General features: G+C 43.6%; 4 protein-coding genes and 1 long non-coding RNA gene across 7 annotated transcripts; 1 reads left to right on the top strand and 4 right to left on the bottom strand.

Moving 5' to 3' along the window:
• Positions 1 to 31,350: 31,350 nt before the first annotated feature.
• Positions 31,351 to 32,033, bottom strand: LOC123136721 (uncharacterized). Its single transcript, XR_006467246.1, has 2 exons — positions 31,814 to 32,033; positions 31,351 to 31,704 (listed from the first exon to the last, which is right to left on the bottom strand). It is a non-coding gene; the product is annotated as an uncharacterized lncRNA (long non-coding RNA).
• Positions 32,034 to 35,508: 3,475 nt separating this feature from the next.
• LOC123136717 (ultraviolet-B receptor UVR8) lies at positions 35,509 to 38,499 on the bottom strand. The gene is made up of 4 exons (XM_044556190.1): positions 38,152 to 38,499; positions 37,308 to 37,524; positions 36,915 to 37,227; positions 35,509 to 36,378 (listed from the first exon to the last, which is right to left on the bottom strand). Exons 1-4 carry the CDS (start codon positions 38,469 to 38,471, stop codon positions 35,894 to 35,896), a joined length of 1,335 nt encoding a protein of 444 aa, XP_044412125.1. The 5' UTR covers positions 38,472 to 38,499; the 3' UTR covers positions 35,509 to 35,893.
• Positions 38,500 to 39,093: 594 nt separating this feature from the next.
• Positions 39,094 to 40,548, bottom strand: LOC123136719 (chlorophyll a-b binding protein 8, chloroplastic). The gene is made up of 3 exons (XM_044556191.1): positions 40,264 to 40,548; positions 40,001 to 40,062; positions 39,094 to 39,900 (listed from the first exon to the last, which is right to left on the bottom strand). The coding sequence occupies exons 1-3, from the start codon at positions 40,390 to 40,392 to the stop codon at positions 39,282 to 39,284; spliced, it is 810 nt and encodes a 269-aa protein (XP_044412126.1). The 5' UTR covers positions 40,393 to 40,548; the 3' UTR covers positions 39,094 to 39,281.
• A 34-nt stretch (positions 40,549 to 40,582) lies between these two features.
• LOC123136720 (dehydrodolichyl diphosphate synthase complex subunit NUS1) lies at positions 40,583 to 48,519 on the bottom strand. Of its 3 annotated transcripts, none has more exons than XR_006467245.1 (8): positions 48,161 to 48,519; positions 47,288 to 47,617; positions 43,232 to 43,299; positions 42,919 to 43,099; positions 42,704 to 42,800; positions 42,443 to 42,525; positions 41,043 to 41,197; positions 40,583 to 40,820 (listed from the first exon to the last, which is right to left on the bottom strand). XR_006467245.1 is itself a non-coding variant. In XM_044556192.1 (8 exons), exons 3-8 carry the CDS (start codon positions 47,592 to 47,594, stop codon positions 41,190 to 41,192), a joined length of 744 nt encoding a protein of 247 aa, XP_044412127.1. In that variant the 5' UTR covers positions 47,595 to 47,617; positions 48,161 to 48,248; positions 48,328 to 48,519; the 3' UTR covers positions 40,933 to 41,189. The 3 variants fall into 3 exon arrangements, 2 of the variants coding, with proteins under 2 accessions (XP_044412127.1, XP_044412128.1); XM_044556192.1 differs by lacking the exon at positions 40,583 to 40,820 and having other exon boundaries at positions 40,933 to 41,197; positions 48,161 to 48,248; positions 48,328 to 48,519; XM_044556193.1 differs by lacking the exon at positions 40,583 to 40,820 and having other exon boundaries at positions 40,933 to 41,197; positions 48,300 to 48,519.
• A 7,837-nt stretch (positions 48,520 to 56,356) lies between these two features.
• On the top strand, positions 56,357 to 58,977 carry LOC123134009 (uncharacterized). The gene is made up of 5 exons (XM_044553375.1): positions 56,357 to 56,664; positions 56,816 to 57,074; positions 57,214 to 57,479; positions 58,250 to 58,335; positions 58,566 to 58,977. Exons 1-3 carry the CDS (start codon positions 56,405 to 56,407, stop codon positions 57,355 to 57,357), a joined length of 663 nt encoding a protein of 220 aa, XP_044409310.1. The 5' UTR covers positions 56,357 to 56,404; the 3' UTR covers positions 57,358 to 57,479; positions 58,250 to 58,335; positions 58,566 to 58,977.
• Positions 58,978 to 70,899: the final 11,922 nt, after the last annotated feature.

Genomic DNA, 70,899 nt, shown 5'->3' with positions numbered 1-70,899 from the left:
ATCTAGGGCTGGCCGCACCCCTTGGGGGTGGGAAACCCTAAAGGGGGCGCAGCCCCCCTTCCCCCTATATATAGTTGAGGTTTGGGGCTGCCATACACATGAGTTCTCTCCCTCTTGGTGCAGCCCTACCTCTCTCCCTACTCCTCCTCTCCCGTGGTGCTTGGCGAAGCCCTGCTGGATTGCCACGCTCCTCCATCATCACCACGCCGTTGTGCTGCTGTTGGATGGAGTCTTCCTCAACCTCTCCCTCTCTCCTTGCTGGATCAAGGCGTGGGAGACGTCACCGGGCTGTACGTGTGTTGAACGCGGAGGTGCCGTGCGTTCGGCACTTGATCATCGGTGATATGAATCACGACGAGTACGACTCCATCAACCCCGTTCACTTGAATGCTTCCGCTTAGCGATCTACAAGGGTATGTAGATGCACTCTCCTTCTACTCGTTGCTGGTCTCTCCATGGATAGATCTTGGTGACACGTAGGAAAATTTTGAATTTCTGCTACGTTCCCCAACAGTCGGATGGATCAACTGTATGCCACGTATACACATTGTCAAAAAGTAATGCGGTAGACCTTCTTTAACATATGTTGAATAAAAACAAGGACCTCGAGGTTAAATTAGCTGCAAGGATGGGGCATTTCGGTCATTTGACCGAAAAGACCCATCCTATCAGTTAATTTAACATCAACACAACTTCCCATCCAGTCACCCATCTGATGGCCGCTCCAGCCTAAGCACACTTAACTTCAGAGTTCTGTTACATGAGCTACTGGTGGAACAGCTAGTCCTTGCTGATATAGGATGCCTTTTCGCATCCTTATGGCGTATCCGGATGACCACCCGTCCCCCAATGGCCAATAGATATTGTGTAGACAGAGCATATCACATATGTATTATTAGAAGCAATCGCCTGTGCTATTATCGGTCTTCACACACGTTTCTGGTTATAGACATGTTTGTCGTGTATCACACACATCTTGTTATATTGAACCGTTTCTGTTCTCTTGTCTCAACGCAAACAATTCATCCGAGTGAACTACATGCCATATATCGCACACACCTTGATCTGGCTGACTGTTTCTTTCGTGTTGCCTAATCAGAAACAGTTCATCCGAGTGAAGCGGATGCTGCATATCGCACACACCTTCATCTGGCAGCCTGTTTCTTTTGTTCCTCCTCATCACAAACAGTCAATTTAACTGAACCGTATGCCCTGCATCGCACACGCAACCAAAATCTGAACCGTGTTTGATGCATCCGTCATCGCAAATGTTTTGCACCTTTTTGACGGTTTTTTACACCACCATTTGTGATTATTGCATCGCACACAGTTTCGTTGAAGGGTCTCTGATCGTAGTGTCGCGTTAGCAGAATCCTGCAGTAGTGCTAGTTTATGCATTATTCCATAAGGGGCTGATTTGGATCCATATGTTTCATGCTATGGTTAGATTTATCTTAATTCTTCTTTCATAGTTGTGGATGCTTGCAAGAGTGGGTAATAATAAGTGGGTTGCTTGTTCAAGTAAGAATAGCACCCAAGCACTGTTCCACCCACATATCAAATTATCAAAATAACGAACGTGAATCAACTAAACATGATGAGCGTGACTAGATGACAATTCCCATGTGTCCACAAGAGCACTTTGCTTTATATAAGAGAACTTTCCGGCTTGTCCTTTGCTATAAAAAGGACTGGGCCACCTTGCTGCAACTTTGTTACTATTTCTACTTGTTACTTGCTACGAAATATCTTGCTACAAAACTATCTACCACTGCTACTTTCAGTACATGCAGAGAATACCTTGCTGAAAACTAATACGTCTCCAACGTATCTATAATTTTTTATTGTTCCATGTTGCTATATTATCATTCTTGGATGTTTTACAATCATTTATAGTCATTTTATATCATCTTTTGGTACTACCTATTGACTTAGTGCCAAGTGCCAGTTGTTGTTTTCCGCATGTTTTTTACATCGCAGGAAATCAATACCAAACAGAGTCCAAACGCAGCGAAACTTTTTGTGGATTTTTTTGGACTAGAAGACATCCAGTGGGCTGGAGAAGCACCTGGGGGATGCTCCGAGGGGAGCACAACCCACCAGGGCGCGCCTAGGGGCCCAGGCGCGCCCAGGTGGGTTGTACCCACCTCGGGTGCCCCCCGAACCTTAACTTTGCTCTATAAATACCCCAATATTCCAGAAACCCTAGGGGAGTCGATGAAAATCAATTCCAGCGGCCGCAAGTTCCAGAACCACCAGATCCAATCTAGACACCATCTCGGAGGGGTGCATCATGTCCATTCGTGCCTCTCCGATGATGCGTGAGTAGTTCTTTGTAGACCTACGGGTCCATGGTTAGTAGCTAGATGGCTTCCTCTCTCTCGTTTGATTCTCAATACAATGGTCTCTTGGAAATCCATATGATGTAACTCTTTTTGCGGTGTGTTTGTTGGGATCCGATGAACTTTGAGTTTATGATCAGATCTATCTTTTTAACCATGAAAGTTATTTGTGTCTTCTTTGATCTCTTATATGCATGATTACTTATAGCCTCGTATTTATTCTCTGATATTTGGGTTTTGTTTGGCCAACTTGATCTATTTATCTTGCAATGGGAAGAGGTGCTTTGTGATGGATTCGATCTTACGGTGCTTGATCCCAGTGATAGAAAGGCAAACGGTACGTACGTATCGTTGCTATTAAGGATAACAAGATGGGGTCTATTTCTACATAAATAGATCTTGTCTACAGCATGTCATCGTTCTTATTGCATTACTCCATTTTTCCATGAACTTAATACACTAGATGCATGTTGGATAGCGGTTCATGTGTGGAGTAATAGTAGTATATGCAGGCAGGAGTTGGTCTACTAATCTTGGACGTGATGCCTATATAATGATCGTTGCCTGGATATCGTCATGATTATCTAAAGTTCTATCAATTTCCCAACAGTAATTTGTTCACCCACGGTTTGCTATTTTTCTCGAGAGAAGCCACTAGTGAAACCTACAGCCCCCGGGTCTCTTCTTTATTATATTTGCCTTTGCGGTCTATTTTCCTTTGCTTTTATTTTCACGTCTGTTAAACCAAAAATACAAAAATACCTTGTTGCACTTTATTTTATTTGGCGTTCGATCTATCAATATTTACAACTCTCTCACGTCCGTTTGCCAATTTCTGGCGCCGTTACCCGAAAGGGATTGACAACCCCTTTTACACGTCGGGTTGCGAGTATTTGTTATTTGTGTGCAGGTGCCGTTCACGTAGTGTTGCGTGGTTCTCCTACTGGTTTGATAACCTTGGTCTCATCACTGAGGGAAATACCTACCGTCGTTGTGTTGCATCATCCCTTCCTCTTTGGGGAAATACCGACGTGGTTCAAGCAGGCATCAAAAGGAATTTTTGGCGACGTTGCCGGGGAGAAATCAACAACATCTACCAGGTTCCTAATCACAAATCTCGTCTCCTCGCAATTACATTATTTGCCATTAGCCTCTCGTTTTCCTCACCCCCACTTCCCAAAAATTTGTCATTTTATTTGCCCTCTTTTTCGTTCGCCGTTTTCTCGTCAGATATACTTTTGAGTGCAATCTTGTTGCGTAGTCACAATGACTCAAGAGAACACCAAGTTGTGTGATTTCCCAAATACCAACAACAATGATTTTATTGGCACCCCGATTGCTCCTCCCGCCACTAGTGCAGAGTCTTGTGATATTAATACTGCTTTGCTGAATCTTGTTATGAAAGATCAATTTTCTGGTACTCCTAATGAGGATGTCGCGTCCCATCTTAACACATTCATGGAATTATGTGATATGCAAAAGAAAAAAGATGTGGACAACGATGTTGTGAAGTTGAAATTATTTCCGTTTTCTTTCCGAGATCATGCAAAATTTTGGTTTTCTTTGTTGCCTCGCCATAGTATCGATTCTTGGAATAAGTGCAAAGATGCTTTTATCACTAAGTATTTTCTGCCCGCAAAAATTATTTCCCTTAGAACCCAGGTCATCAATTTCAAGCAACCTGAGCATGAGCATGTTGCACAATCTTGGGAAAGGATGAAAATGATGCTAAGGAATTGCCCGACTCATGGGTTAATTCTTTGGATGATCATACAAAAAATTTATGCGGGGTTGAATTTTGTTTCTCGTAATATTTTACATTCTGCCATGGGTGGTACTTTTATGGAAATTACTTTGGGAGAAGCCACCAAATTGCTTGATAATATCATGGCAAATTATTCACAATGGCATACCGAAAGAGCTCCTACTACTAAAAAAGTTAATTTGGTTGAAGAAATTTCTTCTTTGAATGAAAAAGTTGATGCTCTTATGAAATTGGTTGCTAGTAAAAGTGCTCCTATTGATTTTAATGATGTGCCTTTGTCTACTTTGATAGAGAAAAATAGTGATGCCATAGATGTGAATTTTATTTCGCGAAATAATTTCAATAACAATGCTTATAAAGGAAATTTTAATCCTAGGCCTTTCCCTAGTAATTCCTCCAACAATTATGGTAATTCCTATGGAAATCCTTCTTCTAATAATAACAGGAACACCTCTTATCTTGAGAATAATATTAAAAAAATTATCAACACTCAAAAAAAATTCAACACTACAATGGAAGAAAAGTTGAATAAGATTGATGATTTGTCTAAAAGTATTGATAGAATTACTCATGATGTGGAAAATCTCAAGATGAAAATATTTGTGCCTAAGGTAGAGGAATCAATTAAAGCTCTTTATGTTTCTATGGATGAAAGTAAGAAAAGAACCGCTATGCTTAGAGCTAGAAGAGAATTTTTAGAAAAGGCGTTTTCTAGTGATTGCTTTCATAAATATAATGAAGATCTTAAAATGATTGGTGTTTCTTCTATTGATTCCTTGTTTAGTAAAATTAAAATTGATGAAAAAGGGACTGGAGAAGAGTCAACTTTAGCTAGAAGGCGTCCTGATAATTCGGAGGGTGAAAATCTTGTTGAGAAAATTGATAAAAGTGGGTTTGAAGAGGTCAAAACTTTAACTAGTGATGTGTCCACTCTTTTGGATTACAAAGACTTTAATAATGATAGTTGCTCTCTGATTGATTGTATTTGTTCGTTGCAATCCATGATAAATTCACCCCATTCTTATGAACAAAATAAAGCTTTTACTAAACATATTGTTGATGCTTTGATGAGAGCTTTGGGAGAAAAAAATTGAATTAGAAGTTTCAATTCCTAGAAAATTACATGATGAATGGGAACCAACTATCAAAGTCAAGATTAAAAATTATGAGTGTTTTGCTTTATGTGACTTGGGTGCTAGTGTTTCTACAATTCTGAAATCTTTATGTGATGTGCTTGGTCTTACCGATATTGAAGAATGTTCTTTAAATTTGCACTTGGCGGATTCTACTATTAAAAAGCCTATGGGAAGAATTAATGATGTTCTTATTCTTGCAAATAGGAATTACGTGCCCATAGATTTTATTGTTCTTGATATTTATTGCAATCCGTCTTGTCCAATTATTCTTGGTAGGCCGTTTTTACGCACTATCGGTGTCGTGGTTGATATGAAAGAGGGCAATATTATATTTCAATTTCCACTAAGGAAGGGTATGGAACACTTCCCTAGAACAAGAATTAATCCACTCTATGAATCAATCATGAGGGCATCTTATGGATCTAGAAACAAAGATGACAAAACTTAGATCCTTGCTTTATGCCTAGCTAGGGGCGTAAAACAATAGCGCTCATTGGGAGGTAACCCAACTTCTATCTTTTTGCTTTTTGGTTTTCTTGCTGTTTTCAATAAAATACCCAATTATGCCTCTGATTATATGTGTTTTGTGGTTTAAATTAGTGTGTGTGCCAAGTAAAGCCTTTAGGATCTTCTTGGGTGATAGTTGTTTGATCTTGCTGAAAAACAGAAACTTTTACACTCACGAAAATAATTTTCATAAATCACAGAAATGTCATTTTGCTCTGATTCGTTTTTCAGAAGATTAATATACAAATTTCTCAGGTCGTCCTAATTTTTCAGAAATTTTGGAGTTTCATAAGTATTCCAAATATCCATATTGCTACAGACTGTTCTGTTTTTGACAGATTCTGTTTTCTTTGCGTTGTGTGCTTGTTTTGATGATTCTATGGTTTTCTCTGATGACTTTTTGTCATAGAAAAGTTGGAATACGGTAGATATAATGCAAAAATAAAATATGAATTGGTTTGCTACGGTACTTATAGTAGTGATTTGTTTTCTTATACTAACGGATCTCACGAAGGTTTTGTTGAGTTTTGTATAATTGAAGTTTTCAAGTTTTGGGTGATGTTACGATGGATGAAGGAATAAGGAGTAAGAAAGAGCCTAAGTTTGGGGATACCCATGGCATCCCAAGCTATTATCCAAAGAGAAGCAAGCAACTAAGCTTGGGGATGCCCCGAGTGGTATCCCCTCTTTCTTCTAACGACCATCGGTATTTTACTCGAAGCTATATTTTTATTCGTCACATACTATGAGTTTTGCTTGGAGCGTCTTATATGATTTGAGTCTTTGCTTGTTTTGCTTTGTTTTTTAAGTCTTGAATCTCGCTGGAAACACCTATTTGAGAGAGCCAAAATTATGACATGACTTGTTAGAATTGCTCTCTGTGCCTCACTTAAATCTTTATGAGCTATGGAATTGCTCTAGTGCTTCACTTGTATATTTTTTAGTATGGTGTGCTTTAGTATTTTTGAAGAAATGCTCTCATGCTTCACTTAGATTTATTTGAGAGTTAGTAAAATTGTTTAAAGAAATTATCTCTTGCTTCGCTTAAATTAATTTGAGAGAAAGAAATATTATGCTCATGATCTTCACTTATATTTGTTTGAGCTTATCAAAAGCAACACATGAAAATTAGTTCCGAAGTGATAGATATCCAAGAAGGATATAATAAAAACTTTCATGAAGATCATTGGACAAAATAAACTTGATTCCTTGTAATAGTTTTCAGATATGATGATGTGATATGCTAGTCATGTTGATGAGTAATTATGCTTTAGTAAGAATATTGGTGTTCAGGTTTGTGATTCCCTATGCAAGCACGAAAGTCAATAGTCATGCAATAAAATTACATCCTACTTGTGGTGCATTATTCGGTGTTAATTATGCTTAATGCACGCTTATGAGATTATTCGTTTGTTGGTTGGTCACTTCCCAATCTTTTGCTAGCCTTCATTTTGCACTAAGTATGATCACTACTTGTGCATCCAAAATCCTTTAAACCAGTTTTGCCATATGAGTCCACTATATTACCTATATGCAGTGTTCTTTTGCCGTTCTAAGCAAATTTGTATGTGCCATCTCTATTTTTCAAAATAAATTTCTCTTTTGTGTGCTCGTACCGCTCGCGAGGCGGTGAGGGGTGGCCAATATTTTCCATGCTAGATGTGTTATTATCATGATGAGTGTTTATTCACTTGTCATTGCACGAGAGTAAGGCAAAGGTTTTAGGGATGCCCAGTCCCGAAATTAAAAATGAATTTACTTTATGTTGTCAAATAATAAATTCCTTGGAAAGTGTTGGTATGGAGGGCAACCGTGGATACGGCTAGCCATGGAAAGTGAAAATATGGTTGAAAAAGGAATAAACTTTATTTTCTATTTGGGAACAGCCTATGATATATCTAGCATGGAAAGTGTTGGGAGCTCTAAGTCGTTTTCGTTGGTGGGAAAAGTATGTCTCTCAAAATGTTTTTATCTCTAAGTTTTTCGCTTTGAGCTCTGGCACCTCTACAAATCCCTACTTCCCTCGGCGAAGGGCCTTTATTTTTACTTTATGCAATTTTTATTTTTAATTTGAGTCTCCATCTTTTATTATAAAGCACCAACTAGGGGGCACTATGATCGTACTTTAGCATTGGGTGTAGCTAATATGCGAATGTGTTTCATGAATGGATCAATGATTGAGCATGATAGGCTAGGGATAACTTATTTTAGCGTTGATATTTTGAAAGACATGGTTGCTTGTTGATATGCTTGAGTATTTAAGTCTCATGTCCAAACTAGACTATTGCTTTGAACCATATAAAAGTCCAAATGTCCATGCTACAAAGAAAAGAATATGAGATGACATGTTAGGCAGCATTCCACATCAAAAAATCTGTTTTTGTCATTTACCTACTTGAGGACGAGCAGGAATTAAGCTTGGGGATGCTGATGCGTCTCGAGCGTATCTATAATTTTTGTTTGTTCCATGTTGTCATATTATCATTCTTGGATGTTTTACCATCATTTTGTAGTCATTTTATAAAAAATTTTGGTACTAACCTATTGACATAGTGCCAAGTGCCAGTTGTTGTTTTCTACATGTTTTTTACATCATAGGAAATCAATACCAAATGGAGTCCAAACGCAGCGAAACTTTTGTGGATTTTTTTGGACCAGAAGACATCCAGTGGGCCGGAGAAGCACCTGGGGGTGCTCCAAGGGGAGCACAACCCACTAGGGCGTGCCTGGGGGCCCAGGCACGCCCAGGTGGGTTGTGCCCACCTCGGATGCCCCCTGAACCGCCTCTTTGCTCTATAAATACCGCAATATTCCAAAAACCCTAGGGGAGTTGACGAAAACCAATTCCAGCTGCCGCAAGTTCCAGAACCACCAGATCCAATCTAGACACCATCTCGGAGGAGTGCATCATGTCCATTAGTGCCTCTCCGATGATGCGTGAGTAGTTCTTTGTAGACCTACGGGTCCGTAGTTAGTAGCTAGATGGCTTCCTCTCTCTCGTTTGATCTCAATACAATGGTCTCTTGGAGATCCATATGATGTAACTCTTTTTGTGGTGTGTTTGTTGGGATCCGATGAACTCTTTTTGCGGTGTGTTTGTTGGGATCCGATGAACTTTGAGTTTATGATCAAATCTATCTTTTTATCCATGAAAGTTATTTGAGTCTTCTTTGATCTCTTATATGCATGATCACTTATAGCCTCGTATTTCTTCTCTGATATTTGGATTTTGTTTGGCCAACTTGATCTATTTATCTCGCAATGGGAAGAGGTGCTTTGTGATGGGTTCGATCTTACGGTGCTTGATCCCAGTGATAGAAAGGGAAACGACACGTATGTATCGTTGCTATTAAAGATAACAAGATGGGGTATATTTCTACATAAATAGATCTTGTCTACATCATGTCATTGTTCTTATTGCATTACTCCATTTTTCCATGACTTAATACACTAGATGCATGCTGGATAGCGGTCGATGTGTGCAGTAATAGTAGTAGATGCAGGCAGGAGTCGGTCTACTAATCTTGGACATGATGCCTATATAATGATCATTGCCTGGATGTCGTCATGATTATTTGAAGTTCTATCAATTGCCCAACAGTAATTTGTTCACCCACCGTTTGCTATTTTTCTCGAGAGAAGCCACTAGTGAAACCTACGACCCCCGGGTCTCTTCTTTATTATATTTGCCTTTGCGATCTATTTTATTTTGCCTTTATTTTCAGATCTATTAAACCAAAAATTAAAAAAATACCTTGCTGCACTTTATTTTGTTTGGCGTTCGATCTATCAATATTTACAACTCTTTCACGTCCGTTTGCCAATTTCTGGAGCCGTTACCCGAAAGGGATTGACAACCCCTTTTACACGTCGGGTTGTGAGTATTTGTTATTTGTGTGCAGGTGCCGTTCACGTAGTGTTGCGTGGTTCTCCTACTGGTTCGATAACATTGGTCTCATCACTGAGGAAAATACCTACCATCGCTGTGTTGCATCATCCCTTCCTCGTTGCGGAAATACCGACGTAGTTCAAGCAGGCATCAAAAACCACTTATCATTTCCTTCTGCTCCTTGTTGGGTTCAACACTCTTACTTATCGAAAGTACTACAATTGATTCCTATACTTTTGGGTCATCATTGACCATCACCACCACCATTTGAAAAAGAAAGAAAAAGAAGTCAGTTTTCCGGAGGCTCAAAGGTTTCTTTTGGTTTAATTTGAGTCATAGGAAAACCACACTATTAAGACGGATTGAGGTGATTGCATAAGTTTGGGGATCATGCATACCCTATATTCATTTCATCCTAAGTCAATCTTATCTGAAATTGGGTCAAACTCCCTTACATATCTTGTTGTGTCAACCACCTTGGGCCTCCATGGATCAAGCCTCAGGCCTCCAGTGTCCTGTGGTTTTTCCTCTAGTTACCTCAGGCCTCTGGGGTCTTTGAACCCTAGACCACCTAGGTACCTCTAGCATGGTTCTCGGGACACCCCGAGCCTCCGAGGTGGAGGTGGTTTCCTCTCTGGATCCCTGGATCCTTTAGGGTCTTTGACTCCTGGAACTCCGTGGTGTTGTTTGTGTCGTCTCTGTTGGGACCCGGTCTCAATGCCCTTTAGCCCGGGTCTCTGAGATATGCGGGGTTGCAACGATCAGGTTTGTGAGGGGAGTATAAATGCTTTCCTTTCTTCCACCTCTACAACTAATCCTCCATTTTGAGCTTCTCCATCATTGTCCAACCCTAAATGCTTACTCTTCACCCCTTTGCTCAAACTCCAACAAAGTTTTAGGATTAAAAGAGAATTACCCGCTCTACACTTTCACCAAACCATTTTTGTGATCCCCATAATTTTTTATACAAACGTGTTACTTTTGAAGATTTGGGACTCCTAGGCGGTAGGAGTCAAGCCTGAAATCTTCCTTGCGTGTGGTCTGCTCCAGGAAGTTTGTAAAGGTCCGGTGGTCACCTTCGAGACCAACCATGAGTAATTTGAGGCTCATCTGTTCGGGTGACTTCAAGGGAAACAAGGTGAAATTCAGGATGCATTCGCATCTTCAACTTGTGTGGTTTGTCCATTCCCGCACCTTTACTTGTGTTTGCTTGCTAGCTAGCTTGTTACTCTTGCTTACCTAGTATACTAGCTTGTTTGCCATATAGGTTGTTCACACCGTAGATTGCATATCTAGAGAATTTATTTTATCTGCACATTCCCTAAAATTGTAAGTAAAGCTAAAAATTTGTAGTATCCAATTCAACGCCCCCTTCCCCCCTTCCCCCTTTGCTAGTCGACCTCTTTGATCCTTTCAGAGACTTTTGGCTCAAGTATATTGACGACCTGAGAGAGTGATCTCCCTCAAGTCAAGATTGAACATAAAAGGCCAACGAGCATCAAAGTTTGCATTATTCTTCTCATCTTGTCTACAGATAATATTAAATCCCCCCCACCCACACACACACACACACGCACACACACACAACTAACATGGGTAAATTCTCGTCTCCACATATATGAACCAGTTCAGCAAGGAAATCAACCAGGGCCCAATCAAAACGATCAAGTTTCGACCGCACATGAAACTTGATAGCATAGTCACCCACTTGCATTTTTAAGCATCAAGCGAAGACTTATTCACACAAATAAAAGGATACCACCCGATCTCCCCTGAGGAGGTAGATAGTACCATGCATACACCATACCACCAGAAAATATTATCTAAAAACTACGATGTAAAGTTGGGGCGACCGTTCTCCATGAGAGCTATGAAATCCAAGTTATGCTCCCTCGTAATCTCCGGCAGAAATATATGTGTTAGGGATGAGCTAGGGACGGGATCGATCTAGTATTTCTCTCAATGGCAATATGGTCAGGATACAATGTTGAGTACAAGAATGGATCAAACAAGGAAGAACTAGGGTTCGTGCCACCACCGGTTTCGTGATCCACTGGATGAGGGGGAGAGCAGGGAGCGGTGCCTTAAGTAGTCGGGGCCACTGGGCCGGGCTGGTTGTGCCATTCTGGTCCAAAGTAGCGCGGGTTGCCGCATCGAGCGCAGCTGGGCTGGGCCCGGGTCTTGTTAGCCGGTGGGGACGAGTCGTCAGGTGCACTAACATCCCTCTTCCTTGAGATGAGGCTTGTCCCCAAGCCTCCGCATGAGGAAACCGAGCTTGGAGGGCTTGCCTGTTCTCCCAGGTGGTGTCGATCGCCGCGCCTGCTGACCATTGAACTTGGACTTGCTCTATCATGGTCCCGTTCTTCTTGCGCCATCTTGACTGGAGGATCTTGATCGGGATCGTTGTGACGCATGTGTCTACTGGTAGAGTTGGAGATGTCAACGTGCCAGGAAGTAGCGCCTGACGCAATTGCGACACATGGAAGACAGGATGCATCGTAGCTTGGGGAGGGAGTTGCAGCTTGTAGGCGACGTCGTTGATCTTGGCGATGATCTTGAACAGACCATAGTACTTGTAGCTGAGCTTGTGATTCGCACGAGGGGCCACCGAGGATTGGATGTAAGGCTGCAGCTTGAGGTACACTTGATCGTTGACCTGAAACTGCCGGAAGGAGCGCTTCTTGTTCGCTTGGTCTTGCATGATCTGGCGCGCGCGATGGAGTTGCTGTTGGATGAGGTCCTTGAAGGAAATATGCCCTAGAGGCAATAATAAAGTTATTATTTATTTCCTTATTTCATGATAATTGTTTATTATTCATGCTAGAATTGTATTAATCGGAAACATGATACATGTGTGAATACATAGACAAACAGAGTGTCACTAGTATGCCTCTACTTGACTAGCTCGTTAATCAAAGATGGTTATGTTCCTAGACATAGACATGAGTTGTCATTTGATTAACGGGATCACATCATTAGGAGAATGATGTGATTGACATGACCCATTCAGTTAGCTTAGCACCCGATCGTTTAGTATGTTGCTATTGCTTTCTTCATGACTTATACATGTTCCTATGACTATGAGATTATGCAACTCCCGTTTACCGGAGGAACACTTTGTGTGCTACCAAACGTCACAACGTAACTGGGTGATTATAAAGGTGCTCTACAGGTGTCTCCAAAGGTACTTGTTGGGTTGGCGTATTTCGAGATTAGGATTTGTCACTCCGAATGTCGGAGAGGTATCTCTGGGCCCTCTCGGTAATGCACATCATTTAAGCCTTGCAAGCATTGCAACTAATGAGTTAGTTGCGAGATGTATTACGGAACGAGTAAAGAGACTTGCCGGTAACGAGATTGAACTAGGTATTGGATACCGACGATCGAATCTCGGGCAAGTAACATACCGATGACAAAGGGAACAACGTATGTTGTTATGCGGTCTGACCGATAAAGATCTTCGTAGAATATGTAGGAACCAATATGGGCATCCAGGTCCCGCTATTGGTTATTGACCGGAGATGTGTCTCGGTCATGTCTACATTGTTCTCGAACCGTAGGGTCCGCACGCTTAAGGTTTCGATGACAGTTATATTATGAGTTTATGAGTTTTGATGTACCGAAGGAGTTCGGAGTCCCGTATGAGATTGGGGACATGACGAGGAGTCTCGAAATGGTCGAGACGTAAAGATCGATATATTGGACGACTATATTCGGAGTTCGGAAAGGTTCCGAGTGATTCGGGTATTTATCGGAGTACCGGAGAGTTACGGGAATTCGCCGGGGAGAAGTATTGGGCCTTATTGGGCCATACGGGAAAGAGAGAGGGGCTGCCTAGGGCAGGCCGCGCGCCCCCCCATGGCCTAGTCCGAATTGGACTAGGGGGAGGGGCCGCACCCCCTCCTTCCTTCCCTTCTCTCTTCCCCTTCCTTGTCTCCTACTCCTACTACTTGGAAGGTCTCCTAGTTGGACTAGGAAAGGGGGAATCCTACTCCCGGTGGGAGTAGGACTCCCCTAGGGCGCGCCATAGAGAGGGCCGGCCCTCCCCTCCTCCACTCCTTTATATACGGGGGCAGGGGCACCCCATAGACACACAAGTTGATCATCGTGATCGTTCCTTAGCCGTGTGCGGTGCCCCTCTCCACGATATTACACCTCGGTCATATTGTAGCGGTGCTTAGGCGAAGCCCTGCGACAGTTGAACATCAAGATCGTCACCACGCCGTCGTGCTGACGGAACTCCTCCCTGAAGCTCTGCTGGATCGGAGCAAGGGGTGCGTCATCGAGCTGTACGTGTGTCAAGAACTCGGAGGTGCCGGAGTAACGGTGCTTGGATCGGTCGAACCGGGAAGACGTACGACTACTTCCTCTATGTTGTGTCAACACTTCCGCTTCGGTCTACGAGGGTACGTAGACAACACTCTCCCCTCTCGTTGCTATGCATCATCATGATCTTGTGTGTGCGTAGGAATTTTTTTGAAATTACTACGTTCCCCAACAGTGGCAACAGAGCCTAGGTTTTATGCGTTGATGTTATATGCACGAGTAGAACACAAGTGAGTTGCGGGCGATACAAGTCATACTGCTTACCAGCATGTCATACTTTGATTCGGCGGTATTGTTGGATGAAGCGGCCCGGACCGACATTACGCGTACGCTTATGCGAGACTGGTTTTACCGCCGTGCTTTGCACACAGGTGACTAGCGGGTGTCAGTTTCTCCAACTTTAGTTGAACCAAGTGTGGCTACACCCGGTCCTTGCGAAGGTTAAAACAGCACCAACTTGACGAACTATCGTTGTGGTTTTTGATGCGTAGGTAAGAACGGTTCTTGCTAAGCCCGTAGCAGCCACGTAAAATTTGCAACAACAAAGTAGAGGACGTCTAACTTGTTTTTGCAGGGCATGTTGTGATGTGATATGGTCAAGACGTGATGAAATATAAGTTGTTGTATAAGATGATCATGTTTTGTTGAAGTTATCGGAAACTGGCAGAAGCCCTATGGTTGTCTCTTTGTTGCATAAAGATGCAAGTGCCAAATATTTGCTTTATATTATCGCTATGCGATAGCAATAGTTGCAAGAGCAATAGTTGGCGAGACAACCATGTGATGACACATTGATATAGATCAAGATGATGAAGATCATGGTGTCGTGCCGGTGACAATAGAGATCATGACAGTACTTTGGAGATGGAGATCAAAGGCGCAAGATGATCATGGCCATATCATGTCATATATTTTGATTGCATATGATGTTTATCTATTATACATCTTATTCTTGCTTTGATTGACGGTAGCATTTGAAGATGATCTCTCACTAAATTATCAAGAAGTGTTCTCCCTGAGTATGCACCGTTGCCAAAGTTCGTCGTGCCCAGACACCACGTGATGATCGGGTGTGATAAGCTCTACGTCCATCTACAACGGGTGCAAGCCAGTTTTTGCACACGTAGAATACTCGGGTTAAACTTGACGAGCCTAGCATATGCAGATATGGCATCGGAACACGGAGACCGAAAGGTCGAGCGTGAATCATATAGTAGATATGATCAACATAAGATGTTCACCATTGAAAACTACTCCATCTCACGTGATGATCGGTTATGGTTTAGTTGATATGGGTCACGTGATCACTTAGATGACTAGAGAGATGTCTGTCTAAGTGGGAGTTCTTAAGTAATATGATTAATTGAACTTAAATTTATCATGAACTTAGTCCTGGTAGTATTTTGCAAATTATGTTGTAAGATCAATAGCTTGCGTTGTTGCTTTCATATGTTTATTTTGATATGTTCCTAGAGAAAATTGTGTTGAAAAATGTTAGTAGCAATGATGCGGATTGGATCCGCGATCTGAGGTTTATCCTCAATGCTGCACAGAAGAATTATGTCCTTAATGCACCGCTAGGTGACAGACCTATTGCAGGAGCAGATGCAGACGTTATGAACGTTTGGCTAGCTCAATATGATGACTACTTGATAGTTTTGTGCACCATGCTTTATGGCTTAGAATCGGGACTTCAAAGATGTTTTGAGCATCATGGACCATATGAGATGTTCCAGGAATTGAAGTTAATATTTCAAGCAAATACCCGAGTTGAGAGATATGAAGTCTCCAACAAGTTCTATAGCTAAAAGATGGAGGAGAATCGCTCAACTAGTGAGCATGTGCTCAGATTGTCTGGATACTACAATCGCTTGAATCAAGTGGGAGTTAATCTTCTAGATAAGATAGTGATTGACAGAATTCTCTAGTCACCATCACCAAGTTAGTAGAACTTCGTGATGAACTATAGTATGCAAGGGATGACGAAAATGATTCCCGAGCTCTTCGTGATGTTGAAATCGACGAAGGTAGAAATCAAGAAAGAGCATCAAGTGTTGATGGTTGACAAGATCACTAGTTTCAATAAAAGGGCAAAGGGAAAGAAAGGGGAACTTCAAGTAGATTGACAAGCAAGTTGTCACTCCCACGAAGAAGCCCAAAACTGAACCAAAGCATGAAACTGAGTGCTTACACTGCAAAGGAAATGGTCACTAGAAGCGGAAATGCCCTAAATATTTGGTGGATAAGAAGGATGGCAAAGTGAAAAAGGGTATATTTGATATACAGGTGTTTGATGTGTGCTTTACTAGTGTTTATAGCAACCCCTCGGTATTTGGTACTGGTTCAGTTGCTAAGAGTAGTAACTCGAAACGGGAGTTGCAGAATAAACAGAAACTAGTTAAGGGTGAAGTGACGATGTGTGTTGAAAGTAGTTCCAAGATTGATATGATCATCATCGCACACTCCCTATACTTTCGGGATTAGTGTTAAACCTAAATAAATGTTATTTGGCGTTTGCGTTGAGCATGAATATGATTTGATCATGTTTATTGCAATACGGTTATTCATTTAAAATCAGAGAATAATTGTTGTTCTATTTAAATGAATAAAACCTTCAATGGTCATACACCCAACGAAAATAGTTTGTTGGCTCTCGATCGTAAGTGATGCACATATTCATAATATTGATGCCAAAAGATGCAAAGTTAATAATGATAGTGCAACTTATTTGTGGCACTGTCGTTTAGGTCATATCGGTGTAAAGCGCATGAAGAAGCTCCATACTGATGGACTTTTGGAACCACTTGATTATGAATCACTTGGTACTTGCGAACCGTGCCTCATGGGCAAGATGACTAAAACGCCGTTCTCCGGTACTATGGAGAGAGCAACAGATTTGTTGGAAATCATACATACAGATGTATGTGGTCCAATGAATGTTGAGGCTCGTGGCGGATATTGTTATTTTCTGACCTTCACAAGATGATTTGAGCAGATATGGGTATATCTACTTGATGAAACATAAGTCTGAAATAGTTGAAAGGTTCAAAGAATTTCAGAGTGAAGTGGAAAAATCATCGTAACAAGAAAAATAAAGTTTCTACGATCTGATCGCGGAGACAAATATTTGAGTTACGAGTTTGGTCTTCAGTTAAAACAATGTGGAATCGTTTCACAAATTCATGCCACCTGGAACACCACATCATAATGGTGTGTCTGATGTCATAACCGTACTTTATTGGATATAGTACAATCTATGATGTTTTTTACCGATTTACCAATATCGTTTTGGGATCATGCATTAGAGACAACTGCATTCACGTTAAATAGGGCACCATCTAAATCCGTTGAGACGACAATATATGAACTGAGGTTTAGCAAGAAACCAAAGTTGTCGTTTCTTAAAGTTTGGGGCTGCGATGCTTATGTGAAAAAGTTTCATCCTGATAAGCTCAAACCCAAATCGGAGAAGTGCATCTTCATAGAATACCCAAAGGAAATTGTTGGGTACACCTTCTATCACAGATCCGAAGGCAAAACATTTGTTGCTAATAATGGATCCTTTCTAGAGAAGGAGTTTCTCTCAAAAGAAGTGAGTGGGAGGAAAGTAGAACTTGATGAGGTAACTGTACCTGTTCCCTTATTGGAAAGTAGTTCATCACAGAAATCTGTTCTTGTGACTACTATACCAATTAGTGAGGAAGCTAATGATGATGATCATGTAACTTCAGATCAAGTTACTACCGAACCTCGTAGGTAAAACGGAGTGAGATCCGCACCAGAGTGGTACGGTAATCATGTTCTGGAGGTCATTTTACTTGACCATGACAAACCTACGAACTATGAGTAAGCGATGATGAGCCCAGATTCCGCGAAATGGCTTGAGGCCATGAAATCTGAGATGAGATCCATGTATGAGAACAAAGTGTGGACTTTGGTGGAGTTGCCCGATGATCGGCAAGCCATAGAAAATAAATGGATCTTCAAGAGGAAGACGGACGCTGATAGTAGTGTTACTATCTACAAAGCTAGACTTGTCGAAAAAGGTTTTTGACAAAGTTCAAGATGTTGAATACAATGAGATTTTCTCACTCGTATCGATGCTTAAAAGTCTGTCCGAATCATGTTAGCAATTGCCACATTTTTTGAAATCTGGCAAAAGGATGTCAAAATTGCATTTCTTAATGGGTTTGTTAAAGAAGAGTTGTATATGCTGCAACCAGAAGGTTTTGTCAATCCTAAAGGTGCTAACAAAATGTGCAAGCTCCAGCGATCCATCTATGGACTGGTGCAAGCATCTCGGAGTTGGAATATACGCTTTGATAAGTTGATCAAAGCATATAGTTTATACAGACTTGCAGTGAAGCCTGTATTTACTAGAAAGTGAGTGGGAGCACTACAGCATTTCTGATAAGTATATGTGAATGACATATTGTAGATCAGAAATAATGTAGAATTATTCTGCAAAGCATAAAGGAGTGTTTGAAAGGAGTTTTTCAAAGAAAGACCTCGGTGAAGCTGCTTACATATTGAGCATCAAGATCTATAGAGATAGATCAAGATGCTTGATAAGTTTTTCAATGAGTACATACCTTGACAAGATTTTGAAGTAGTTCAAAATGGAACAGTCAAAGAAAGAGTTCTTGCCTGTGTTACAAGGTGTGAAATTGAGTAAGACTCAAAACCCGACCACGGCAGAAGATAGAAAGAGAATGAAAGTCATTCCCTATGCCTTGGCCATAGGTACTATAAAGTATGCCATGTTGTGTACCAGATCTATTGTATACCCTGCACTAAGTTTGGCAAGGGAGTACAATAGTGATCTAGGAGTAGATCACTGGACAGCGGTCAAAATTATCCTTAGTGGAATAAGGATATGTTTCTCGATTATGGAAGTGACAAAAGGTTCGTCGTAAAGGGTTATGTCGATGCAAGTTTTGACACCGATCTGGATGACTCTAAGTCTCGATCTAGATACATATTGAAAGTGGGAGCAATTAGCTAGAGTAGCTCCGTGCAGAGCATTGTAGACATAGAAAATTGCAAAATACATAACAGATCTGAATATGAAAGACCCGTTGACTAAGATTCTCTCACAAGCAAAACATGATCACACCTTAGTACTCTTTGGGTGTTAATCACATAGCGATGTGAACTAGATCACTGAATCTAGTAAACCCTTTGGGTGTTGGTCACATGGCGATGTGAACTATGGGTGTTAATCACATGATGATGTGAACTATCGATGTTAATCACATGGTGATGTGATCTAGATTATTGACTCTAGTGCAAGTGGGAGACTGAAGGAAATATGCCCTAGAGGCAATAATAAAGTTATTATTTATTTCCTTATTTCATGATAATTGTTTATTATTCATGCTAGAATTGTATTAATCGGAAACATGATACATGTGTGAATACATAGACAAACAGAGTGTCACTAGTATGCCTCTACTTGACTATCTTGTTAATCAAAGATGGTTATATTTCCTAGCCATAGACATGAGTTGTCATTTGATTAACGGGATCACATCATTAGGAGAATGATGTGATTGACATGACCCATTCAGTTAGCTTAGCACCCGATCGTTTAGTATGTTGCTATTGCTTTCTTCATGACTTATACATGTTCCTATGACTATGAGATTATGCAACTCCCGTTTACCGGAGGAACACTTTGTGTGCTACCAAACGTCACAACGTAACTGGGTGATTATAAAGGTGCTCTACAGGTGTCTCCAAAGGTACTTGTTAGGTTGGCGTATTTCGAGATTAGGATTTGTCACTCCGAATGTCGGAGAGGTATCTCTGGGCCTCTCGGTAATGCACATCATTTAAGCCTTGCAAGCATTGCAACTAATGAGTTAGTTGCGAGATGATGTATTACGGAACGAGTAAAGAGACTTGCCGGTAACGAGATTGAACTAGGTATTGGATACCGACGATCGAATCTCGGGCAAGTAACATACCGATGACAAAGGGAACAACGTATGTTGTTATGCGGTCTGACCGATAAAGATCTTCGTAGAATATGTAGGAACCAATATGGGCATCCAGGTCCCGCTATTGGTTATTGACCGGAGACGTGTCTCGGTCATGTCTACATTGTTCTCGAACCGTAGGGTCCGCACGCTTAAGGTTTCGATGACAGTTATATTATGAGTTTATGAGTTTTGATGTACCGAAGGAGTTCGGAGTCCCGGATGAGATTGGGGACATGACGAGGAGTCTCGAAATGGTCGAGACGTAAAGATCGATATATTGGACGACTATATTCGGAGTTCGTAAAGGTTCCGAGTGATTCGGGTATTTATCGGAGTACCGGAGAGTTACGGGAATTCGCCGGGGAGAAGTATTGGGCCTTATTGGGCCATACGGGAAAGAGAGAGGGGCTGCCTAGGGCAGGCCGCACGCCCCCCCATGGCCTAGTCCGAATTGGACTAGGGGGAGGGGCCGCACCCCCTCCTTCCTTCCCTTCTCTCTTCCCCTTCCTTGTCTCCTACTCCTACTACTTGGAAGGTCTCCTAGTTGGACTAGGAAAGGGGGAATCCTACTCCCGGTGGGAGTAGGACTCCCCTAGGGCGCGCCATAGAGAGGGCCGGCCCTCCCCTCCTCCACTCCTTTATATACGGGGGCAGGGGCACCCCATAGACACACAAGTTGATCATCGTGATCGTTCCTTAGCCGTGTGCGGTGCCCCTCTCCACGATATTACACCTCGGTCATATTGTAGCGGTGCTTAGGCGAAGCCCTGCGACAGTTGAACATCAAGATCGTCACCACGCCGTCGTGCTGACAGAACTCCTCCCTGAAGCTTTGCTGGATCGGAGCCCGGGGTGCGTCATCGAGCTGTACGTGTGTCAAGAACTCGGAGGTGCCGGAGTAACGGTGCTTGGATCGGTCGAACCGGGAAGACGTACGACTACTTCCTCTACGTTGTGTCAACGCTTCCGCTTCGGTCTACGAGGGTACGTAGACAACACTCTCCCCTCTCGTTGCTATGCATCACCATGATCTTGTGTGTGCGTAGGAATTTTTTTGAAATTACTACGTTCCCCAACAGTCCTGCATTGCTGCCCGTTCCTCCAGCCAGGTTTGCAGCGCCGGCACTGAAGATGAAGTAGAAGTAGTGATCCCCTAGTGTCTTGGTTCCCTCCCGAACATGGCTTTGAAAGGTGTCATTCCGATGGCCGAGTGATGCGATGAATTGTACCAGAATTGCGCCAGGGGTACCCAGAAGCTCCAGCGTTTCGGGCATGCCTGAACAAAGCAATGTAGGTAAGTTTCAATGCACTGGTTTACCCTCTCTGTTTGGCCATCAGTTTGTGGGTGGTTCGCCGTGCTCATTCTCAGCTCTGTGCCTGCATATTTGAACAGTTCTTGCCAGAAATGGCTGGTGAAAATGGGGTCGCGGTCAGATACAATTGCCCTGGGAATCCATGGAGCTTGTACAGTTGTTGCATGCATAGGAGAGCCACTTTAGCTGCAGTATAGGGGTGAGCCAGGGGTAGGAAGTGGGCAAACTGTGTTCTTTTGTCGACCACAACGAGAAGGCAGTTGTATTGTCCTGACTGCGGCAGTCCGTCCACAAAGTCCATTGTGATCAGATCACATGACTCTTTGGGTATTGGCAACGGCATCAACAGCCCCGGCGAAGCTGTGCGGTCTGGTTTGGCCTGCTGACAGACCTAGCAGCACCGCACATACTGCTGCACGTGCGCCTTCATCTTGGGCCAAGCAAACAGCCTGCGAATGCGGCAATATGTCACCGGGAAGCTAGAGTGACCACCCATCGGGCTGTCATGGAAGGCTGCGATGATGTGTTGTTGCATAGTTGTGGTTCCTCCCAGCCAGATGCGGCCACGGAAACGAAGCAGCACGTTCTGAAGTTGGAATCTTCCTTTTGGATCCTCTCGCACAGCCAGCTGCTCGAGGAGTTTTTGCGCTTGAGTGTTAGTGTTGTAGCTGGTGACAATATCTTCGAGCCACGCTGGTTGGCATATGCTGAGGGTGTGCAGCACCTTAGATGTTTTTGCTCTGGACAGGGCATCCACGGCTGTGTTCTCGGCTCCCTTTTTGTACCTGATGATGTATCGGATCCCCGAAAGTTTAGTGAAAGCGCGTTGCTGCCATGGTGTCGAAAGCCTTTGCTCCGCCAGGTGTGTCAAGCTGCGTTGATCAGTGAGGATGGTGAATTCAGCATGTTGGAGGTAGGGGCGCCACTGGTCCACAGCTACAATAACTACCAAGTATTCCTTCTCGTAGGTCGAGAGGCCCTGGTACCGGGATCTCAGGGCCTTGCTCATATATGCAATCGGGTGGCCATCCTGTTGCAGTATCGCCCTAATCCCTTTGTCACAAGCGTCAGTCTCGACTATAAATGGCTTGGAGAAGTTTGGTAGTGCCAGGACCGGAGCTTCGATCAGATGTTGCTTAAGCAGTTGGAAGGCTGTTTCTGTAGCTAGTGTCCACACGAACGGCACCCCTTTCTTTAGCAGGTTAAACAGAGGGCAAGCAATGATCCCAAAGTTCTTGACAAATCGCCGGTAGTATCCGGCTAGCCCCAAGAAGCTACGCACCGCCTTGACGTCAGTTGGTGTCGTCCAGTTGGATACGGCTCGTATCTTGGTTGGTTCTATAGATACTCCCCGGTTGCTGATGACATGCCCAAGATATGAGAGACTGTGCTGGCCGAACTCACACTTGGACATCTTCATGCGCCATTGATCTTGGCGCAAAAGTTGCAGAACTTGTCGCAAATGATCGACGTGGTCTCACAGCGTCTTACTGAATACAAGTATGTCATCGAAGAAGAGGAGCACACACTTGCGGTTGACTAGTTTGAGAGTTGTTGTCAGTGCTCAATTGAACGTGGACGGTCCACCAGCTAGCCCGAAAGACACCACAAAGAATTCATAGTGGCCTGAGTGCGTCTGGAACGCTGTTTTATGCTCTTCACCTTCTGCCAAGCGGATTTTGTGATAGCCTGGGCGAAGATCCAACTTGGAGAACCAGGCTGCACCGTGCAACTCGTCCAGCAACTCTTCGATGATAGGCACAGGGTACTTGGTGATGTAGGTGATGGCGTTGAGGTGTCTGTAGTCGATGTAGAGTCTCCACGTCCCGTCCTTCTTCTTGACAAGGATGGCTGGGGAGCAAAAAGAGCTACTGCTTTTCTGTATGATCCCCTTGCGAAGGAGTTCTTCGACTTGAGCATCAATCTCCCTCTTGTGCTCTGGTTTGTGCCGGTAGGGCCGGATGTTCACAGGTTGGGCTCCTGGGATGAGAGGGATCTTGTGGTCGCAGTCGCGACGAGGCGGTAACCCTTCTGGCTCCTTGAACACGTCAGCAAATTCCTCCAGAACTACTTGGATCTCTGGCGAGTTGGTGGTGTTGTTGTTGTCTTCGCTAGCAGTTGCGTAGATCAGCGCCATGTGGGTGATGGCGTCGGTGTTGCACAGGTGTTGGAGCTGGAGGGCGTTGATGACCGTGCAAGTCGAAGAAGTAGCTTCGTGCCCACGGAGGCGAATCGGGCCCGCGGGCGACGAAATCTCGATGAACTTCGCCCGCCAGTCTATAGTCATGGGACTGTGCTCCTCGAGCCAGTCCATGCCCAAGATTGCGTCGTACGTTCCGAGGCCAGCACCTTCATATTCATCGTGAATTGGTGCCCTTGAGTGCACCATTGGCACTGTGGCACACTTGAAGAGCAGTTGAGTGCTCCCCCGTCAGCCACGCGCACTTGATAAGCGCGTGGAAGAGGCTGAACACCCTGGATGGCTGCCGCAAGCCGCTCGTTGATGAATGAAGTGGTGCTGCCGGAGTCGACAAGCATCAACACTTCGCGCCCTTGGATCCATGCGCGTAGCTGGAATGCCTTGTTCGATACACCCCCCCCCCCCCCCCGTCAGGACAGGCTTGGATATGGCCATGGCCACTTCATCTGGTGCGGCTTCGAACGGCGTTGGCGTTGTTGTCGCGTCGATGCCGAAGAGCTCCAGAAGTTCTTCGACTACGTGGAGTTGGACCGACGTAGGGCAGGCGTGGTCGGGTCCCCAGCGCTCACCGCATTTGAAGCACAGCCCGCGCGCACGCCGGTAGTCGCGTAGGGCCTTGAGCTTGGAGGAGTCGGCTCGTGCGGCGTCCGTGCCGCGGCGGTCCGTGGCTGGTGCTGGTGGAGTTGTGCGCGCCGGTGGGGCTGGTAATGGCATCGGTATGCTGAGCCGCGGTGACGCGTCGGGAGGGCGCGTTGGAGTAGGGCGCTGCACCTTCGCGCGAGCATTGTCAGCCACCTCCTCCTGGAGCAGCGCCAACGCGCATGCCGTGTCCAGATCAGGCGGTCGTTACACCATGACCACTGCTCGGTATATCCGCTCGTAATCCTTCCACAAAACGGGTGAGAAAATAAAATGGGTGAATCGAATCGGAATAAGAGCTCAAATGATTAATGACTAATTCAAAGCGCTCGATGAAATCAGCTACAGTGGATGTCTTCTTAATGGTGTAAAATTGCCGAATGAGCAGTTGGTGGCGATCGCGACCGAAACATGTAGTTAACAGTGCAGAGAAGGACTCCCAATCAAAGCTATTGAGCTTCTTTTGGATTGATTGCAGCCAAATGGCCGCGGCCCCTGAGAAATTGAGTGTGGCCATGGGAACCCAAAATGTTTTGTGAATACCAAACATGGAAAAGTATTGTTCACACATCGTTTTCCACATGTTCGGATTTTCGCCCGAAAATTGAGGAAACGAAATGGAGGGATGGGCTTGTCCCAATCCCGCCAGCATTTGACTAGCATGAGCAAAAGGAGAAGATGAGATCTCGATCTGACCGTTGGCCGGGAGTGGCGGCGGCGCCTGGAACGACCCCCCCCCCCCCCCCGCGATGTATGTGGAAATCGCCGTGGTCCTTAGACCCTTGAGGGGCGTCCTCATCGCCTTCTGCCAGGCCCAATTTGTTGGTGGGCAGCGCGGACGGTGGCGCCACAGAACGCAGCGGCGGCGCGGCCCCGTTGTTGTCGGAGATGGGGTTTGCCCACGCCTGCTGCAGAGCGGTGACCGCGTCGCCCAGATCGGTGACGCGGCGCTCCAGATCCGGCCGCCATGCGACGTGATCATCGAGATGGGAGGTGCCCGCGGTGAGGGCCGCGGTGAGGGCCGCGGTGTTGGCCTCCATCGTCGTCGTGAGCTTGTCGAGGTAAGCTTTCGCCGCTGGATCCATGGCTTCGATGGCGTTGCGGCCGTGGCGAATCCCTCTTGTCTCGATGATGTGAGCCAGATCGGGCGGAGGGAAGGTGGATTGCTGGCGACTGATACCAGATGTTAGGGACGAGCTAGGGACGAGATCGATCTAGTATTTCTCTCGGTGGCAATATGGTCAGGATACAATGTTGAGTACAAGAATGGATCGAACAAGGAAGAACTAGGGTTCGTGCCGCCACCGGTTTCGTGATCCACTGGATGAGGGGGAGAGCAGGGAGCGGTGCCTTAAGTAGTCGGGGCCACTGGGCCGGGCTGGTTGTGCCATTCCGGGCCAAAGTAGCGCGGGTTGCCGCGTCAGGCACGGCTGGGCCGGGCCCGGGTCTTGTTAGCCGGTGGGGACGAGTCGTCAGGGGCGCTAACAATAGCTTCACCAAGTCTAAAAGACTTTTGTTGTTAACTCAATGACAACTCATTCTAAACCAGAGGGTACAATCCCAAATAGATCTGACGAATCAACCAGAAGCTGTGTAATTGAAGGCGAAGGAACAAACCTACACAATTAAATCTCCAGCTTACATTTAACTGGCATTAGATATAAAATTCTCCCAAGTGCAAGTCATGTCAAATCTGTAAACGCGGTACTCTCTCTATTTTTATATACAAGATCACAAACTCGTATTACAGGTATGAAGGTAAAATTCAATGTCTATTTTGCAAACCAACTTTTCTTTTCGTTACTGGAATAATGAATACGCATCGTGCACGCAAGAAAGGAATAGGAAACTGAGTGGGTGCCGAGCAAGGAAATAACTAGTGTCATTATGACTGCATGCATGAAAATATTAAAGTTGCTACTACCTCCGTCTAGGTGAATAAGTCATTCGCGTAGTTCTAGGTCATCGATTTGAGCAATTAAATATGTGTTATATGTCATGAAAAGTATATCACTAGATTTCTACACGAATGTAGTTTCTAAATATATATTTCTTGTCACATATAATACATATTTAGATAGTTAAATTGTCGACCTAGAACTACGCGAATGACTTATTCACTGAGACGGAGGTAGTAGTACGAGAAAGTATCATTAATATTTAATTTTTGCGTCGATTACTATTGATGGCCTTATATATAGATGCAAATGTATATTTTATAGTGACCTCGTTTAATGAAATGGGGTAGTATTACAGAGAGCCCATGCATTTTGGTAGTACAATGTGGCCGGGTAGAGATGGCAACGACCCCTCAAAAAAAATGTAGACATGGCAACGATTCGATTGTTTGCCTCTTCGTGTTGCAATTAGTGCATGTTTTTCCATGCGTGTCTATGCCCATGTTCTTTCTCCTACCTTCCCTTCTCCCCCATTTTTTATTCTGTCACTGTGTGTAGGCCAGCTTTAGTCTTACCCTTGCTAGTATTCAAATATCACGAAATGAAAGCAAATCCAATGTACAATGGCTCATCCAATTTCGTTATGGAAACTCCCTCACAAATATAAATAAATTGATGAAAAGAAACATATACTCGGTAGTAGTATTTATTAAGTATAATAAAAGGCGTCAATGACCAAACGTACTCATGTCAAGAGTAAAACCTGAAGACATTTATGGATGTGATTCATGTAACGTGAAAAAACTTTGAAGGTTTCGAGTTCAGGTTTAAAAGTGCAAGAAGGTAAAAAATGGAAGAAAACTATGACGCCAAACATACATACAAGGACCAAGGATGCATCTCCTGACATTGGCATCCGTAACTTTCACCCCAGACGTATAAAAAGAGCACAGAAAATATGCAGCCGCCGCCGCCTGAGACATCTAAATGATTTTCCAAGGACAAATCAGTCAACCAGCTTTTGCATTTTTTAACAGGGCTTCAGGAAGAAGCTAAGGAAACAAACTATTGTTCTCTCAACTAGATAAATATATAAATAAATACCCCATCAACAGTTATTTTCTCCTAAACTTGTCGGCCTGTTTTCCGCAAGAGTCTGGATAGTTCTGAGATTATAAACACTTTGGCCACTCATGCATTTTCAATCATTCTCCAAAAGAGAGTAAAGTTTTCCAACAAGAGGCTCCAAGGCAGAGGGACGTCATAGCTATATTTTCTCTCTTTGATCAAAAGATGTGCCCCTTTTGAACACGAAAGAGAAGCAGCAGCTCAGCAAACCCTTCCAGAAAGGAACGATGTAAGATGAAGCTAGAGAACATTGCAAAATACTAGTACTACTAAATAGACACCTACAGAAATCAGCAGTGCAAATCAGCAAAAGATTTAGGACGCTGACAGAAGAAAGGAACAATACAAATAACAGTAAAAGTGAGATAAGCAATTCGTCATTTCATAAAGTAGCCCAGAAAACACATTATTTTATTCGGGGAAAAAAGGTTAAGATACCTCATGCCTCTGAACAAAATTCCACTGGCTTTTGGACCAACAGTCAGCTATGCTGAGTTGCCAGATATTGTACATTAAGAGGTGGAGCACCAAGGAACAACACGGTTGTGCAAGATTAGATTACAATCTTGACCACTAACTTGCGGCACCTACAGTAATCAACAAAATATGCTACTACATGGCTAAGGTCTGGCCATCCATCAACCTTAAAGGTGCAAGTTGGAATTTATGCAATAAATAAATGAGCTGGTAGACTACTAAAGTACCTCCCTACCAGTAGGCTTCATCTATCTAAACAGATATAGAAAATGTAAATTATCATAAATTACACTATCTGCTTCAAATGGTCTCAGGAAAATAGAAGACCTATCTATGGCTACGAACTCAATCAAGCTACAGAATCTATCTTTCCTGGAGCCCACGGGCAAAGGGCTGGATACACCGAATTCCCTGAAAAAGCACTAGGCTTTACACCTTCAATTTGTTCTTTTCAAACCACTAAGCACATAAGTTATCACCCCCTAAATGCTACAAGTGACCAAAGCAGAAACCCTTAGATGCTAACTAGAAACCGGTTAGAACGTTGATAAGTTCCATAGATTATTCCCTTATCCCCCCCTAACTTTTTTCTTAATTAGTTAAACTTTCCAGTCCTCATCATAAACGTCACAATCATTCTTGCACCTTTTTATTTATTATTTTCCTTGCCTGGTCTTGACATGTTCACCTTAGGTATAATTTACAGAAAAAGTTAAAAGTTTAAACGGGGATTATTTGGTGGACCAATGCAAGGAAGATCATGCCAAAGATGCTCTGCATCAAGCTGATTGTGACATTAAAATTTGTGGGGTCAGTAGTGAGGAAGGGGGCAAAAGGAAAGGCCGGAAAGAACAGCACTAACTGCATCTGGAAGGCTGGAGTGCTCGTAACCACCATATCATGATGGATTTTATTACAAGGCATCTTGTGATTATGTGACCTGCGAGAGTGCACAATAAAAGTGGAATCAACTAAGGTGAACTGGGTCTAACACATGTTGAACTCCATTGCTCAGTCGAAAGTATGTTTCTTCAGTAAACTAATAGATTTTCATGTCAGGTATAAGAGTAAATAAACACGAAAAATAAATATAAGGCATAAGAAATGGTATTATCAAACTAATACTTTGGATTAGAAATATGTGGATAGTCAACGAAACTTTGGACACTGATACAGGGTAGAATAATCTGAATAAACCAGCATCTTGTGAAAAAGTATTTTTCAAGATTATATGGATGACAAGAGAAGAATGATGCGTTCTTGCATCACAATCCTGCAACCCCCATTCATTAGTGGCCTCTGTGCATGGAAGATTCCTCACATTTTCAGGCTTTCATACCTACAAGAAGTGGGCACCTAAGTTGATCATCAGATCTATAATATAGCATATATTTAAATTAACACTTGCCATTAAGAAAATGGAAAAACTGAGGCATCACAGAAAGGGCCCATAAAGTAAAAGGCAATAAGAGTTCCAAGTCTTAGAACAGGGGCTAATAAAGGAAAAGTGCTATGTGACATTCCTATGCATTTTGCGGATAGATCAAACTGACCTACTATGGAATAAATTAATTAATTAAAGAAGCAGGTAATGTTAGTAACAGAGAAATCTCTGTCTAATCATGCCACTTCGTAATCACCTAACTTCATTCCTTTGTTTTGTACTTAGTGTGACTCCTGGTATAGTAAAGAGATAGCTACAAATCTAGCTTTTGCAGATTACACAAATCATACTTTGCCTTGTCCCCAGCCATCTACAGGCCTTCTCGTTAGTCAATGATGTACAGCCATAAAATCCTTCAAGATGTTATTCAGTTTCAGCACAATCCAAACTCAGTCACTAACGCAAGAGTTGTGTGTGTCTAATATTCTAAGAAAATTCGCAGGGAAAAGCAAAGATGTTAGAGCAATACACTTTCAGGGTAGAGGTGCGATTAGATTTGTTCAATAGAAACAACGATGTGCTAGCAAATACATATTTGAGTGCAAGACAAAATGAATCTGCTTTTGAGTCCTGCCTATGGTTCAAAGCACTGCAACTTGATGGTGTGAGCTTTCATGTGAAAAACTGATGAAATAAAATGTATATGCAGATATAGGAAAATAGAAATCATTAAACAGACAAATGTTGATGGATATTCATTATTACGCATATTAATATATCTGAGTAGGGGATTTTATTATGATGAGATTCAATCATCCATGTACTCAGATATATTGAAATTATGAAATATGAGCATTCAGTAATCAAGAATATACTGGAAAAGGTGCATTGGCAATAAGATAATGATCCTGGGCATTATCATTGGATTTAGTTCTGTTATGGTCAGAAACAAACAACAAACTAATATCATGATTGTTTCACTCCTCGTAGCTCACATAATTATAGTCTTACTAACTGAATATCCACGCATTGGTACGGAACTTATATAAAAACCAACTTTCTACTTACATAAAGTAAGGCAACTTAGAAATAGCCACATGAAAAATCAATCAGAAGGCATATTTTGCAAACCCTAGAACAAGATGGTGAAAATCATGGAGATGACACCACCAGTCACAGAGTTACTTTTGGTGGAGGGGAGGTGGATGGCAGACAGATTATCACAGCATGTTAAAAAAATTGCAGTCAAAGGTCAGGTAGTGTTTAATTGCCTTATGTACTGCCAAGTCTTTCACTATACAGCATGTACAAGAGACAAAACCATTAACTATCTGCTAAAATAAATAGCAGAAACTGAACCATGCATTCTTCTGTCAAAAGAATAAATAGCAGAAATCTCACTTAAATATCCATTTCCAGTTAGTGATGCACTGAGGCTGTAGATGCCATTATTCTCTAAATTGGTAGAATGTAGAGGTGTCAACAATTTTATAGAATTACCACACCATGCACATACAATAAATCAGTAGATACCATGATGCACTAGCCAAAGTAATGACTGCCAGGAACTTATTCTTAAAGTAGTCGCTGGACTGCTTTGACTACAATGGACAGGAATTGGGATCAATTTTCACTTAAGCAAACATTTATTGCTGTTTTCTGCTTATCTTCTACGGGGCAAAAAAGTTACCAAACTTAAAAATCATGAATCTAATCAGCACTAAGTTGATTACCAACTACAGATAAATAAAAGACAATCTAATACACTGGCACTGGATTATTCCATTTTACTCCCTGCTAGAACTCTACAATGCAGACAGAAAAGGATTCAAGCATGCAAACCCTACTTGCAGTAGCTTATCATTCAGTAAGGGTAAAAGAGAAGCAGGGGAGAAGAAAAAACTGCCGGAAATCAGCGTATGATGGGTTGGTGGACTATTCCATATTTGATAGACCTCATCAGTATTACTAGAGTCTGTCACCCAGTGCCCATCAGGATCAAAAGTAGTCAATTAGTGAGGTGCAGCAAGTATTGGTACTGAGGCAGGAAAAGAATGTAGTGCTCACTGAGCGGCCATTATGTTCATTTTAAGTTGATCATCTCCTAGTTTACCTTTCGGTTTCCCAACCGAGGAATACACACAAAAAAATCCTAAAAGACAGTGGCTCATTTTAGAGAAATGTAAAACAGAGTATCACAGTATGGAAAATACAGGAACTCAAGCCTATATCTATGAATTACCTAAACGAAAATTTCGCATTTGCTTATATACTCCATTGTTTTTTTAGACTAAGTTCTAATTCTTAAGTTGCAACCCAACAAGCTCGATAAACTTACGAGCCACAGTTATGAAACGAAGCATAATCTGAATTTTCCAACTCACATTTTACACAAAAAAGCATCATGTCGTCAGATAACAATTCTTGCCCCCAAACATTGACATACAGCAACACAGGGAGCAATTAGCAGTACATTCTTATTGCAACGATTCTGTGAATCTTGTGAACAAGCAGCAGATAAGCAAACTCTAACTTGTCTCAGGCTTCGAGCAGAAAGGCACATCTCTACACGCCCTTTCACCTCGGCGCCGCGAAAGTCACACGTCCTCCCCGCCACGGCTGCCGCCTCCGCCTCCGCCGTCCAGGCCCTTGAAGCCCTCGGACACCGCCCGCGCGCGGTTCTGCGCCTGCCTCTCCACCGCCACGAAGTAAAGGCCTGCGCAGCGGCAACCATCAGATCAGATCGCGGCACGGAGCAACCACGAGGACGCGGAGACGGAATGTAAGGGAGCACCATAGTTTAGGGTTTTGGTTCAGGTGCTTACTCACGGCGCTGCCGATGGCGCACATCCAGAGGACGCGCTGCGACCACCTGTCGCCAACCACACCTCGACCGCCCATCCCCATGCCGCCGCCGCCGCCGCCGGTGAGGCAGATGCTGTGCTGCGCGCCTGCTCGGTTAGTCCTCGGCGCTCCCCTCGTGTGTACTGACCGACAAGCGGGTCCCACCTGGTGAGAACCAAAGTAGTGACTGGTTCTTTAGCTGGGTTGGGCCGGGCTGCGGAGTGTGTCTAAGCTAAGCCCAGTTTGACATACTTCTTTCTTTCCTGTTCCTCAAAAAAAAATCCTTCTTTATCTCTTCTCAACCTCAGGCGCTCAAAAAAAAAAATCTCTTCTCAACCTCTGCTAAAAAGAATAATCTCTTTTCAACCTTTGTTTTACTTCAGTTTTCAACCATGTGATTTTGGATCTTAAATGTCTTGTTTTTTTGCGGGAAAATCTCTTCTTATTGTAAAAATGAAAAGGAGATAAGTATTGTATCATTGGTGGTGATACTTAGAGCATCTCCACTTGATTTGGCCCCGCAGCACACCCGGCGAATATGTTTTTGCGTTTGCGCCAGCGAATTTTTCGCCCTGGGCGATCGAGTTCCCAGCCGCGCCCTCAGGTTTCGGCCCCCAGACACCCAAAAAATCAATCTTGTCTTTCCCGCTGCCCAAAAAACGCCACAAGTTCAGCGATCATCATACACAGTTCACCAAAGGAAACATAGACACGAAATGCATGAAAACGCGGGCTCCTATGGTGTGGGACTGGCCGGGGCAGGCGTGGACGCAGGTGTACTCGGCGTCCGCGTGGCTTCTGTGCTCGGGCTGGTGGTCGGCATCGGCACTGCTTCATCTCTCGGGCCTGGGCATCGGCGTTGCTGTCGGCGTGGGCGTAGATGCGGTGGTCGACGCCGGCCCGGGCATCTGGTTCAAGATGAGGCCGTGCTCCGTCAAGTACCAAGCCTTGACCTGCTCGTCCATCGTCGACATGTCTACCGCGGCGACGTTGGTCCTGAGAAGGTCGAGCTTTGCGCCCTACTTCATCATCAACGCTGACCACCGCTCTTCGGATTTCTCCTCCCTCTTTGCAACGTTGTTCTTGGCGTCGGCGATGCACTGCTCGATCGATGATTGCAGTCGTTCGGCAGCGGGTGTCGCGTCTCTTGCCGCATTGGCTCTTTTGTTGCCATCAGGGCGCCCATCTGCCGCCCCGGGGGCAGGCGCGTCCGGTTTGTACGTCTCCTTGGCCTTGGCGAGGGTGATCTGGGCCTCGCTCCACTTCTGGCACGACTCGGTCCTGGAGAACACGTGAAGGAACTTGAACTCTTGGCCGTTGTTGTCCTGATGATACATGTTGAACATCCGAACCATCTGCACGACCGAAGAACAAGTGTCGGCGACGTACATTGCGAAAGAACAGAGCCGGCGGCTGGACATACCTGACCCTCGACGTTGGCGCCGCTTTCCGGGCGAGCCGCGACCTCCTTGACGATCACATGCCATTTGTCTCCGCCCCTCCTCCGCCTCCTCCTCCGCCTGTTCTTCCTCCTCCACCTCCTCGGCATCGTCGAGCTCGTCGTCCATGTTGACAGCGGTGTCCATCGTTTCGTCTTGTGCGTGGAACCCAGACAGGAAGCGGCGGCGACCGAACCGCTCGTGATGATCTCGTCCATGTCGGTGTCGATGGCGTCGGTGCTGCTGAACTGTGGCGCCGAGCCGTGTGCGAAGGGTAGGGCACCCCGGCGCAGAGGCAGCGTAGGCGAGGCTGAGTACGCCGTCAGCGAGTAGTTGTACTGGGTGTGGAGGCCGACGGTGAACGCGGGGAAGGGAGTGCGCTGGTCGGGGTTCAAGCCGGATGGGGAGGCTCGCGGCGGTGCCCTGTGCGGGAAGGTGATGTTGGGTTTTGAAACCGCCATGTGTGTCGCCGTCGGAGTAGCCAAGCGAGGGTGCATAGCCCCATTGCGACGGGGGCGGCGAGAAGTTGGCCGGCGACGCGACGCTCTGCTCGCTCCCCCACGCGGCTTGTGTGTCGTGGTCGGGTGGAAGGTTCATCCCCGCGCGAGAAGCCTCTCCCTGCTCTGCCGCCGCCACCGTGTCCCTAGCCCTCTTGACGTTGAGCCTGTTCCGTTGGTCGGTGATAACCGCCTCCCGCGCTGAACATCCGTCATCCGCCCTCCACTTGGCGTTTGACATGCCGGGTGGCCTTGCCATCGGCGCCCTCGCCTTCCTCTGCTTCAGCTGGGTGGAATTGGCGGCAGCGGCGTGAGGGAGAAAACTGCGGGAAATCGACCGGTGTCGTCGACAGCGCGGGCCCACGCGCCTTTTCGCTTCGGCCGGCGCCCCCAGGTGCCCCTGGGAGGCTGGGTTCGGCTCGGGTTCGCCGATTGTTATTTCGGCTCAAACCGGCGGTAAACAACCTAATTGGTTTGTTGCCAAATATTGGCTAGAGATTGGTTGCATGCCAATTTCTTTTGCCAAACTCACAAAAGGTTGCCAAATGTTGGCAAGTTTTGATTTTGCCAAATGTTGGCTTAGCCAAATATCGGTAGCAAACCAATCAGCCTCGCTCTTACCTCCAACAACCAGGCAATGGTGCCAACGGAAAGTTGGGTTGGGGACGGCTTATTAGAACGCATATGGCCAGTAACAGGATTGGAGGGCTGCGGCGAGCGTGCTGCTCGTCGGTCGATGAGAACAGAGGCGGGGCAGGGAGGAAACGAGAAGCATTGTAGGAGCGTGTGTGGTTGGCTGGTGGAAGTCACAGGGAATTGGACTAGGTTCGAAGTAGGGATAGCTACCCGGCTTGTTGGGCCTTATCGTTGCCAAGAACCCCTACTTCCCATGAGAAACTTAGGTTACTTTTTCCTCAAAAAAATAAAACTTAGGTTACTTCTTTTCTAGAGCATACAGATTGCACTTTGTTTACTCCTTTGTTCAAAAGTACAAGCACATTTTTATTGGTCAAGTTTAAAGTTTGATCATGAATTTGTTTTCCAAATTAATTGCTAGTCGTCGCAAACAAGAAAAGAATGCATTGCTAGCCGTTACAAATGGCAACTACTCCCTCCGTAAACAAATATAAGAGCGTTTAGGTCACTACTTTAGTGATCTAAACGCTCTTATATTTCTTTACAGAGGGAGTAGAAAAGAAAACATTGTCGAATAGAATCGCAATTCTATTGATGTTTTGTCAAGTAACATGCATATCATTTGCTTATTGTTTGTCAAAACTTGAAGTTGGACAATCAAAATTATGCAATATACTCCCATTGTCTCAAAATGTAAGACATTTTTTGACACCACATTTTGAGACAGAGGAAGTAATTATTAATGGTGGGAGTACTATGCATGGCAAGTAGTTAAATCTCCATGGTCTTTGAATTGAGCTAATGGCTATGCTCTCAAATTTTGATGGACATCACTAGCTGTGGCAATATGTTCAGAAATAATTACACAAACAACAACAATGTAAAAAAGATACCAAAGTTCAAAATTTATCACTATACAACACCACCTTCTAAAAATGTTTTCTTATGCTAGGAAAGTGCTTATTACACAATTCAAAACACAATTTTCTGGATATCTAAGAGTTTGCTTACTTAAAGCTTTTGAATGTAGAAGAATTACATGATTAGATTTTTTTTAACAAACCAACGGTACTACTTTTACTAGTCCATTGGAGAGCCGAGATGTTAGCAAATTACAGTAGAACATTCGCAATAGGATTAAAACGTATGTACATGTAAACAGACAAGCTAAAGAATTGCACAGGAGGAAGCCTGGGAATGCACATGAACTATCTAAACATTTTCCCTTCCAAGACCAAAAAACCCGTCAAACTCCAGTATCACCACCAGAGATGATGCCAACACAAATATTTACCATGATGGACGAGCATAAATACATGGGAAACATTACATGGAAGTGGAAGGTGGCAGACACAATTTTGAAAGCGTGTGAGTAGTAGTTAGCATCATAAGTTCATAACTATGTTTGAAGATCGCATCCAGTTGATAGCAAAACTGTTCCAATGACTATTGCAACAATCAATATCCTTCCCTAAAGAAGCAGCCCAGCCTATTCTTTAACCAATATGAGATTATGGTCCATCCCTGTGGCGACTTGTAAGACCTCTACTCCTTCCAAGGTATCGATGAGACAAGGCTCTGCCTCATCCATTGAGCTGCCCAAACCTAGTCTGCCATTTCGTCCAGATCCCCAAGCCCAAACTTCTCCGTTCGACATGAGAACAATGGAATGAACACGGCCAGCTGCGGCTGTTATTGGCTTCTCACCAACCAGATAGTTGACTAGTGCTGGGGCATCCTCTTGACCAGGTCGTCCAAGCTGGGAGCTGCAGTTCCATCCCCATGATAGGACACCAGTTTTAACATTGTCAGTTCCTTTGGTTGATATATGGCACAGAGCAAGCGAGTGGCCAGCACTCGCTGACAAAGAGAATGGGATGTAGCTTATGTCGACAGGAAGCAATTTGGCCCAGCCTGACTTCCTACCAAGTTGTCCATAAGTGTTGTCTCCACCACTCAGTACAGTGCCATTAGCTGGTTAATGCGTAAATCACATGAGAGGAATATAAATATAACGGAACTGAAAACTCCGACACCCCCCAAAAGGTACAGTTTTAGATGATTGTTGTTCATTTGTCCAAAGCTGTGCACTCCTATCTCTGTTTTTGGTGCTCATGCATTAAAAAAATCTCCGTCATACTACATGCACAAGACTTTTATGCTTTCACAGCGGCCCAGCTCCTAGTTTTCTATGTTAATACAATGAACGAATCAAATAAGAATAGTCGGAAAGAATGCTGGTGCTTGAAAAACCTGATGCAAATTGGCAATATATATTTACTATTCATTTCTGAAAAATATAAAGCTGCTATTTCCAAGTTCGAACTCATTGTGAATACTAAAAAAAATATGCAGACGCAACAATGCCCTAAGTCCTATTAAACACTACTACCTTGAGAGAGAGAGAGAGAGAGAGAGAGAGAGAGAGAGAGAAATAAGTACAACAGAAACATTATGCATAGCAAGTGCGCATAAGAGCTTCAATTTTGTAGGTGAAAAGAAATACTCACAGCAGAGAATTAGGGAATGATCAAGTCCACAGGAAACATCAGACACATCAAGATGAGTCACTTCATGAACAAGAGAAGGTTCCCAGATGATGGGCATATTGTCTTCGCTCCGAATTTTGTCCGCAACCATCTTTTCAACAGCCTCCAACATTGAACTCGAATACTTATCCCTTGTTTTCCCAATGTATTCTTGTGGAGAAGGTGCTTCGGTACTTTGACCCATATCTCCTAACCTTCCATTTTCTGAAAAACCCCAACCGAACAGCCCTCCATCCTTTGTCAGTGCCATGGCATGCCCCCATCCAAATGATACCTACCATTTTCGCTTCATTAAACCATTGCCTCACTAGTGAGCAACATCCAATTAGTTCATTTCAGGGCAAAAGTTATCACCTTAAGAACATCGTAACCAGCAAGGGCCTCCACTCTAGAAGGCATTGTGGCCTCCACAATGTCCTTGCCAAGCCCAAGTTGGCCACGCTTTGATCTCCCCCATACCCATAACGAGCCATCGCACCCAATTGCTGCGGAAACAACACCTGAAGCGGATACAGCTCGAACTTGAACATTCTCCAATCCTCTCACCTGTTCTGGATTGCTCCAAGTATTCCTGTCATTTAGCAGAATGGTAAAGCATTGCACCTATACACTTGGTAAGTGTTAAATAACACCTATGAATAACACAAATAATCAGTTGAGGTTTTGAGCTACAATTTTAACTCATGCCATTGGCTAGTATTTTATTTAAGGCTAGCATGGGCAAGAAAAATATGGTTGCATCATACCAGTATGGTTGATGCTTGCTTTCCATGTTAAGGTTTGAATGCTCTGATCAGAATAGACTCAATATGAAAACTGAAAGCAGTGCAAGGTGTGCGTGTGCGGCATACATCAGCAAGTGGCCACGTTATTATATTTCAATAAAGAAGTGACCACGTTATGTGAGCCATTCTTCAGCATCTTTGTTATGCTGGTAGTACTGAACAAGCACATCACTGTTGCTCATTATCTGGGCCAGAAAGAAATGGTGCTTTATACTGGAATAAATAATTCATCGCTTTGGCATGAACTCATACTGGCATACATAACCCCTATCATGAATCATGATACTCTGCAGACTTCAGTAAAATTGCAATGGGTATAATTGATATAGGTAAGTAACACCAACTCATTTAGTTCAATTCATATACTGACTCGCCTCGAAGGGCAGAGGAGATGGGGAGGAGGGTTAGATCACCTCGGGGCCTGGAGCCCGCGGCCGAGCTGGCCCTCTTCGTTGCGCCCCCACGCCCAGACCTCCCCGGCAGAGGATACGGCGAGGGAGTGGTAGTGTCCGGCTGCGACCGCATCGACGGACGGCGGGAGGGAGGGCACGGGCGTGGGGACGTAGACGTCCGCGGCCGGCGCAGGCTGGCCGACGGCCCCGTGGCTGTTGTCACCGAACGCGTACACTACGCCGGAGCGCAGCGGCGGAGGCGTCCCGCCCGCTGCAAACGCGGAGAGGAAGCGGCGGCGGAGGCGGGAAGCGGAGGGGCGCGCGCGGAGGAGGGGAAGCATCTGGGCAGGGCAGACGAGGATCCTCTGCCGTTCGGCAGGGTGCCGTTCGACCACTGACTGATGGACCCATCGGGGAACAGGCCCACATGGCAGCGCCACAACGGCAGGAGCCGCACGTCAGGGGAGCCGCTTCTGGGCAGGGCAGCCGTCGAGGAGAGACGAAAGAAGACGGCGACGGCTGCGTCGCGGATGATCTAACCTGGACCGGTTAAAAGCTGGCCCAATTCCAACGCGTTTCTTGGCCCGGCCCGATTTAAGAACTTCGTCACAGTAAGCATAGAAGAAACCACAGCCACAGCCACTCAGATTTGCTTGCATCCTGTGATAAACCTTTTCCCAAAATTCACGTGTGTTTTTACAGCAACAATTCACTTTATTTTGACAGAAAAATCACATGTAGCTTTAAAATTTCTCATTTGTAAATAACCATTTTATTTATGAGAATTATAAAAAAGATACAGCCACTAGCGTTTGTTGTCTTTTCAGTTTTTTCAGATCGGTTTGTACGTGGTTTGTACTATGACCTTTATGATATAAATGAGACACGTATTACTATGCAAAAAATGCACGTACAATAACCAGAAGAGGAGCGGGGAAAGAAAGACACAGACGTTGGTGAAGATGATGAGAGATGCAATGCACTAATTTTCATAGCACGATATAAATATTACAAGCATGCACGCAGCACGCGTACAAATTTACATTTTACACCCACCCTCGCATATATACCTCTCGCACGCTCACGTTTCCCACGACGACGGGTACCATGCACAGGACGACGATGCTCGGATCGGATCGGATGGATTTCGCCTAGTGGAACTTGAGGCTGGTGAGGATGTTGTTGTTGACGGGGTCGGAGAGGTGGTCGAGGAGGTTCTGGAAGGGTCCGACGCCGGTGAAGATGGCCTGCAGAGACATGCCGAGGAAGGCGAGCATGGCGAGGCGGCCGTTCTTGATCTCCTTGAGCTTGAGCTCCTTCATCTCCTTCTCGCTCTTGGTGCCGAACCCGAGCGGGTTGAAGATGGGCCCGCCGGGGTAGGCGGGGTCGCCGGAGCCACCGAGGTACTTCTCGAGGCCCAGGAAGTACTGCTTCCCCATGGAGCCCGGGTTGTACCAGTCCTGGAGCCGCCGGTGCTCCGCGAAGCCGATGAGCGCCATCTCGAACACGAAGAGCGTGTAGGGGTCGGCCCAGTACTGGTAGGTGCCCGCTGGCGGGATCGCGCCGGCCTGGAACCACGGGATCGCCGTCTCCGGGGGCACCAGGCCCACCTTGCCCAGGGCCTCCGGGGCGATCATGCCCACCACGCCCATCATCGCCGTCCGGCCGTTGAAGATCTCGCCGTAGGCCAGCCACCTGGGCTCGATGAACCCGCCGGTGCCCTCCGGGTCGGACAGCCCCAAGGGGTCGAAGCCAAAGTCACCGGGCAGCCTGCAAGGCACAAAACCCAACACCTCCAAAATCAGCTTCTCTTTGCCACACTGCCAACATACATACACCAGCTGTAACATGTTACGGCGCCAAGACTTACGTGCCGTCCAGGTAGGTGAGGGACTGCTTGGACGCGAACCACAGCTGCCTGTTGTCATTTTGCTGAAAGAGAAGAACAAAAGAGAAAGTTAGTAGCCACTCCAGCCAGCTCTAATTACTCCCTCCGTTCGGAATTACTTGTCGCAGAGATGGATGTATCTAGACGTATTTGAGTTCTAGATACATCCATTTTCGAGACAAGTAATTCCGAACGGAGGGAGTAGATCAGAAGAAAACATGCCGCATGGCTAGAGTCGAACTGACCTTGGCAGGGGGGCTGGACGATGCCCTGACGACGAAGGCGGACTTCCGGGAGGAAGACGACCTGGAGATGGAAGACTGCAGAGGCCTCCCAAGCAGCTGCCTCCCAGAGAGAAGACCCTGGGCCGCCATTGTTCCTGCAAGCTCCTCCTGCTGCTGCTCCGAGAGATGAGGCAGGCGTGGTGTGTGGTACAGACTGAGATGAAAGTGTGTGCTCCAAAACTCACCCACTGCTACAAAAGGAGAGAGGAACGTGCGCCTGAGGCTGGGCGGGGGTGGGGTCAGGGAAATCTTATTCCGATGTGAGGTGGAGCCTCAGCGGATGAGGGCATCTGTGGACCCAGTAGAAGCCCGCCATGTGGCGGGTGCGCTGGGATAAGGGGGCTGCCACCTGGCCTCTCAGCAGCTGAGGCTGCTTAACTGCATTCCCTTGGCTCAGATTTTTCAGCAGCTTGTGGACAGCACAGACAGTTGCAATTTTTGTGTCTGGCTAGAGAGTATGCATTCAGTGGGATATGAGATATCATGGTTGCCCATATGAGCCTATCATGTATCACCATCTGGATAAGGGGATCTTTCGGATTACTAAATCATCAAATTTCTTCAATAAATTAATACAAATATATACTTTGGCGGTTAATATTGTGTGCGGTGATACGAGACCAAAGTGAATTTTCACAAGGTAAAGACAATTGGATCTTTAATTCTCCACAAAACAATCACTGTGCTGCCAGTCTGTTACATTCTGATGAAAAGATAAATATGTTGGATGAGGTTTGTACCTGTATGTTCTACAGGTAACCCATTTGATCCAAACAAAAAGGAAGCACAGTGTATCCGCCAAGACTATATATTGTAGTTAATAAACTTCAGCTCGCTCCAGAAGTACACATTTTACATAACAAAATGGGTGGCTTTCTTGTCTCCTCTCATTTACCTGATAGACAAAAGGTTATAGTTAGTTAAGGTGATAATACAATTTACTAAAAACGAACCAGATTCTGATACTTATGAATGGCACTGTTGTTTAATCAGATCTGAAGACCACTAATACAAGAAATTCCTATGAAAAACTATGACAGTGCAATGCCTCCAAAAAAAGAGATATCAGAACTTGGTATGGAGTATCTTTGCAAATTAGAGGCACAAACACTTTGGTGTGTTTGCTTTATGCCTAAGGTTGCCCTGCCAAACATTGGCTGGCTAGCCTTTTTTTTTTGTTGAGATTTTGCTTCCCCGTGTGTTGGCCAACATTGGCTAAAAATTGAACTGGAATTGGCAAAGGAGCATTGGCATGCCAAAATGTTGGTAACTGTCCAAAAATATATTAAAAAAAATCATGGGCAAACAATGTATACGGTACACTTTGGTCACAAAATCCAAACATTACCCTTAGGGACATGTAATCAACCATTCAGACTGTGACAGGTTGATGGATTTTGTTGGAAATTGGCGGCATGGGAGGATGTCAAGATCATTTGGTCTATCTGTAGTATGTACGGAGTTATGGAGGATGAGAAATTATATGATTTTTTGGAGGAGGATTTTTTCGGATTTTATAACTCTAGTATATATAGGATTAAGCCAATGATGTGGTGATGGGAAAAATTACTGAAGAATACAAACACAATGTTGGTGGCAGTGGTAAGCTAAAATACTAGTAGAACCTGAATCATCTGAACAGACTTCATTGAAGTGTGGATTTGCGGGTTGATATGTTCTGGTAGTTTTCCTTTCCTTGGCATCTTTGTTTCTGCCGAGGGGTTTCTTGATACAAACTATTTGGTTTGTTTTAGTCATCAAACTTGAGTTCTGCCTGATGTAGCTTCTAGTTTCTCCTGTTTAAGCTTGATGGCCAAGCTGATGTCCACAGTTTCTAATTACACTTGTGCGATTGTGTATTTCCAAACCCCTGGAAATGACACTAAACATTTCTATGTATATTTGTTTGACAGGGCTGGCAGAAATATAACAAAAAAAAAGTATGGAGCACTGATCAATTTCACCAGTTCCTATTATGTAAGCATCTTAAGGTACATGTACAAAATGTTACAAACTGAATCTTGCTAACATGCCTGTACACTTCAAGTACAGAATATTTTGTGTAACCTACGGTAAAGGTAAAAACTAAAGAGTTTTGTTGCAGTACAGTCGAAATTGCCAAGCTGAAATATGGGGTTACCATAATTTTGATATTTGTGTGAGAATCGATGCAAAGCTTTCACAATAGAACCGTATTTCATTGATTTCAGCGAGCCCATATGCCTGCACACACAATAAAAATAATATTTTAGTAGTAAAAGAAAATAAGTAACTTCAGTAATGTACAATAAGCATAAACCAGTGAGCGCACATGATCCCCTTACCCTCAGGTGGAATGATTTTTGAATGTGATTTGAGCATGGAAACTAGTGAGAATTGTGTAAATGGAAGAAAAACTTACATAATCTCTGTGAAACGTAATCTCCATGCAGGAAATCCTAAATGACATCTAACAGGACCATACACAAGAAGAAGATCAGGTTCTGGCCCACCACTACCTAACGAAAAGATTGGAACAGTAAGTGTTCTTCCAGAATTGCAATGTACAAATTCCTAACTGAGAAATGAATATGGTAAAATGTAATAACTGGGAGGAGATAATTTTTCCAAACTTACCTACTGCTCTCAGTGCACAAACCATGTCAGCTTCTGTAAATGCATTGTCACCTTTATTATGCCCATGAGTGTTGCGATTGCAGAAGTCTGAGCACAGTAAGTTTGCTGCTTTAGCAATGCCTTCCTTGCCATCAGAACCAGAAAGACACTCTATAGTCATCCCCCCATGTGCACTAAGATCCTACAGGCTCACATGGATGACATAATAGTTATAAGAGTGATAAATATACTAATCAACGAACAGACAAAGATTACCATAGTCCATATCTTAGACAGCAAATGGGCCAACAGAATTCTGCATTAAGCAACTTACTAAGTTAGTTCTTGAGTTCTCATCTCTTGGGGTTTCGATACCAGGTTTAAGCCATTCCTTCAGTACTCCTGTAGAGCATTGTCGAATGGTCAGACATATCTCTCTGCACCGTTGATTGTGCAATAGTCAGTGCAAGGAAACTGAGAAGTAACAGGAAACATGGTACTCATCTTGGCTTATTTATGTTATACCAAAAGGATCTGCGTTTGGAGACATGTTCCCTTTCCTTTTTAGTTGGATGTTATAAAGGTTCCAGGTTTAGTTATTTTCTCCTTTCAGTATCTGATGCACAACTCAAATTGTCCAAAGTAGTTTCATGCACAACAACAACAAAGCCTTTCAATTTCAAACAATTTGGGGTAGGCTAGAGTTGAAACCCATAAGATCTCGAAACCTAGTCATGGTTGTGGCACGTGGATAGCTAACTTTCACACACCCGTGTCCATAACTAATTCTTTGGTGATATTTCAGGCCTTTAAGTCTCTCTTAACGGACTCCTCCATGTCAAGTTTGGTCTACCACGACCTCTCGACATTGTCAGCATGCTTTATCCTTCCGCTATGTGGCGGTGCTTCTGGAGGCCTACGTTGTACTCCCTCCGTTTTTATTTAGTTCGCATATTAGCTTTGGTCAAAGTCAAGCTTTACAAACTTTGACCAAGTTTATAAGCAAAAATATTAAGATATACAATAACAAATCAACAACATTAGATTTATTATTGAATGTACTTTCACATTGTATAGATTTATTACGGTAAATGTCTATATTGTTTTCTATAAACTTGGTCAAACTTTACGAAGTTTGACTTCAGTCAACTCTAATATGCAGAGTAAATAAAAACGGAGGGAGTATATACCCAAACCATCTCAAACGATGTTGGACAAGTTTCTCTTCGATTGGTGCTACCCCAACTCTATGGCGTATATGAACATTCTGGACCCGATCCTTTCTTGTGTGGCCAAACATCCATCTCAGCATGCACATCTCTGCTACACCTAACTGTTGGTCATGCCGCCTTTTAGTTGGCCGACAGTTTGTGCCATACAACACCACCGGTCGAATCGCCGTCCTATAGAACCTGCCTTTTAGTGTTTGTAGCACTCTCTTGTCACATAGGCCGCCTGAAGCTTGGCGTCACTTCATCCATCCAGGTTTGATTCAATGGCTCATCTTTGTCAATATCACCATCCTTTTGTAGCATGGACCCTGATAATGGAAACGTGTCCTTCTAACGTACCATGTGCCCATCAAGGCTAACCTCCTCCTCCTCGTGCCTAGTAGTACTGAAACTGCACCTCATGTACTCAGTTTTAGTTCTACTAAGCCTAATATTCAGTTCCAAAGCCTGTCTCCACAACTCTAACTTTCTATTAATCCTCGTCCCACTATCAGCAACTAGCACCACATCATCCACAAAGAGCATACACCATGGGATATCTCCTTGTATATCCCTTGTGACCTCACCAAAGCAAAAAAGATACGGGCTCAAAGCTGACCCTTGGTGCAAGTCATGTTTTAATTGGAAAGTCATCAGTGTCTCCATCACTTGTTCGAACACTTGCCACAACATTATCGTACATGAGGAATGTAATTTGTGTTTCTCCAAGGCCCACCACATGGCATTCCGCGGTATCTTGTCACAAGCCTTCTCCAAGTCAATGAACACCATATGAGGTCCTTCTTTTGCTACCTCTATCTCTCCATAAATTGTCGTACCAAGAAAATAACTTCCATGGTCGACCTCCCAGGCATGAAACCAAACTGATTTTTTGTCACGCTTGTTATTCTTCTTAAACGGTGCTCAATGACACTCTCTCCCATAGCTTCATTGTATGGCTCATCAGCTTAATTCCACAATAATTAGTACAACTTTGAAATTTTCTCTTATTCTTGAAGATTGGTACTAATGTACTCTTCATCATTCTTCGGGCATCTTGTTTGTCCGAAAATGAGGTTGAAAAGCTTAGTTCGCCATACTGTCAATATTCCCCAAGGCATCTCCACACCTCAATTGGGATACAATTAGGACCCGTCGCCTCACCTTACTTCATCCTTTTTAAAGCCTCCTTGACCTCAGACTCTTGAATTTGTTGCACAAAATGTCTATTGGTATGATCAAAGGAGTTGTCCGGCTCAATGAGAATTCTCATTCTCTCCATTGAACAATTTGTTAAAGTATTCTCATCATTTATTCTTGATCTCCTCATCCTTCACCAGGAGTCAATTTGCTCCATCCTTGATGCATTTGACTTGGTTGACATCTCTCATCTTCCTCTCTCGGATCTTGGCCATCTTATAGATTCTCTTTCGCCTTCCCTCATGTTTGAACACTGGTAGAGGTCCTCATACGCTCCACCCCTTGCTTCGCTCACAACTTGCTTTGCAATCTTCTTTGCCACCTTATACTTTTCTATGTTGTCTGGACTCCTATCCAGGTATAGGCGTCTGAAACAGTCTTTCTTCTCCTTAATAGCCTTCTGGAAATCATCGTTCCACCATCAAGTGTCTTTAGCTTCGCTTTGACCTCACATATTGTTTGCATAATCTCCTTTCTCCCAAGAGCCCTCCTTAATAAACTTCTCCTTGAAAGCCTGAGCTGCCTCCCTCTTGAGCTTCCATCACTTCGTTCTAGCGATTTTGGCGCGCTTTTCTTGTTGGACACATATCCGGAAGCGAAAGTCCGCTACCAGAAGTTTATGTTGAGGGACAACACTCTCTCCATGTATCACCTTACAATCTAGGCAAGCACGTTCGTCTTCTCTGCTCGAGAGGACAAAATCAATATGGCTAGTGTTAACCACTACTGAAAGTCAATAGATGGGATTCTCTCTTTTTAAAGAGGGTCTTGCTACGATCATGTCGTAGGCTAAAACAAAGTTTAAGACATCCTCTCCTTGATTCCTGCTGCCATAACCAAAGCCCCCGTGCACCCCTTCAAAACCTGTGTTAGATGTGCCCACATGGCCATTGAGGTCTCCTCATATGAAGAGCTTCTCGCCAATAGGCCCACTCCTAACCATGTCCTCCAGGCCTTCCCAGAACTCCCTCTTGGTGCTCTCATTGTCTTCTGGGGCATACGCATTGACAACATTGAGAACTAAGTCCCCAACGACCAGCTTGACCAAGATAACCCAGTCCCCTTGCCTCTTGACGTCTACCACTCCAGACTTGAGGCTCTTGTTGATCAAGATGCCTACTCCATACTTGTTTGTAGTTGTCCCCGTGTACCACAGCTTGAAGCCGATATCCTCCACCTCCTTCGCCTTATGTCCCTTCCATTCGGTTTCTTGGACACAAAGGATATCAATGCCTCTCCCCACCGTTGTATCAACAAACTCCTATAACTTACCGATTGGAGACCCTACGTTCCAGCGACCTAAGCAGATCCTACTTGGCTCGGCTAGCTTTCTTACTCTTCGCACTCATTGAATCAAATGCGAAGACCCTTGCTCATTTTTCACTACACCCGAGCATCGATGTAGAGCGCCACTAGGGATGAAACGACCTGATCCTTGCTCACTTATCACCGTATCCAGATCAAGGTACGGTGCACCACCAAGGGGGTGACGGCCTGGCCCTTACCCATTTAACACCACACCCGGGTCCCGATATGGCACGTCGCTAAGAGGGTTATGCCCCAAAGATGTTCTTTTGGGTTTCATCTCCATCGGAATGGTTGAGTTTTTATGTTGGCTCGCCAAGCCTATCACAACCCTCCTCCTTTACCTGGGCAACATAGGCGGAGTTTCAAAGTAGTTTCATGCAAAATACATAAAATTTGAAGGCTGTTTTTCCCACGGCATAGATTTATGGAAGATGACTTGAAGGGCAAACCGTTAAAATAAAGCAGGACGCACAGTTATTAATACCGCATATTGTTAATAAACTCGTTTTTTCTTGTTCTTTTCTCACTGTCAAAGGCAAGCACTCTGCCACATTATATTGAGAAATAAAGAGTTCTATGCTTAGGTAAGGATAGGCCAAGAAGAGTTGAAAAGAATAAGATCATATGTACTCAAACAAGTAAGCATGTAAAGCAAATGTTCATAAGCACACCTTCAATGTCATAGAGAACTACATACTTGACGCCAATAGTCGATAACCACCATAAAAGTTGCTTGATCTTCAAAACATTATTTGCTTCTCTGCTATCTACTACAACGCCCACGTAATTAAGTCTCTCAAAATGAAGATCTTGGTACTTAGGCAGCAGCTCAGACGAAATAAGATAGCATTCTAGATTATCACTCAGATGCGACCACAAATCAAAGAGGCTGACCAACAGGTGGACGAGGTGCCATAGCAGGCCCAAGATGAGCTCTACAATCGTGGATGGCCAAGATATCTGCATTTGGCCAACCATAAAAGTACCACACACACACTTCCCTGAAAATTCAACACGAAATTACTGACATCAGTAGTTGTCTCCTGTAACTTTACCAAATGAAGGTTATGGAATAGCATGATATTAACATATCCGATGCATTCAATGCTAGAGAAAAAAAACATGGCTGATGCACTCAGCTTGACAATGGACCTGCCATGTTCCAGAGAGAGCCAAGACTCCTTAACGGGAGCCATGCAAATTATGACGCCTAAGAATGGCATTGCGGCACAGCTACGATTAGACAAGTAAACAAGTTTTAAAGCTTATTATCATCCCCGTGCCCTTAAATGGTGCCGCTATGCAATGGCGTGATGTGACAGGGGCAGATCTAGAGTGTGCGCCTGCACGCCCCCGAATTTGTGGAGGTCAATGGAAACAGCTTCGGTGCCTTAAAGGCACCTACCTTTGGGTCACTGACATATGGGCCAGCCACCTGTTGGACCCACATGTCATAGACACAAAGGTAGGTGCCTTAAGGCACGAAGCATTGTCCGAGGTCAATGGGGTTTAACTAAAATCACTGGATGAAAAAAGGCTCATACCTCAACCAATATCCAAGATCACGGTCCGGGTGAAGACAGCGGGGAATCGATGTAAGAGGCTTGGGGTGGTAAGGTACTCAGGGGTGCCCTAGATTGGGGTATCAGTCCCGGAAGGAGAGATTGGGAACACAGTGCTCACAGCGAACAAAAGAAGTAGGGTCCGTCACCAGATCAATTCGAGCCCGGGGCCGGGCAAACCTCCACCCCAAGCCAGTCCTGTAGAGCGGATGAGGAGGAGAACTGAGAGAGAAGGTGCCGTCAGAGCCTAGTTGCCGGCGGCGGCGCGACGAGAGGTCAATTTCGCCTGCCTGAGTTCAGACTCCGAGCTCGTTGATAGCTTGACAAAGCTCGATAATAACTACTGTACTGTACACAGTACTCCCTTCCTTTATATAATGCGTATTTGTTTTCTATAAAATTGTAGAATGCACGTGCATTTCTTCTAATTCCTCGTAATTCACTTATTAACCATCTAAAAAAAGAAAAGTATCTCTATCATGATTGTGTGTATCTCTCCTTATGGCAAAAGAAGAAAATTATCTCTCTATCGATTGCATGTTTCTCTTACTTTCCTGGGTTAACTCGTTTACTTCCTTTTTTGCAAGGGTAATTTCGTCCTAACTTATCTATAATTATGTGCCTTGGTCACCGTGCCGAAAATAATACACCTTACATAAATGAACGAAGGAAGTATTAAAAAAGGGAAATGTTTGCCTTCAGCCGGCCGATCCCATGCAAGCATTCTTCATCTACTTCTTGCGATACATGTCTTGTATGGGAGTATGGGTCCATCTAGTACTTTTTTCTAACGGTTATGCGCGACGCGTGAAGAAACCAAAAAGTTTTCTGCAACAACATCTATGTTGCAAGAATTTCTTTCGCAACAACTTCCATGTTGCAAAAAAGTGAAAAAATGCAACATCACCGGCGAAAGTTGCCCGTGTCCGACCATGTCGCCGCACACCGACGAATTTCTGCTGCAACGACACAGTTGCAAAATGGCGACGACAACAACGACGGTGTTGCTACGACATCATTTTTTTATTATGATTTTTTTTGCAACAACGTCCATGTTGCAGAAGTCATTTTCACAACATCATCTATGTTGCAAAAAAAGTGAAGACGGATTTTCTTTGCAACACAATCTCTGTTGCAAATGTTTCTGCGACATGAGCTCTGTTGCAATAAAATGAAACACAACCTTTGTTGCAATGGTGAGGAAGGGCTGAGTCGTTGGATTGTGTCGGGTCTAGTGGCTGCTGAGGCGGCGGATCTTTTAAAAAGATCAGCCGGCTGACGCGTAGCACGGCCCATTAAAGAAAGGGAAATCTTAATTGGCCTACGCTAGCCAGGGGCCAAGAGCCAGCGAATGCCCATCAAACCACAAGTTTCATGCGCACGAATCGTCAAGCATCGACAGGTGCCACATCAGACTGTCGTAGCAGTTCGCTCGAACATGGCCACGGGCGAACTGCTTCCGCACCTACCCCCACACGAAAAAGTGCAGTTAACCACCCCCCGCCCCCCATTCACTCCATTAGTCAGTTTCATCCCCCCACCCACCCATCTTCTCCCTTCCTCATTGCCCCCTCACCGCAGCGATTTCCGGTGAGCGGGCGACGCTTTTCCCACCAAGCCCAGCCGCTCGTCGACGGCGAGGGCTTCATCCACCACGGGCGGCATTATTATTGTCCATTGAGGTATGTGTTCTAGATCAGAGGTCATCGCGCGCGAGTGTTTCGTGCCCTATGGTTGTTTGCTTGAGGTAGTCGCGATGGTGTCCATGGCAGAAGCGGATTGTGCCCATGGCGGAAGAGGCGGCTAGAGTATTTAGAGTTGTCGCTGGGTAATGGTGGGAAGGGATAGAGAAGGTGGCGTGGTGGGCTTGCTATCGGGGCTAGGGTTTGAGCACGCGCATCCCACGTGGTATGCCGGGTTGCGCCGGACGTGTGTGGTGCGGCAGCAGCGGCCGCGGTTGCCGTTACTTCGACATCGGCGACGGGCGGAGTTCGGTGGTGCCGTATTTGCCTTTGGTTTTTGGGTGGCAGTTTTGGGTGAATTTTTGTCGTAGATCTGTTTTGGTTGACCAGTTTGGTGCCTTTTGTGTAGTTTAGTGTGTAGGGATTTGATGGTGGAAATTGCCATGTGTGTTAGTTGAGGATATGTGGGGGGGGGTGGGGAGGGGGAAATGCCATATGATTCTGTTTATAGTTGGATTTTTATAGTTTGGTGAAAAATATCATGGCTGTCCTTTTTTGTGTAGTTTAGTGTGGGGATTTGACGTTGGAAACTTCCATATGTGTTAGTTGAGATATGTGTGGGGTTGAGGGGGAAATGCATGTGATTTTATAGTTTGGTGAAAAATGTCATGTACGTCCTTATAGTGGGTCTTTTTAGGGTGGTTAGGTGCATGTGTGTAGAAATGTTTTTGTTGGTGGTGGGGAGGTGAGGGGAACTGCCATGTGTGTGTTTTGTAGATGATGTTTTTTTGGATGAAAACTGTCACGTGGTTTACAAGAGGGATTGTTTTTTTTTGGGGGGGGGGGGGTCATCTATCTGTGTTGTAGATGGTTGTTGGGTAGAGAGAAACTGCCATGTTTGCTTTTGTAGATGGTAGTTTTTTTGTATTATAACTGCTTTGTGGTTGATTTGGGGTGTTGTTTTTTTAGGAGAAATGGCATGTGTGTAATTAGAGTGTGTCTGCTTTTCGGGGGGTCATAGTTGTTTATGATCTTCTTATGGGAACTGCCATTTTTTTTGTAGATGGTGGCAATTTTGGATTAAAACTGCCATATGGTTTATTTTGGGATTGTTCTTTTGAGAGAAAATGTCATGTGTGCCCTTACAGTGGGTCTTTTAGGGGGGATATGCGTGCACAGGCTTTTTTATATTTGAGGGAAACTACCATGTGTGTGTAGATGGTGGTTCATTTTTGGATGCAAAGTGTCATGTGGTTATATTGTCAGATTTTATTTGTGGGGAAATGCCATGTGTGTCCTTAGATTGGTTCTTTTTAGGGGGAATAGGTGACATGTGTGTACCCATCTTGTTTAAATTATTTTTTGTGTGTGCGTCCTGCCTGATGTGGTCCTTTGTTGTTGTTGTCCATATTTTATTTTCAGGTTTCCGATTTTGTAAGATGGTCAGAGAGGATTTGAACAATGGTATTAATGATTTCATGGATATCTCAGGCATGGGGCATCGTGGCGTCAATAATCCCCCAAACGAGGTATTCCTTATTTCCCAACAACGGTGATCACCAAATTTTCTGTCGCCCGTTAACACTATATTTCTCACTTTGTCACCACTAAATGTCTTTTTTTATGTGTTACATTTTGATGGCATTTATGCCCCTTCTTGAGTTGCATTTTTCACACCTTAATGGCATTGGTAGTTTTACATGGTTGTTTGCATGTTCTATGCTAGGATCATTTTTTATATTTTGATGGTAGTTTTTTACTGTAGTTTGTATGGCATTTAAACCTTTTGTTGATGATGGCATCTGTAATGGTAGTTAAATGGCAGTGTATATGTTTTAATCGTGTACTGGTTGGCATTTTCACATCATAGTGCCATAAGTAGCTTTTCTGATGGCATTCTTCAAACGCTACCATCACAATTCTTGATGGTGGCTTATGATTATGCACTGGATGACATTTTTGCATTATAACTGCAATGCCGGTATTTCTTGGCATTTTTGTATACTGTCATGATTGTATCATAAGTTTTTTATGGCGGTTGTAGTTGCATGGTCTGACCAGACCATCAAAGCCGTTTTCACAACAGACAAGAAGTCAGATGGATCCTTTGAAAAGTTAGATGTTACTTCATTTTGGTTGTGCCAATTTTTTCACTTACCTCCTTTTGGCATTTTTTTGGCATACCCACTCCCTCCTGGATGGCATCTTTCATATTTGTTAGATGGCATTTTTTCATAACTTGAGTGGCATTTTTTATGTAGATTAAATGACATTTTTATTTTTGTTAGTATGACAAATATATATGTGTTTAGATGGCATTTTTGGTTTTCTTACACATGTTGGGTTGTTTTTTCATTTTTTATGGGTGGCTTTGTGTTCTCACCTTGGATGGCATTTTTTATTACACATTAGTTGGCATTTTTTATTTTTGTCATCATGGCAAGGTTTTCATGTTTAGATGGCATTTTCATATATTCTAGATCACATTTTTTTATATGTTGGATGGCATTTTCCATATTTGTTGGGTGGCATTTTTCATACCTTGGATGGCATTTTTCTTTTGTTGGGTGGCATCTTTTCATACCTTGGATGGCATTTTCTTTAATCTAAATGGCATTTTTTCAATAGATAGCTTTTTTATTTATGCAATGTTTTGGTGTTAATTACGTGTCATTTTTGTTGCAGTTTGCCTCAAAGCATGCTATCAATCTCAGTCTTTTTGGCGGTTCGGCAAATTTCAACAAGTGGATGGATGTGAATGTGAGCCCATCTTGCTCTCCTCGGGTAAGTTTCTTTGTGTTTTCTCTATTGCCATGATTTTTTTTCTACTAGTGTTATCATGACCAGCATGTTTTTTCGACATATGAAATTGTGAGCTACATGGAACTAGATGCGTCGTGCTATGCTGAGTGGCATCCTTCTTTTTTCCTTGGTTGTTTTTGCAGACCAGGAGTAAAGTCAAAAATCTCATTGGTGAGTTTGCGTCTGGCATGACCAACATTCTTGGGAAACTAGTTCAGGGTTGGACAAGCTTGTCTCAGGGTGAAAGTGATGAGGTTGGCCGGCATTTCCGTAATGTTGCTGCAGTTGGTGCGCCAATATCGATCGGTGTCAGTGGTCGATTTGAGTACGATAGCTCACGGGAGACTGGCGACACCCAGGAGAATCTGTTTGATGGCGACTTTGACTCGGGGCACAATGAGGATCATGATGAGGCTGCTGAGGCCGGTGCTGACATAGATATAGATGTGGACAAGCCAAGTGAGGAAGATGGCTGTGGGCAGGACGGAACTGAAGTAGGCTCCCATGGGCAAGACACTGGAATTGACAAGGTAGGATAGAGGCATGAGGCAATGGTCATTGGTGGTACTGGTGGAAGCCGAGGCGGCGTTGCTGCTCTTTCGAAGAGGGGCATGGAGGGTGTTGGTGATGGCGTTGATGTCGCGCTTAAGAGGGCGAGGGTTGATCCTATTGCAGCCAGGAGGAGGTGTGTGCTTTTTTTCTTTATGAGTAAACCTTTTCCTTTCAGAGCATCATTATCTTCCGCCGTTCTCTACAAGTAGAGGTTGATGCTCTACCATCTCCGTTTGTATGGTTTGTTATTGTGTGACTGTTTTGTGTCCGAGTGAGGCTATTGTTGTTAGTAAAGCCACCAAATCAAAGGTTGTGTCAACACCTACCTGCTCGTCCCCCCAATTATTGAGTGTCCAACCTATTGAGCCGTTGCCTGCCCATGAGCCTATTGGTACGACTACTCGTACTTCTCCTCATCTAGTAGAGTTAAAACGGGGGACCCAGTTACTCTCTAGGATAGGAGGAGTGTTTGAAGAGGTACGGATTTTAGTCATCCATCCATGGCATTTTTATTTGAAGTGTCATGGCAGTTTTATCTATCCATACATGGCATTTTTATTCGCAGTGTCATGGCATTTTTCATCTCATCCAGACTTTTTTCATCTATCCATACTTGACACTGCATTTTTAGTAGCTTTTGTCATGGTTTTTCTATAGTTCATGGTTTTGGCTCTTTTACTGATGCTTTATCCTAGCATTTTTAATATGTTTTGTCAGACTGGCAGATTTAATAATCCCTGCATGGAACTTTTAATAGGAAGGGCATGGCATTTTTAAATTATTATTATCATGTTGGCATCTTTTTTTAAGGTCTCATGGCAGTTTCATTGTTTTTTGCCATGTCTTTTCTGTAAATTTTCTTTTATTAACTTTCTTTTTTGGTGTGCGTGTAACTCAGGCATTATAAGAAGACTGCGGGTAGGAAAAAGTGTCCACCCAAAGCCACAACGATCAACATAAAGTCCAGGCCCGCATCATCGATGGAAGTTGCAGCTGCATCCCCTGTGCCAAAATCTAATATGGGTACCGTCAATACAGCTATTGCAAGCAGTTCAGCTACGTCAATCAGTTTCCTATCCTCGCTGGCAGATATGCTTTCTACAAATGAAGACATCCAAGACGCTCCTAGGGATGATCTCATAACACCTAGGACCGAAGAGGTTGTTCCAGCACTATTCACTTTGATAACCGGTGTTAGTGGTGTGTTAGACGGAGGCATTGTCGGAGGTAAGGTCCAACCGAAAGCTGATATTATGGAGAAACATTCTGCCCAAACTGATCCTACTGTTGCTGCTGCCCCGGAGTGTGCGTCTTCTTGTCCTGTTCAATCCCATGCACACACAGTCGATTTGCCTGCGACAAAAGGCGATGTTAGTTCTGAAGCACTTGTTAGAGATTCCACAAATATCTCAGACATAGTTGTGGTGGATTCGATGGTGCGGACGATTGCCCCTGCTACAACCGATACTGATGTGCTCCGTAAGTTGAGTCCCCCGAAGAAGGTTCCGGCATGGTCAGTTAAGAAGGGTGATGGATCGATGTTCATTCGTGTGCCTTCTCTGTTTCCAGCAACTGCTTCAAGCAATACAGTTGAGCCAGTTCAAAGTAAGGAGATTAGAGACGTTGTGGGGCAGCATTATGTCGCGCCCCGTGCAAGCAAGCTACCCAAGCCAAGGACCATGACGCCGAACATGATTGGGGTGTCTTGTGTAGCTTCTAGGGAGCAACTTGCGAGGAGCAAATTTGTGGATGAAGTTATCGAAGTTCCTGACAGCACCCCACCTGCACTTGTCAAGGTGGCCACGTTAGATTTGACCAAATCATACTTTCAGAAGCAAGGGACACCGAGGGAGAGGCGCCCTATGGAATTCACCCCACCATCATGCAGCCTTGGCATAGAAAAGGCAATTGATGCAACGCGAGTCTCCTTTTCGCACCCTGTGCTCGAAGAACCAATGCTTGCACAACCAATTCTTCAAGTGTCGAAAGTTGTCAAGTTCGCCGAGCCTATAGTGCAAGGTATCCTCTTTGTTTTATTTGAAAAAAAATCATTGCGATTTTTTCTTGTCATCTGCTCTAGTTATAGCTTTTTTTAGTAGTTTATTACATGACATTTTCAGTGTGGTATTGATGGCATTCTAGTTAGTTCTTTTCTTGACATTTTTCAATAGTTTTCTTTATATGGCAGTTTCAGTGTGTTGTTCATGGCATTTTTAGTATGGTGGTCATGGCCTTTTTAGTTAGATGTTACATGGCATTTTAGTTAGACCTTACATGGCATTTTTTTCATTGTGATTTTTTCTTGTCACTTGTTCCTATAGCATTTTTCAGTAGTTTATTACCCTGGTTTTTTAGTGTGGTATTATTGACATTTATAGTTTATTACATGATAATTTTACAATAGTTTTCTTTATATGGTATTTTCAGTGTGGTGATCATGGCATTTTCAGTATGGTGGTCATGGCATTAGTTTGGTAGTCATGGCATTTTAGTTAGACCTTTCATGGCATTTTTAGTTGGATCTTACATGTCATTTTTTAGTATGTTCTTACATGGCATCTTTTTAGTTGGTTCTTACGTAGCATCTGTTAGTTAGTTCTTTACATGACCCCTTTATAGTATGTTTATGTATACGTCATTTTCAGTGTGGTGGTCATGGAGTTTTAGTTAGATCTTACATGGCATTTTAGTTAAATCTTACATGGCATTTTCAGTTAGATGTCAGATGTCACTTTAGCTAGATAATATTACTTGTCATTTTTAGCTAGACCTTGCATAGAATTTTAGTTTATTCTTACATCACATCATTTTAGTTGATTCTTACATGTCATTTTCACATATTGTAATACATGGCATTTAGTTGTTATTACATGAAATATTAGCCAATTCTTACATGACATTTTCATATTTTTGTAGTGATGGCATTTACATGGCATTTTTTCAGTTCAGTAGTGTTGGCATGTTTAGTTAGTCCTCTCATGGCATTTTCCAGTTTGGTAGTATTGGCAAAGTACATAGTTTCTTATATGGCATTTGTTCAGGTTGGTATTGATGACATTCTTAGTTTGATTGTAGTGACATTTTTTTGTTTTATGTTTTTTTTTCAAGTGACGGTAACCTACATTTTTTAGGAGATTGTATAGGCACGGCTGTTGATATATTGCCTTCCTTGGATGAAGCTTACGCAAAGATGGAGCAAGATGCTCCAAAACATCAGTCCATTGGGAAACAAGTTGATTCAAGTTCGGATCTTTCTACCCAGTCAAGTGCAGACGTTGTCAGAAGTGCTACTAGAGGGTTTGTTCGACAGGCAAGGGTTGTGCATCGGCCAGAATCGGCTGACTGTGAGCCTACAATTAAGGCTACAAAGGAACAACATCATTTGTACGAGCTTTTGAAGTGGTATGCGGATGCTAGATCAAACAACAGAGCTACGAAGAAGATCAGAGAGTATACCTTCTTGTCACCCATATTTTTATTTTTCAAATTAGTGGTACATATATGTACATATACACTTGTCTTTTTTTTCCACCCAATTTGTGGAGCTATATCCTTTTGTTGCTACTTGTTTTTCTAATTTTTCCAGCTTGTGTTTGGGCAGAATGAGGATCATAAAGTCCAGGGGCAATCATGTTCTTCTTGGTGAACTGGTTGATGCCTTGAAGCCTACAGGGAAAATGATTGTGCCGCTCACCTTCACTGCCATTGAGTATCTAAACAATCATGGTGGCCTCCCAAAAGGCAAGGTTATTATGTCCCACGGTGTTACCAGGAAAATCATGGCAGGTGACTTTCAAAATAGGGAAATCAAGAACTGTTTTGCACATAAGGGTGAATTCAATCTATCACTCAAGGAGTTGGTAAGCCTTTTTCTTTACGCATTCTCATTTTCATTTTTTTTCTTGTTGTATCTAATTTCCTTGTTCCTTCTTTTATCATGGCAACTTTCCTTTTTTGTTGTACAATGGTGTGATTTCTAACTTGCATTTCTTGTCTCAGATCATGTTCCCTCTCTTCCAGGAACTTGCTCCAGATAACCCAATTGATAAAGCTGGCCACTTCTACACTATTTGCATCAACAATGAGAAGCAAAGGATCGAGGTTCTTGACTCTATGCGTTTAGAATCGAGTGGGAGCTTATAATCACATGTGGGGGAGTTCATATCTAAGTTGAAGGAATGTTGGTATATCCACTACAAGGATTCAAAGGCAAAGATTGAGAATTATCATGTAAAATATATTGAGACTAAGAAGCAAGAGGGCATGTAAGTTTGATGCTCAATTTTGTGAATTGTCCATTTCCAATTTTTAAATGGCATTTTTCTTCACTTTTTTTGGTAAAAGTGCTGACATTTTTTAGTGTGTACACATGGCAGTTATTAGTTTTCATCCATGGCAGGGTTTCTTTTTCGTGTGTACATCATTGCCAAACTCATTTTTTGTTATCTTAAGTGCATATATACATGGCAATTATCATGTATACATGATGGTGAATTAGGTAGTTCTTACATGGCAATTTTCAGTAGTTTACTACATTGCATTTTTTTACTATACATGGCATTCTTAAGTGTGCAAACATGGCATTTTCTTTAATTACAACCATGGTATTTCCCCCATCAATATCATTGGCAACTTATTTTTGTTTTGTACACATGTAATTCATTAGTTTTCATCCATGGCAGAGTTTCATATGCATTATGTCAAACTCAGGTTTTGTTATCTCAAGTGCATGTATACATGGCAATTATTATGTATACTTGATGCCAAATTAGGAGCATGTAGAAATCGCACTATATATACATGGCATTTTTCATCAGTTTATTACATTACATTTTTTGACGATTCATGGTGTTCTTCGGTGTGCAAATATGACATTTCCTTTAATTTACAACCATACTTAATCAATTAGTAGTATCCCTAGAGTCCACTCCTTCCCCATACTACTAGTGAAAGAGAAAATGCAAAGACTACCATTAAAGCAGCCCAAGCGAGACTTACTATATCCATCTAAATTATGTCTCCTATTTCTATGAAGGGATTATTCTACTATTGATCAATAATCATAGTGGAATCAAGGGTACAGAGTCAAAAAGGGATTCCGCCCTAAGGCCATGGATCATGGTATTTCCCCAATCAACATCATTGACAGTTTATTTTTCTTGTGTATACATGTCACCTTCTTATACATTATAACTATTGCAGTTTTTCACTTTCGTGTACATGATAGTTATTAGTTTATAGCCTTGGCAGTTTCATTATGCAGTCATGGCAATTTTCATGCACTAAGTTATATAGGTCATTTTTTAATTTATATGCATTCTTTAATAGCTTCGTTATCTATCTTTTCTCAGCCATGAGTGCGGTTTCTACATGCTCGAATATTTTGCAAAGTGGCGGGGTCACATTGTGCCCACCATTACAAAGGAGAGCATTGCTGAGCTTAGGAAGGTGCTCCCGTGGGACTGGATCACAAACACCAATTTCAATGAGCTCCAGACTTCAAAGCAATTCCTTGAGGATACTTTGAAGGGTACCCTCAATAAGCACAAGCGAAAGATTTGATTATTGGGAGCTTTTAGTCTTACATTCTTTTCTACGAGGGAATGTAAGGTACTGCTCGCTTTTGTCATTTCTTTTTACTGCACTTTTATCGTCATTGTACCTCCTGCAGTTGAAACAGAGTGTTATTTTTATGTGTGCCAGTTTATTAGCCATAACTTTGATTTGTAATGACTAATTTAGTGTGTCCTACACATTTTCTAGAGTGTGGTAGTAATGGAACATTAATGTGTGTTAGTAATGGTATAGATGTTTTCAGTGCATCTCTTTTTTTCCTTCGATGTTATGTTTGTTTGTTTTTTTTGCGGGAGATGAGATGTTTGTTTATCTATGCATTATGTCGTATTTAGATTATATAGTGGCAGTCTGTGCCCAAGTATCTCAAACATAAAGCGCCACTTTTTGTTGGCTGAAATAACGCCACATCCCAACTCGGCAACACTTGCATTCTTTAGGTGGTTTTACATTTTTTTTGCCTTTTTTTCATTTCACGTTGTTTTGCAAAACCATATAATAATGAAGTGAATTTGGCATATACATCCATGGCAGTTTCATTGGCAACTACTTAAAAGAAATACAATGTTTTCTTTACTTGACCTGTAAGCGAGATGGCAATTTTTAAACCCTTTTTCATAAAACTGTGGCAAGTTCAACATAGTCATTACGACCTTTTGCTTTTTTGAATCAATCTTTTTTCTATTTGCATGTATGTGCTGAACACATGGCAATTCCACCACGATATGTAACATGCATAATTTTATTTGCCGTTACCATCAAATGGGTGTTCTTACATTGAACACATGTTGTAGTACACTTAATGTCAAATTAGTTTTTCGGTGCCCTTGCTGCCCAGCCCGTTGTAACACGTGTTGTAATCCCATATCAAATGGTGTTCTTATCAATTGTAGCATGACATTTTTATTAATTAGATCATGCCATTTTTATTAATTAGATTATGGCATTTTTAGCATATGTAGCATGGCATTTTATTGATAGCATGTAACCTTTTATTTTTATAGATCTTGACATTTTAAATAATTAAACATTGAAATTTATTGATTTGCAACATGACATTAAAAAAATAGACCATTTTCATTTTTATCATTTTTGCAGCATGGCATTTGTATTAATTAGACCATGGCATTTTTATCATAGGTGACATGACATTTTATTAATTGGACATTCAGTGCATGTCAAATTTATTTAATAGAACATGCCATTTTCTTCACACGTCCTGGGCTTATTCTCGTGCCTTGATTGTATGTCCAGTTGAGACTTATACCTGTGTTCTCTTGGCCTCGTCTTTATGGTTGATGTGGGTGGGTTCCTGATTTGCGTTGTAGACACACCTAACCATATGTCCGAGTTTTTTAAAGAAGGGCACGTACTTTTACCCGTACCTACAGTATTGCTTCTTCTCGGGTATCGGTGCAATGCTGCTTCTTCCTTCCTGATATTTATGGCGTCCAAATCTCTTTGTAGATCTTTTGTTTTTCTGTCGACTACTTTGCTCATCTCATCACAATCACATGTGTCATCAACTATATTTTGTAAAGTTCTTCTTCATCAAGGCATTGTGGATTACACTCATGAACCTTGTCGGCATCCTAAGTCCATCTTTTTAGTATGTAGCGCGATGGCACATGTTTTATGACGTAGACAACCATAACCTTCAATATATGGCATCATAATATTCCATCTCACTCAAACTTGTAGCACTGATAATAGCAAAGCCCTTGTGCAAAGTGTGCTTGTACTTCATAGTTCCTGCCCTTGTCGGGATCCTGCGCCTCACTATTTGATTCTGGTATGTTCATGTTTATCTTGAAAGGTAGTCGTTCACAATGTCAATGTCATATCTTGTAGACAACCTCATCTCATGTTGGAACCGGAGCATCTTTTTATGTCATTCTCATCTTTACTTTTTGCTATTTTCCATTTTATTAACTACATGGCAGACTATGTAAGGACCAAAATCAATAGCAAGAAAAAATAAATTCAATGTCCTTTTAGCATGACAACTTATAGCAGTTCAACATGGCATTTTTAGTACAACTCCCCTGGCATTTATTCTATATTACAATATGAGTATAGTATGGCAGAATATCATGGTATTTTTGTAGATGACAATACATGGAAACTAATAGTAGTATATCATGGCACTTTTAGTAACTGAATTCTTGCATTTTTCTAATGTTTTTATGAATAAGTATAGATGTGTAAAACCGATGTTTTTATGTATGCATTACTGCCATTTTTACTATTAAGGGCATGACATTTTTTATATGTCAAATTTTTTACTTTCTACATTGTAGCGGTGTGAGCATCTATTGGCAATTAAAACATGACATTTATTTTTCTACACATCTGGCATTTTTGTGTGTGCAACCCTAGCATTTTTAATACCAAGCATATGGCATTTTTATCTATGCAACCTTGACGCTTTTACTAACAATCACATGGCATTTTTATGTATGCATCCCTAACATTTTTACTAACAATCACATGGCATTCTTATGTATGCATCCTTGGGCATTTTTTACTAACAATCTGATGGCATTATTTTTGTCATATTTTTTATGTTTATGAGGAGACTAGTCTTTTCCCAATTTTAAGTCTTGGCAGATTTTAGCAACTTAGCACAAGTCAAGCAATCAACCTACACATGCAATTTTAAGAGTGTAGCAGCGGAAAGTAAAACATTGCATATGAAGGTAAAGGGAAGGGTTTAGAGAGAGCAAACGCAATGTAGACACAGAGATTTTTGGCGTGGTTCCGATAGGTGGTGTTATCGTACGTCCACATTGTTGGAGACTTCAACCCACGAAGGGTAACGGTTGCTTGAGTCCACAGAGGGCTCCACCCATGAAGGGTCCACGAAGAAGCAACCTTGTCTATCCACCATGGCCATCGCCCATGAAGGACTTGCCTCACTCGGGTAGATCTTCACGAAGTAGGCGATCTCCTTGCCCTTACAAACTCCTTGGTTCAACTCCACAATCTTGATGGAGGCTCCCAAGTGACACCTAACCAATCTAGGAGACACCACTCTTCAAAAGGTAATAGATGGTGTGATGACAATGAACTCCTTGCTCTTGTGCTTAAAATGATAGTCTCCCCAACACTCAACTCTCTCTCACAGGTTTGGCTATGGTGGAAAGATGATTTGAGAGGAAAGCAACTTGGGGAAGACTAGAGATCAAGATTCTTGTGGTTGGATTGGAATGTCTTGGTCTCAAGACACATGAGTAGGTGGTTTTCTCTTAGAAAATGAGTAGTGGAAGTGTAGGCACATTCTGATGGCTCTCTCTTGAATAGAGAAGGGGGTGGAGGGGTAATATATAGTCTCCACACAAAATCTAACCGTTACACACATTTGACCCAACTCGGTCAGACCGAATAGGAGAACTCGGTGAGACCGATTTAGGTCAAAATGTGAACGTTAGGATTCTCGGTGGGACCGACATCATCAACTCGGTGGGACCGATGTGCTAGGGTTAGGGCATAACCTCTTCTCGGTGTGACCGATTGCATGAACTCGGTGAGACCGATTTTAGCAATGAGCAAACAAAGAGTTGGTTAGGCAAACTCGGTGGGACCGATCACTCATTTCGGTGAGACCGAAACATTACGAAGGGAAGCAGAGAGTTTGCATTGCAAACTCAGTGGGACCGATGGCTCATTTCAGTAAGACCGAAACGTTACAAAGGGAAACAGAGAGCTTGCATTGCCATCTCGGTGAGACCAAATTGATTAGGGTTTCTGGCAGTGGCTATGTCAAAGAAACTCAGTGGCGTCGGATAGATCAAATCGGTAGGGCCAAGTTTGACTTTATGTTTTGGACATATTTGGAATTGAGGAAGTGGTTGAGGGATTTGGAGCATATCACTAAGCATTCTGAGCAAGTAGACCATTAAGGAACACATCATCCCCTTTTAATAGTATTGGCTTTTCCTATGGACTCGATGTGATCTTGGATCACTAAAATAGAAATGAAGAGTCTTGAGCTTTTGCCAATCTTTGTCCTTAGCGTTTTGAGGGGTCCACATCTCTAGTCCATGCCATGCCAATCATTAAACTTTCTGAAATATTTAACTTGAAATGGATATTAGTTCAATGAGCTATATGTTGTTATGAATTACCAAAACCATCCAGGGATTAGTTGCACTTTCACCTTTCCTGGGTGATAATGCCGTCTCATGTCATAAACCTTTATGAGCTCCAACCATCTCCTTTGCCTGAGGTTCAACTCCTTCTGTGTGAAGATGTACTTCAAACTCTTGTGATCCGTGTAAACATCACAACTATTTCCGATAATAAAATGTCTCCGGGTCTTGAGCGCATGCACTACGACTGCTAACTCCAAATCATGTGTGGCATAATTCAACTCATGAGGTCGAAGCTGACGTGAGGTATATGAAACCACTCTTCCCTCTTACATAAGAACGTCTCCAAGTCCCTGATGAGAAGCGTCATAATATACTTGAAAATCCTTGTGTATATTCAAAAGAATTAGCACTGGGGTTGTAACCAAACATTTCCTCAACTCTTGAAAACTGGCCTCACATTCCTCAGTCCAATTGAACTTGGTGTCTTTCTACAATAACTCTGTCATAGGCTTCGCGTTCTTGGAGAAATTATCAATTAAGCTCCGATAATATCCTCCGAGTCCAAGGAAACTGCATATCTCTCTAAGTGAGGTGGGTGCCTTCCATTTGGTGATGGCTTCAACCTTGGAAGGGTCTACTGCTATTCCTTCTCCTGTTATAACATGTCCAACAAATCTGACTTCCTTAAACCAAAACTCGCATTTGCGGAACATGGCATACAACTGATATTCCCTAAGCTTCTCGAGAACCAAGCGCAATTGTTCCTGTGTGTTCTTCTTCATCCTTCGAGTAGACCAATATATCATCAATGAACACCACGATAAACTTGTCCAAAAACTCATGAATACCTTGTTCATCATGCTCATAAAATAGGCACTGGCATTAGTTAAATCGAAAAACATGACCGTATACTCATAAAGCCCATACCTCCTGATAAAAGCTGTCTTAGGTATGTCCTGCTCTCGGATCTTCAGCTGGTGGTATCCTTATCGAAGATCGATCTTGGAGAAAAATCTAGCTCCCTGCAGCTGGTCAAAAAAATCATTGATCATCGCTAGAGGATATTTGTTCTTGATCGTCACCTCATTCAACGCATGATAATCTACAACCATTCTCAAGGATCCATCCTTCTCACCTAGAAGCACTGGGGCTCCCCAAGGTGATGAACTCGGTCGAATATAACCATTCATCAATAATTCCTTAATTTGCTTCTTAATTTCCTCCAGATCATTTGCGAGCATCTGGTACGGTCTCTTGGATATTGGTTTGGTGCCTGGCGACAACTCGATTAAAAAATCTATGTCTCGATCTGGTGGCATGCCTGGCAATTCCTCCGGGAATACATCGTGATAATCCTTCACAACTGGTACTTCCTCCTGAACAACTCCCAAAAGAGAATTCACCTGAGTCCTCCTTGGCGTATGCCTCAACACATACTTGATCTGTTTTCCCTCTAGGATGGTGAGAAGAATAAACTTACTGGCACAATCAATATTTCCTTCCTACTTGGATAGCCAATCCATGCCTAGGATTATGTCCAATCCTTGTGATTCTAGGATGATGAGGTCTGTGGGAAAACATGTCTACCTATGGTCAATGGCAGCTGAAAACATCCCCGACTAGCCATAGTCTTTGCTCTTGGGGAACTTACTAACATAGGTGACTTAAGGGCTATGGTCGGTAACTTAAACTTGTCCACAAATCCCTTGATATGGATGAATGTGATGCACCAGTGTCAAAAAGAACAGGGGCTGTAAATGCATTAATCAAAAACTTACCAACAACTACGCCGGGTTGCTCGTCAATTTCGACCACATTGACGTGATTCACCTGACCTCTGGTGAAAGGATTGGGCTTCCTTCCAGAGCTTCCATTGCCACTCCCATTCTTCGCCTCGGGACATACGGTGGCGTAGTGTCCGGTTTTCCCTCACCTGAAGCAGGTAATGTGACTCAGATATTTTTTTGCGGGTGTTGCGGAGTTGGAATGATTCTGATTGCCGTTTCCTCCATTCACATTGCCATTCCTATGGCCATTATGGTTATGTCTATTTCCTCAATGATGAGAATGGCCTCCATGTTATGATGATTGTGTTCACCATACTTCCTGGATCCTGATCCATTATTTCCCGAGTACGGGGTATAGCGGGGCTTCTGCTGAGCTCCAGAGTTATAATTTCCTTGTTCATACTTCCTCTTGCGGTTCTCTCTCTGCTGATGCCTGCCTTCCAGAATGAGAGCTTTGTCAATCAACTCTTGAAAGTTATTGAAGGTAGCCACGATCAACTGAAGTCCTAGATCATCATTCAGTCCCTCCAGAAATTTATCCCGTTTAGCGGCATTTGTGACCACATCTCCTGGAGCGCATCGGGCTAACTGGCTAAACTCATCCACATACTGAGCCACTGAACGACTCCCTTGGCATAGGTTGCAGAATTCCCTCTTCGTCAGACTTATGGCCCTAGCTGAAACATGTGCGGTGCGGAAAGCCTACTGGAACTGATCCCATGTCACATTGACCACGGGTAAGGTGGTGGTGTAGTTTTCCCACCATGAAGCTACTGGTCCATCCAGTTGATGTGCGGAAAAGCGCACCTTCTTAGCATCAGTGCATCATGCGGTGGTCAACTCCCTTCCGATCTTGCAGAGGTAGTCATCTATAACAATCGGCTCGGTGCTGCTGGAGAATACTGGTGGGTTCAACCTCAAGAAACGGATAAGGTTGTCAACTGAGGGTGGTAGCGGCGGCTGGTTCTGGATTTGGTTCTGGTTCTAGATGAGCATCTGCATGAGAGCATTCTAGTTTTGGACCAACTCGATAAGTTCTAGTGGGAATTCTGGGTCACGTCTCGGAGGCATCTGATGGGTTTGAAGTGGATGAGAAATTAGAATAGAATAAGGGCCTAGTGGGGAAAGTCACTACCCATATGCAAATGAGACGAATAAAACTCCAAATCACACCATTCAATTTTAATCAAGGTTCACACAATCGGGTCTAAGCTAACTATTACAAAATCTCACGAACGACATCGAACTGATCGAAAAAATCTAATCGAAAAATCAAAATACTAATAATATCTAAAGTGGTGGTCGGCTAAAAGTTCCGTCCAGTAGAAGGTTCCATCATGTCATCATCGTTGTTCTCTCCATTGTCCATCTTCTCCTTGGCTGCTTCTAGCTTCTTCTTCAAGTATTCGTACTTCTCCAGTAGTACACTGATTCCATCATGAGTTGCCTTGATTTCACCTCCAGCTCGATATTCCAGATGATCAGCTTCCTGGTTTCCTTCATGCTATCACACATCCTGTTAGAATAATAAATTCGAGGTACGCGGTCGATCCTCCGAGGAACAAGCAATGACAGACAATAACGACACTGAGATTTGTTAACGGGGTTCGGCGAACTCGCCTACTCCCCGGGGCAATGACTACGGGCGCTCCTCCCCGAGATACCGCAACACCGGCCACCCGGGCGCCGGCACAAGCCGCCGGCACCCCCTTGCGAGCCTGTCGCTATCTAGTCGTCATGGGTTACAACGTGGGGTGCCTCCTCATATATAAGAGGACAAGGGTACAACGTGTCCGACTCCGACACTACAAGTATCCTACCCACACTACAACACCAAGTCCAAGCATAACCCAACTAGTACAAAATATTCGACACAAACACAACAAACTCCACCTTGGCGAATATTCTCCACTACCTTGAATTTGTCCATGCGTCAAACTTTCATGTACTCCGGACTTGTGTTGTCTTCTTCGTAGCTTACCGAGAGCTACTCGACGAGTCTGCCCCAGGCCCGCCGCCGCCGTGAGACCCCGCTGCTACTCCCGCAACTCTAGTCTCCGTGACTCCACCTGCAATAGTGCTCCCTTGCAACTTGTAAAGATACGAAGCCGTCCTCGCTCCAATCATCATGGTCACCTCATCTTCTATGATTCTCATGGTCTTCTTATCCCGATCACAATGGAATACCATACCACCATCATGAAGAACACCCAGCGAAATTAGATTCCTCCTTAGCCCCGGCACATGCCTGACTCCCCGAAGCATCCGCTCAACTCTGTCAAACATCTTGATTTTGATGTCACCTACTCCAGCAACACGATAACCTGTGTCATCGCCCACATAGGCTAAACCAAACTCACCAAACTTGTACGAAGAGAACCACTCCCTGTTGGGTGTCGCATGAAAAGAGCAAGCTGAATCCAACATCCACGCTTCACCTTTGTTGATCGCCGGTCTGATACTATGAGGACATCACTACTGCTGTCTGAGTCATCACCATGAGTTGCCTTATTAGCACTTGCCCCACCATTGAGTTCTGGACAGTCCTTTCTCATATGTCCCCACTTCTTACACTTGTGACACTGTATATTCTTTTTCTTTTTCTTGTTCTTCCCAGCCTCATATCCCTTCCGCCACTACTCACCCTTGACTAGCAAACCTTCACCATGAGAGACTTCCACCGCGTTCTTCTTTCTCATATCATAAGATAGCAATGCCGCAGTAATATCCTCATTCTTGACGGTCTCCTTGCCGTGCGTCAAAGTAGTGATCAAATGGTCATAGGATGATGGCAATGAACAAAGAAGCAGAATTGCCCTATCCTCGTCGTCAACCGTCGCACCCAAGCGTGCTAGATCCGTCACGACTTGATTAAAGGCGTTCATATACTCCACAAGATCTGACCCCTCCTGCATCCTCATCCCATACAACTTTTGCTTCAGATACACCTTGGTCGTCGCAGTCTTGGACTTAAACTGACTTTCCAGCTTCTCCCAGATGTTCCTCGGCGAATTCTCATCCATCACATGATAAATAACCTGGTCCGACAGACACAACCGTATAGTCCCGGCTGCTTTCAATTGTAACTCCTGCCAGTCATCAGCCTCCATCTTAGTTGGCTTGGCTTCCTGCAACAACGCCTTCAAGCATCCCTGTTGTGCCAACAAATCTTTCACCCTTGTCTGCCATAACCCAAAGCTTCCAGTTCTGTTAAACTTCTCCACCTCAAACCTGATACCCGATGGCGCCATGGTTCTTTGTATGGCTAACCCTGCGAAAAATAACCGAGCTTTACACGCGATGCCCAAGTACACAAAGAGAACCGAACGTTGTCTTCCGTGCACTAGCAGCAATTCCAACCAAAAACTCCCTTCGGTCTTCACGTGTAGCAGCTTTGATCTTGGCTCAACTCTTGATTGCTAGGCTAATTGCCTTGCCTTAGCCCGTGCCTTCCGATGGATGCCTATCACCAGCGATGGCCTTTTTTCTTCTGCCGGTTGGATCTGATCTATTGCTTTTTTGCCTCTGTCTCTCGTTGCGTCCCTGCTGCTGCCTTTTAAAGTGCACAAGCGCACGGTTCCAGCAGTCCGTCCCGGACATGAGAACTCTCCAGGAACTCGGTCCCGTTTTTTATTCCAAACAAAAAACTCGGTCGCTGTACGCGTTTCATTCCTGACATCCACTGGAGTCCGACGAGTCCGTGTCTGCGCGTATACCCCGAGCAACCGAACAGGCTCTAGCTGCCGGCCTTCCGCTCGATACGGCCCAACACGGCTCGGCCAGCCGCGTGGCTCCCTGGCTGCTCCCATGCGTCGCGCCTAGCGGCAGGCCACGCACCTCCGCCGTGGATGCCTGCCCTGCGTGCTACTTAGTCGGGTACTCCTTGCCGCCCAGTGAACGTTACGCCGATTTCAATTGCTTCGATCTTCCACATCACGATCCGTAGCCTCCTCAAACCTTGCTCATGATACCACTTGTTAGAATAATAAATTTAAGGTACGCGGTCGATCCTCCGAGGAACAAGCAATCACAGACAATGACGACACCGAGATTTGTTAACGAGGTTCGGCGAACTCGCCTACTCCCTGGGGCAATGACTACGGGCGCTCCTCCCTGAGATACCGCAACACCGGCCACCCGGGCGCCGTCACAAGCCGCCGGCACCCCCTTGCGAGCCTGTCGATATCTAGTCGTCATGGGTTACAATGTGGGGTGCATCCTCATATATAAGAGGCCAAGGGTACAACGTGTCCGACTCCGACACTACAAGTATCCTACCCACACTACAACACCAAGTCCAAGCATAACCCAACTAGTACAAAATATTCGACACAAACACAACACATCCAATTCTCCAATCGGCGGATGTGCTGGTCCATATCCTATATGTATGACGCGATCGACTCATCTTTCCTGGTGCGAACTTCCCATTGGTGATCCCGGTGTTCGCATATCCTGTAGACGGTGTCTTCAAGATCCTTGTTGTACTCCTCACAAATGCTTCCAAAGGTGATGTGTGTGGCCATACTCCTTCCTAAGCTCCAGGTTGGTGCATCCAAAAAAAACTCGATAGGCTCCATAGTTGGTGCAAAGGTCCTCCCAGGAATATAAACTTCGATCTCCCAGCATTTCTCCTCCAGCAAGGTCGTGGTGAAGGTTCCGGTGAAAGTGGGCAGGGCGATGTTCAGATACTTCATGACATTCTTCAGGTGTCGTCTGAAGAGCATGGTCTCGTCGGGCTGAGCAAACTTGGTCCTAGGGGTCGACATCTATATTGTTGAAATAGAGAAGGATTAGAAATGAATAAAGAAGAGCATAAGACCAACGGATATATATGGAAATTGTAAAATAAGTTTTTTTTTCCATCCTATGGCTTTACCATTCCTAATGGTCGCGTTCTACAGTTAGCGTGTGTTCTGAATACCATCTTGTAGCGACCCGATCCCAATGGATCAAAGTCTCTATGCTTAAGTACCATCCCTGAATCGGTATGCTGACACACACAGTACTCGAGGATTTATAACAAAGTTCAATCACACTTTATTACATCGAGGTCCTCAAAAGAGTATTTATTACAAAAGTATGGCAAAAGGCCATCTAAATAAAATAGCTGCGGAAGCTTCGAAGATAAATGACTCCATCCAACTCCATGGCAAAACTAAGTACAGAACAATGACCTATCGCACCTTAATCCTCATCAGAAAACTCTGCAACATGAGACGTTGCAGCCGTGTAGGTCAGCACATGGAATATGCTGACAATGTCACACTATAGAATAATGATGAAAAAGACTATCTCTATATGCATATTTTGGCTGGTGGAGGCTCTAATTTTAATTTTGCATAAAGCTAATTTTTCCCTACAACAAAGGAATAATTTTTTATTTTACTACCAAGTTTATGCCATTATTGAGATGGTTCCTCCAACTCAATTCCCAAGTTGTTAATAACCCAATTCATTAATTAAATAAAGTGATGAGATCAACCAATAATTCACTTCTAGATACTCAAATTTGTCCAGAACCGGGGACACGGCTAATCATGATTAGTTTATACACTCTGCAGATGTTTGCGCACTTTCCCCCACAAGACTCGACCACCTTCAAGATCGAAAGATCGAGACATAGTCTTTTTGAATGTGTTCCCCTTAACTCTGGATAGGTCTGGATAGGTCGGTACACCTACTTTTCCCTACATTTGCTAGCCTACCCGAAAAGGCTCACATAAACTTAGTCAACTATGCCAGAGCCCATAATGGCTTGTGGCTGCACACGGAAGTTTCTAGGCATGAGATATTGTATGATCCCTTTGAGTCTGGGTGGCATTTCGTAGGGTCATCACACGGGTTCTCCGGGATCCCCTAGGCCAAGCACTGGATTCTCCAGGTGCCCCAACCATTGCACCCAGAGTTGTTTTAATGTTGCCACCTTATAGTTACCCTTAAATCATTATTTCTCTCTCACAACTTGCATGAATCACACATACCAATCCCCATCTACAAGCATGGCTAAGCAATATATGACATAACGAATATTCCCGGGGTGTTTCAAGGATCATGGGTTCCTACCTCATGAAGTAGGTAGCAATCCCACAATTCCCAATCCTACTCATGCAAATTTGTAAGAGTGAAACTAACGCATAGTAAACCTAGGTATAGAAAAGTATGATCAAAGTGTGAACTTGCCTTGCTGATGTTTGTTAAACTCTAAAGATTGGTAGTACTCCGCCTCA

The sequence above is a fragment of the Triticum aestivum genome, chromosome 6B (assembly GCF_018294505.1).
Source record: "Triticum aestivum cultivar Chinese Spring chromosome 6B, IWGSC CS RefSeq v2.1, whole genome shotgun sequence".
NCBI lineage: Eukaryota > Viridiplantae > Streptophyta > Magnoliopsida > Poales > Poaceae > Triticum > Triticum aestivum.
This window is presented reverse-complemented; position numbering and strand designations above follow the sequence as displayed.

Excerpts from the sequence above, each read along its gene's own strand:
- LOC123136717 (XM_044556190.1), bottom strand. The coding sequence starts at position 38,471 with ATGCTTCCCCTCCTCCGCGCGCGCCCCTCCGCTTCCCGCCTCCGCCGC. Across the intron at positions 37,228-37,307 it reads CTGGTTACGATGTTCTTAAG|GTATCATTTGGATGGGGGCA; the intron begins GTGATAACTTTT and ends CGAAAATGGTAG. Across the intron at positions 36,379-36,914 it reads TCATTCCCTAATTCTCTGCT|CTAATGGCACTGTACTGAGT; the intron begins GTGAGTATTTCT and ends CGCATTAACCAG.
- LOC123136719 (XM_044556191.1), bottom strand. The coding sequence starts at position 40,392 with ATGGCGGCCCAGGGTCTTCTCTCTGGGAGGCAGCTGCTTGGGAGGCCT. Across the intron at positions 40,063-40,263 it reads CGTCCAGCCCCCCTGCCAAG|CAAAATGACAACAGGCAGCT; the intron begins GTCAGTTCGACT and ends CTTCTCTTTCAG. Across the intron at positions 39,901-40,000 it reads CTCACCTACCTGGACGGCAC|GCTGCCCGGTGACTTTGGCT; the intron begins GTAAGTCTTGGC and ends TGTGCCTTGCAG.
- LOC123136720 (XM_044556193.1), bottom strand. The coding sequence starts at position 47,594 with ATGGTTGGCCAAATGCAGATATCTTGGCCATCCACGATTGTAGAGCTC. Across the intron at positions 43,300-47,287 it reads AGTTCTCTATGACATTGAAG|GAGTACTGAAGGAATGGCTT; the intron begins GTGTGCTTATGA and ends AATGCTCTACAG. Across the intron at positions 42,801-42,918 it reads TTGTGCACTGAGAGCAGTAG|GTAGTGGTGGGCCAGAACCT; the intron begins GTAAGTTTGGAA and ends TCTTTTCGTTAG.
- LOC123134009 (XM_044553375.1), top strand. The coding sequence starts at position 56,405 with ATGGAGCAAGATGCTCCAAAACATCAGTCCATTGGGAAACAAGTTGAT. Across the intron at positions 56,665-56,815 it reads GCTACGAAGAAGATCAGAGA|AATGAGGATCATAAAGTCCA; the intron begins GTATACCTTCTT and ends GTGTTTGGGCAG. Across the intron at positions 57,075-57,213 it reads ATCTATCACTCAAGGAGTTG|ATCATGTTCCCTCTCTTCCA; the intron begins GTAAGCCTTTTT and ends TTCTTGTCTCAG.